Raw genomic sequence first — 70894 nt, 5'->3', positions numbered from 1 at the left:
TCCAGGACAGCTACGGCTTGTTATACTCTGTCTTGAAAAAATTCAATAAATAAACAGATAAATAAATAAATAAGACAGGAAAGCAAAAGAACTACAGGAAGAATTTCCATTGAATTTACCCCTATTGCCTATATCCCCACTCCATTACATATGTGTAAGAAAAACATCATAATGGAACTCAGTATTTTATATAATACACACACAAATATAAAATAAAATACAAAAAAACAATTATGGAGAAAAGGGTACCTTATTACTAGGAAAGAAAATAGCAGGCCAGCCGGGCATGGTGGCACATGCCTTTAATCCCAGCACTCTTGAGGCAGAGGCAGGTGGATCCCTGTGAGTTCAACGCCAGCCTGGTCTACAAAGCGAGTCCAGGACAGCCAAGGCTACATAGAGAAACCCTGTCTCAAAAAAACTAACTAAATAAATAAATAAAAATTAAAATAAAAAATTAAAATCAAAGAAAAGCAAGCAAGCAAGAAAGAAAGAAAGAAAGAAAGAAAGAAAGAAAGAAAGACAATAGCAGGCTGGAGAGATGGCTCAGTGGTTAAGAGCACTGTCTGTTCCTCCAGAGGTCCTGAGTTCAATTCCCAGCAACCACATGGTGGCTCACAACCATCTATAGAGAGATCTGGTGCCCTTTTCTGGCCTGCAGGTGTTAAATGCAGGCAGAGCACTGTATCACTGTATACACAATAAATCAATCTTAAAAAAAAAAAAAAAGGAGGAGAAGCAGCTGTCCATGACCTGCCGCGCCTCACTGGGACTGACAGTTCGGCTGTCCTGAGCGCCATGGCAGGTTCTTCCATCGTCGCCACCATGAAGAAGGTGGTTCAGCTGCTCCAGTTGGAGGCCAGGCTCAACCGCGTGAAGGTGTCCCAGGCAGCCACAGACTTGAAACAGTTGTGTATGCAGAACGCTCACCATGACCCTCTGCTGACTGGAGTGTCTTCAAGCACAAGTCCCTTCAGGCCCCAGAAAGTCTGTTCCTTCTGTAGGTATACATCTCGAGGTTTCTCAAACTGCTTCTCGTGAGCCAGTGAAGACTCACGGGAACTAAATTTGAAGTCTGTACAAAAGCGTCTCTACAACACGGGCCATGATACACAGTCTTTTCTGTTTGTCAGTCCTTAACATCTACCTCTCTGAATTTTCAGGGATTTGTTTCATAAGGTTTAACTATGGCTGTAGCACATAATCCATAATAAAACACCATATCAAAACAAAACAAAAACAACAATAAAAAACCAAGCCAGGAGCAGTGGCACACACCTGTAATCCCAGCACTCTGGAGGCAGAGGCAGGCGGATCTCCATGAGTTTGAGGCCAGCTTGGTCTACAAGGCAAATCCAATATAGCCAAGGCTACACCGAGAAACCCTGTCTTGGAAAAAAGAAAAAGGAAAAAGGAGAACAGCGAGGGCTTGGAAACCACTTAGGTGCGGGGGCAGAAAGGAGAGCCACAGGATCAGCATGAATTTTATTTTGGCGGGTTGGGGACCATGAAAGATTGATGCTGATCAGTGAACCAAAGAGGAGCAGCAGGCGGGCCGTTAGGGGAGAGATACATGATATGCCCTGCTTGGGACCTGTGGGTACAGGTGTGGAGAAGTCAGGACTACAGATGGAAACCTAGAACATCTCTGCCAGGCTGGAGAGATGCTCAGTGGTTAAGAGCACTTGCCGCTCTTCCAGAGCCAAGTTTGGTCCCCAGCACCTACATCACGCAACTTACAGGCATCTACAACTGCAGCTCCAGGGGGTGAGAGGCTTCTGGCCTCCAAAGGCACTAGCACTCAGGTGCGCAGACCCACATGCATGCACACATACCCACATGCAGACACATGCCCACATGCAGACCCACATGCACGCACACATACCCACATGCAGACCCACATGCACGCACACATACCCACATGCAGACACATACCCACATGCAGACCCACATGCACGCACACATACCCACATGCAGACACATACCCACATGCAGACCCACATGCACGCACACATACCCACATGCAGACCCACATGCATGCACACATACCCACATGCAGACACATACCCACATGTAGACCCACATGCACGCACACATACCCACATGCAGACCCACATGCATGCACACATACCCACATGCAGACACATGCCCACATGCAGACCCACATGCACGCACACATACCCACATGCAGACCCACATGCACGCACACATACCCACATGCAGACACATACCCACATGCAGACCCACATGCACGCACACATACCCACATGCAGACACATACCCACATGCAGACCCACATGCACGCACACATACCCACATGCAGACCCACATGCATGCACACATACCCACATGCAGACACATACCCACATGTAGACCCACATGCACGCACACATACCCACATGCAGACCCACATGCATGCACACATACCCACATGCAGACACATACCCACATGCAGACCCACATGCACGCACACATACCCACATGCAGACACATACCCACATGTAGACCCACATGCACGCACACATACCCACATGCAGACCCACATGCATGCACACATACCCACATGCAGACACATACCCACATGCAGACCCACATGCACGCACACATACCCACATGCAAACCCACATGCATGCACACATACCCACATGCAGACCCACATGCATGCAACACATACCCATATGTAGATATGCATACCCAAATGCAGACATGCATATCCACATGCATGCACACATAACACATACCCACATGCAGACATACACCTATACATGGTTTTTGTGGAGACAAGGTTTCTTTGTATAGCCTTGGCTATCCTAGAACTAGCTCTGTAGACCAGGCTGGCTTAGAACTCATTAAGATCTTCCTTGGCTCTGCCTCTTGAGTGCTGGGATAAAAGGTGACAACATTTTTGTTTGAAAGCCTCTGGTCTCAGGGAACTAGGAAGAACACTACCATTTAGGATGGAACACATGAAAGCAGCCAAACACCAGAGAAACAAAAACCAAAGTAAGATGGGAAACCAGGAGTAGGTCAAGGAGGTGAAGTTATGACTTTTTGGATCAAGTAACACGGGACGTAGAGTAACTAAGCAGTGACTCCAGCTTCCTGCCACTAAGCAGGTAAGAGCTCCCCAGGGAGCGGCCTTTACCTAAGCTAACGCACAGCCTCCCAGGCTTAGCCCACGGGCCTAGTCAGAGGTGGGCAAGGAGACTGCAAAGAAAGGGGATAGTTCAAGTCAGTAAGAGCATCGCCCCGGACCACCAAAACCCAGCAGCCAGAGACAGTTTGCAAGTCTCTCATGCATGCAGGAAATACACAAACAGAACAGAAAGACTCCAAGGCTGATCCTGTTGTACCTTAGCCCAGGAGAGCACACTGGGTGCCAAGCCAGACACATGACAAACGTATTTTTATTTATTCTTTCTATCAAACTTTGAGGAGGTGTCTATGCTGTATATATAACTTAGCAAAACTGTACCCCCCCCCCCAAAAAAAAGGTATAAGAAAAAATAGCTACTGACGAATGTGACCGGACTTCTGTCTAACTTGTATGAGGCCTGGGTTCTTTGCTCAGCTGTTTCCCCCGATCAAGGAACCAACTTCTGAGAGAACGATGGGGCAAAGCTTCCTACCTGGTTTACCAGTGCTGGGTCCAGAATTCCGATTCAAATTGAGCTAGCGGCAAAGCCGGGATCCTTTCCCCTGCTCACCGGGCAGTTCCTGGAAGCGCGCAAGGGTTCTCAGAGGAACGGAGGTCTCTGTCCGGTCACACTGCTCACCTCACCGACTTCAGCTTCGGCTAGGTCAGTCCTACCCCCTTGTAATCAGTGTACTGCATGCCCAGTGGCTCTGAGGATCCTTGCAGCACTTGCCTCCCTCCTGCTGGCCAAAGTCCTAACGGGGTCCTAACCTGTGACTCACGGGTACACTTCAGAGTGGCCACAGAAGCCCTTACAATTTTTTTTTCCAGAGTCCTTTTCTGATTTCATCATCTTGCTCTTCTCTGAGAGAACCAGCACACAGGCCTGAAGGAACAGATGGGAGGGCACAACTTCACCATACACTTGGCATGACACCGGGCTTACGGCACTTTAGGTGTTCAGCAAAGGCTGCTAAGTGGCCCAAAGGATGGGTGGGAAAAAACAACACAGCTTTCCCAAAGGGTAAATCAGTCACCCAAGGAGTTCAGTTTCACCTTGTCGGGCTGTGAACACAGGCAACACTATTCCAGATGCAAGTTTAAGCTTAAAACCCATTTGCTTTAGAAACCAGGCCTGGTGGCCCATACCAGAATTCCTAGTGCCTAAGAAACAGAGGCAGGGGCATGGATCATCAAGGATTTGAGGACAGCCTGTTCTATAGGGTGAGTTCTATAGGGTGACCTGGAGGTCAGTCAGGGACCATAGTGAGATATCTCACACAAACGCACAACAAATCCATGCACTTATAGTTTCAAAGGAAGTTGAGAGAAATTTGTTGGGCACGATAATAGCATTGTGGTTCAGTTTAAAACGCCCTTTTAAAGGTCCACGCTAAGAGTTGGGTGTGGTGGTGCATGCCTTTAATGCCAGCACTTGGGAGGCAGAGGCAGGTGGATCGCTGTGAGTTCGAGGACAGACTGGTCTACAAAGTGAGTCTAGGACAGCCAAGTCTAACACAGAGAGACCCTATCTAGAAAAACAAAACAAACAAACAAAGTCCACGCTAAGAGCTCAGGGTTGAAACGGTAAGAACTCCGAGATTTAACGTCTTCCAGCCACAACGGGGGAGGAGATAAGCAGCTTTGTCAAAATACAGTGACTGCTTATTTGGAAGATTAAAAATATGGAACTCACAGTTTCCAAAAGACATTAAAATAATTAAAGCCCAAAAGATGGCAAAGTTGTTAAAAAGAGCCCGATGTACATGCGTGATGACGAGTACTAACCGCATGCAGAACACACACTGGAAATCGAGAACCGCATAAACCCACATCTACGTCACGCACGCGCTCACACACACACACTGATAATAATTAATAGAATTAACAGCTCCTCTGCCTTGACGGCTGCACAACTGAGCCATACAGCGTTACCTTTTCAGAAATAAGAATCCACGAAGCCGGGCGCACGCCTTTAATCGGGAGGCGGAGGCAGGTGGATCGCTGTGAGTTAGAGGCCAGCTTGGTCTACAAAGGGAGTCCACGACAGCCAGGGCTACACAGAGAAACCCTGTCTCGAAAACCCATTTAAAAAAAAAAAAAAAGAATCCGCGGGCCCTTACTTTTAACTTAAATAGAAACGAATGAACTGCTAACAAACTTTTCAGATGCGCGGGAAGAAGCTGCGAGGCCCACCAGAGGCGTTGCTACGGTCGTCCTCCCGGGACACGGACTTTTCCAGCGGGCGGAAGGCGCTCGCCGGGACACCGCCTCGCGCAGGACCGAGGGTGCAGAGGCTCCACGGTCTCCGGGAGGACGGCCCCGAGGCCGGGATGCTCAGTGGCCCGCACAGCCCTCCCCAGCCGCCGGCCCTGCGCGCTGTACCGAGCCCGCCAGTCCTCACCTCAGCGCGGCCCTCGCTGTAGCCCCTCCGGGGCCAGCAGCCCTGGAGCCCCGCAGACAGGCGCGCAGGCAGCTTCCACACACGGCGACCGGTCCCGAAAGCCGCCAGCCCCCCGAGCGCAGCCATCGCGCCCGCCGCGCGCACGCGCACACCGCACGTCTCAGGGACTCCGCGCCCCCTCCCCTCGCCCTGGACGAGTAGCCAATCAACGGCCGCCGTCGCGGGGCCTCTCGGGGGTGGTAGTCCTGACCCCACGACGTCCGGCTCCGGTTCCGAGTGCGGAACCCAGAGCGTGCGGCTGGCTGTTCGTGTCTCCGGCGCTCAGTGGAGAGGCTGTGGGTTCCTCGCTTCGCCGATTGAAGACTTGGAGTCAGTCGGTCAGCGCGCACGGTGACCCGGCAGGGAGGACAGACGCCTGACCAAGCTGTGCACCTGCTGACTTCCGGGCCTCGGCCGAAGTCAGAAACCTTGGTGACTTCTTTGGAGCTGGGGCGACCGTATGGAAGAGGCAACTTAACCTTGAATTCGAGACTAGGGAAGAAGACCTATGTTTTGAGGGCCAGAATTTTGATGGCGCGCCGGCTCTTACTCTTTAACATCTTCTTTTCTTTCTTTTTCCCAAGATGTATTTATTATTATGTATACCATGCTCTGGCTGCATGTACAACTGCAAGCCAGAAGAGGACACCAGATCTCATTATAGATGGTGTGAGCCACCCTGTGGTTGCTGGGAATTGAATTTAGGACCTCCGCAAGAGCAGTCAGTGCTCTTAACCGCTCACACGGAACATTTTGTTTGGTTTGGTTTTTTGAGACAGGGTTTCTCAGTGTAGTCTTGGCTGTCCTGGACTCACTCTGTAGACCAGGCTGGCCTCGAACTTACAGAGATCTGCCTGCCTTTGCATCCCAAGTGCTGGGATTAAAGGCGTGTGCCACCACCACCCAGCTACCACACATAACATTTTAAAGAAGCAAACAAAGACAGTTTCTAAGTGCTTGTTAGTATATGGCTTTAATTTTAATGACTAGTTAAATTTGTAGGTAAGGAAAAAATATATAAATGTCCGAAAACTATGAACATGTTTTACCTATATTGGTACCAGTTAGATATTTAAGATACACTATGCATGTCATGAAGTATAACATCACTGTACTCAGAATTGAGCCTCTCATCCAGTGTGCACCACTGAATTCTCTTCCCGTGATCCTCCAGAAAAAAAAGGAACTATTCATTACCTCAGCTTTTCTTCAGGGTAAACGTCAGTGACAGGGTTAACATGTGAGATTATTGGCTCTCCTGGTGATCTGAGTCTCATCCCTGGGACTCACATGGTAGAAAGGGAACTTACTCCTGCAAATTGCCCACACATGTGCTATAGCATGTATACCCACAGACACATACCAGGCATGTATAGGTACACACAGAGAATAAATAAATGTAATTTTCTTCTCTTTCCTTTTTTTTTGTGTGTGTGGTTTTGTTTGTTTGTTTTTAGATTTTACTTATGTATTATATATACACACCAGAAGAGGGCATCCGATCACATTGTAGATAGTTGTCAGCCACCATGTGGTTGCTGGGAATTGAACTCAGGACCTATGGAAGAACAGACAGTGCTCTTAACTTCTGAGCCATCTCTCCTGCCCTCTTTTTTTTTTTTTTTTTTTTTAAAGTTAGCTGGGTGGTGTGGTTCACACTTTTAATCCCAGAACTTGGGAGGCAGAGACAGGTGGATCTTTGAGTTCGAGGCCAGCATGATCTACAGAGCTAGTTCAGGACAGACAGGACTACATAGTCTTAAAAAAACAAACATAAGAAGCAGCAACAACAAAAATACTTATTTATTTGGGTTTTTAAAGACAGTTTCTCTGTTTAGCCTGGCTATCCTGGAACTCACTCTGTAAATATAGATACTACATTAGAAACTTTAGGTCAAGATTAATTACTACAAGTAAAATCATGACTTTAAAAAACAATTCACTTTCAGGAGACTGGAGAGTTGGCTCAGAGGTTAACAGAACGGTCTGGGGGTTGGGGATTTAGCAAGCACAAGGCTCTGGGTTTGGTCCTCAGCTCTGAAGAAAAACAAAAACAAAACAAAACAAAACAAAAAAACCCAACCAATCAAAAAAAAAAAAAAAAAAAAAAAAAAAAAAAGCAAAAAGCACTATCTGTTCTTCCAAAGGTCCTGAGTTCAATTCCTAGGAATCTCATGGTGGCTTATAACCATCTAGGATGAGATTTGGTGCCCTCTTCTGGCCTGCAGGTGTACGTGCAGGCAGAATACTGTACAAACAAATCTTTTTACTATTGTTGTTTTTGTATTTATTTTCGAGACAGGGTTTCTCTGTGTAGCCTTGGTGGTCCTGGACTCGCTTTGTATACTAGGCTGGCCTCGAACTCACAGCGATCTGCCTGCCTCTGCCTCCATGCCTGGCTATGCACAAACAAATCTTAAAAGACAACAACAACAACAAACCCAGCACTTGCTCTAGCTGGGCAGTGGTGGCACATGGCTTTTAATCCCAGCACTCAGGAGGCAAAAGCAGGAGGATCTCTGAGTTCCAGGCCAACCAGGGCTACACAGAGAAACCCTGTTGTGAAAACTAAAAAATAAAAATGAAAAAATAAAAAAACAAAAAAAGCTGTTGTTCTTGCTGAGGACCTGGGTTCAATTCCCAGCACCCATATGGTGGCTCACAGCTGTCTGATGGCCTCTGCTGGCTTCCTCAGGCCCCATGTACTCTCATAGTGTACAAACATACATAAAGGGAAAGCACTCATACACATAAAGTAAAATAAAACACGTCTTTAAAAAAAGAGATTTAAGAGCCAGGTGGTGGTGGCACATGCCTTTAATCCCAGAACTTGGGAGGGAGAAATCTCTGTGAATCTTGAGGCTAGCCTGGCCTACAAAACGAATTTCAAGACAGCCAGGGCTATTACACAAAGAAACCATGTCTTGGGGGGAGAGGGGTCGGGGGAGAGACATTTTTAATCCCAGCACCTGGGAGACAGAGGCAGGTGCATCGCTGTGAGTTCCGCTACATGGTGAGTCCCAGGCCAGACATGGCTACCAGGGTTTTATATATGTACACATATATGTACACATATATAGTAGGACCCTGTGAGGAAGAGAAAAGAGTGAAAGAATATGCTGTTTGCAGTTTCCAGAAGAGGGAGAAGGATGGGAAACCTTCAAAAGATAATGGTATATTACAAAAATGGATTTAAAACACTAGACAACTGTGCAGAACTACCCTAAATTTAGAGATGGGACAGAGCCTGCCCAGCAATACTGAAAACGTCCCTGCATGTGGAATCTGAAGGAGCTAAGGAATGGCCGCCCCTCTTAGTGTAGAAGTTAGAACTCATCATCTGCAGAACACTGTGGAAAAGCTAAATTATAAAGAGTAATCACTGGGGGGCTGGAGCGATGGCTCAGAGGTTAAGAGCACTGACTGCTCTTCCAGAGGTCCTGAGTTCAATTCCCAGTAACCACGTGGTCGCTCACAACCAAATATAATGTAGATCAGGTGTACATGCAGGCAGAATACTGTGTATATAATATAAACAAATAACTCTAAAAAAAAAGAGTAATCGCTGGAACTTGTGCCCTAATACACTATATTATGAGCCCATGTTCCCTGCTTAAATGAGTCTTCAAGGTATCTTATAGCATAGTCAGCCAGGATTGGAAAAAAATACTAACACATGTGTTCTGCCAGTGGGAAGCTGATAGCAATAATATCAAATGAATCCCATTGGAGTCCAGTTCCCTTTCGAGTGTCAAATGAAAAGAGTAAAATTTGATTATACCCATTGCATTCTGACTTCTCATAACTCTGATCTCTTGTTCCTACCCGTGTTGCAAATATTTGGCATAAGGGCATTCTGCTGGGAAGGAATTAAAAATGACACTACACCTTTAATCCCAGGACTCGGGAGGCAGAGGCAGGCGGGTTGCTGTGAGTTCGAGGCCAGCCTGGTCTACAAAGTGAGTCCAGGACAGCCAAGGCTACACAGAGAGACCCTGTCTCGAAAAAGAAGAAGGAGGAGGAGGAGGAGGAGGAGGAGGAGGAGGAGGAGGAGGAGAAGGCGGCAGTTTTTCAGAGAGAGGAGCAGGACAGTAATAGAGATGGATTGCACAGAGAGAACTCAGGTGAAGATTGAATGAGTCAGAAGAGGAGAAGCAGCCAGAAGGTTTGAGTCCAAGCAGAGCAATTCCAACCAAGAGAGAAGCCAGATTAAATAAGTCAGCTGGGAGAAGAGTTTAAGCCAGAACATCTGAGTTGAGTCAGCCAGCCCAGGGCTCAGAAAGAACAAGTAAGGGTGAGCTTATTAGGCAGTAAATCTCAGAGGCTGGAAACATTCTAGGCCTAGGTTAGCAGATGGAGGCAGTAAGCCTCCCAGACAACAACTGAAACAGGAAAATGAAAGTTACTTTTACATATAAGTGTTTTGCCAGCATGTAAGTACCTGTACCACCTGCACGCCTGGTGCCTGAGGAGGGCAGAAGAGGCCAACAGAACCCCTGGAACTGGGGTTAGGAGACAATTGTGAGCCACCATGTGGGTGCTGGGAACCAACCCCAGGTCCTCAGCAAGAGCAGCCAGCTCTTAACCACTGAGCATCCTCAGAGCCTCCACAGTCTCAGTATTAACCTTATAGCTGATTTGCAGCTGATGAAGATTTTCTCCCATTCTATGGTCTGTCTCTTCACTTATTACCCATTTCTGTTTCTTTATAGATACCGTTAATTTCATGAGGTCCCATTTGTCAATAATTGACCGTCTATCCTGACTGAGGATTTATTCAAATACTGTTTCCTATGCCCATATTGGAAAATGATAATTCCTATTTTCCCTTGCATTTTCTTTTCTTTTCTTTTTTCCCCCTTTAGTTTTTTGAGACAGGGTTTCTATGTGTATCTGGACTGTCCTGGACTCACTTTGTAGACCAGGCTGGCCTCAAACTCACAGTGATCCACCTGCCTCTGCCTGCCGGAGTGCTGGGATTACAGGCGTGCACCACCATGCCTGGCTTCCCTTGATTGCTTTAAAGTTCCATCATGGTGGACTTTCAGTTCTTTGGGTTTACTCCAAGATGTATCAATTTTTTTTTAAATAATTTAAAAGTTGTACACTGATTTATTTACTGGGAACAGAAGGGCATAGGCATGTGGTAGTGTGTGTATATATACACGGCAGAGGACAGCTTGCCTGAGTTGGTCCTGCCCAGCCACTATTCTTGGTTCTGAGGACCAAATTCAGATCTTCAGGCTTAGTGACTGACAAGAGCATCTTTCCGACATTGAGACCATTTTAAGTGGAACTGATGATTCCCTGGTTTCTTCCTCGACATGTTTGCTAAGGACAATGCAGGAAAATGACCTGTATACGTTAATTTTATGTCTTGCTACTTTGCTGGTAGTTTTATCAGCAGTTCTCAAAAGAGTCGTGTGAAGTCTTGAAGGTCTCAGGTATAGAATCCCATCATCTGAAACTAAGGATGCTTTTACATATTATTCCTTTACAGACAGCAGTCTTGCGATCCTGCTCTCCACCACACAGGGGCAGCAGCAGCCCGCCTCGTACCAGCCACAGGTGACCTGCTCAGGCTGCCTCCGCCTGGGTCCCTCCTGCAGTGCTCAGATCTCACTAGTCGCCATTTGCTGCCCACAATCTGCCGTCTCGGGCCATTTCCGAAGAGGGCCACAGCTGTTTGCAAGCCGGGGTCGGTGGGAGGGGGCTGGGCCGCCCGAGGTTTCAGGGGCTGCACTCTGCAGGGGACCCTGGACAAAGGGAAGGCTCTTAAGCTGAGGGGCTGGCCTTCAAGGGCCTTTTCTCCCTAGTGAGGGAGGGAACAGGAAATCGAGGATGCTTCCGGGCTTGGACATGGTCAAAGGAGAGCCAGAGGTCAGAGTAGGGGTCAGCTGTCCCTGAAGAAAAATAGCTGCTCCTATTAGGAGTGAGGCATTTTGCTTTCAAGAGCAAGGGGAGGTGTATGTGGCCTTGCCCTGCCCCCCCCCCCCCCCGGGGCAGGTTAAGGCTCAAGGCAGTGTGAGGTAGAGTGATCCTGCCTGCTCCCCCCCCCCCATCCGCCCCCACTCCAGTTTATGGAGAAACTAGATTTGGAGAACCCCAAAACACTTCAGCCAAGAAGAAAAAACAACTTCAGCAAGCCTTCTGTCACCCACTGTGCAGCTGCGGGAGCCATCAAAAACACAAAGAGATCAGTTAGACAGGAGGTGCTTTCTGGCTCCTGACAGCTCTAGCTCCCAGGCTCTCTTTCTTGCCGCCTCAGACCCGATTTAACTCTCCAGGAAGTCAACAGAACAAGGACAGGCCACTCCCTAAAGAGGTCCCCAGACAATGACGTGGCATAGGTCATTTGGAAGGCTTGCTGAGGCCCATGTTAAAGCTGGAGAGGAGGGAGGAAGTCACTGACAAGACAAGATGGAAAGCCTGGCGGTGTTGGGCTAGCCTGGTCTCTGTGGGCCTCTGTTGACCAGCCTGGTTCTCGAGGCAAACGCAATCTCACTGCTCTTTCACCCCATTCCAGACATCTCCGAACCTTCCAGCTGCCAACCATTTTATTTACCCCATTCACACACACACAGGAAGGACAGAGGAGGGCAGGGTATTTTTAGGATAGCTGCTATTTTAAGCATCTAATACCTGTGAACATAATATTTAAGGGCTGGGGTGTGGCTCAGTGCTGCAGCACTCGTGTAGGAGGTGGGAAGTCCTGCATTCAGACTCCTACACTGAAACCAATACTGCTGGGAAGGGGAATTTGTGCTGGCTAGCTTTTTGTTTTGTTTCCTTTTGGTTTTTTTTTTTTTTTTTTTGTTTGTTTTTTAATGTCAATTTGACACAAGCTAAAATAATCTGTGAAGAGGAAACCTCTTCCTCAATTAAGAAAATGGCCCCTTGCCAGGCGGTGGTGGCACATGCTTTTAATCCCAGCACTCGGGAGGCAGAGGCAGGTGGATCATTGTGAGTTCGAGGCCAGCCTGGTCTAAAAAGTGAGTCTAGGACAGCCAAGGCTACACAGAGAAACCCTGTCTCAAATTTAAAAAAAAAGAAAAAAGAAAATGGCCCCTTATACATCTGGCTGTAGGAGTTTTCTTTCCTTTTCTTTCTTTTTTTCCTCCCCTTTCATTTTTGGTTTTTCTTTTTTTCTTTTGGTTTTTGCGAGACAGGGTTTCTCTGTGTAGCCTTGGCTGTCCTGGACTCTCTCTGTAGACCAGGCTAGCCTCGAACTCACAGCAATCCACCCGCCTCTGCCTCCCCAGTGCTGGGATTAAAGGCGTGCGCCACCACGCCTGGTGGAAAGTCTTTTTAAGACAAAGTATCATTTACCCTACACTGGCCTTGAATTCAATATACAGGCACACAGGACCTTGAATTTAAGATCCTACAAGCACGTGACACTTTGCCTGGTTTACACATAGTTCTACATTTTGTTTAGGCCAGGGAAAATGGGGGTATAAGGATTCTCTATTTGGGGAGCTGAAGTGATGGCTCAGTGGTTAACAGCCCCTCCTGCTCTTCCGGAGAACCTGAGTTCAATTTCCAGCGTCTACATGGGTATGGCTTTCTGCCGTCCAAAGCTCCAGGAGATCCGACGCCCTCTTCTGGCTCCTGTGAGTACTGCACTGATGTGCACAAACTGGCGCATCAAAAAGAAAATAAAACTTTGAAGTGTTTTGTTTGTTTGTTTGTTTTTTGAGACAGTCTCACTGTGTAGCTCTGGATGTCCTGGAACTCACTATGTAGGCCAGGCTGGCCTTAAACTATAGCTGTCCTCCTACCTCTGCCTCCAGAGTGCTGGGATTAAAGACATGCACCACCATATCTGACTAAATAAAACTTTACCCCCTCAAAAAATCCTATTTTTGAGCCAAGCACTCAGGAGGCAGAGGCAGGTGAATTGCTGTGAGTTCGAGGCCAGCCTGGTCTACAAAGCCAGTCTAGGACAGCCAAGGCTACATAGAGAGACCCTGTCTCAAACAAACAACAAGAGCAAAAAGAGGCCCAGGGCCTTTTCTTTTTCTTTTTTTTTCCGTTTTGTTTGTTTGTTTGTTTGTTTTTCAAGGCAGAGTTTCTCTCTGTAGCCTTGACTATCCTGGACTTGCTTTATAGACCAGGCGGCCTCGAACTCCTCTGCCTCCCAAGTGCTGGGATTAAAGGTGTGCACCACCCAAATGTAAAATACCAACCATTCTTTGCCTGGCTGAGTCCTGAGTCTCTAGGTTCTTTCTGGTAAGGAGCAGAGACTCCGAATCTCCCTGTTGGGTGCTCTCACTCCTGCAGGCTGCCTGAATGCATGACGTCACAGCTGATGGAAGGACACAAGTGTCCCCTTAGGTCATCTCCTCTCCTGCCACGGCTTCTGCATGAGCTTGTGAGTGTAGAGGACAAACTCCTGTGAGCAGGAGCTTTATGTTAAACAGGGGCTACATATAATGGCGCACGCCTGTAATCCCAGCACTTGAGAGGCAGAGGCAGGTGGGTCTCTGTGAGTTCGAGGCCAGCCTGGTCTACAGAGTGAGTTCTAGGACAGCCAGTGCAATGAGATCTCGTCTCAATATAAAAATCTTTTTACAAATTAATCAGGGATGGATGTGTACGTGCTAAAGAGATCTGACAGGTGTGGTGGCTCACAACCATAATCCTGGGACTTAGGAGGTAGAGGTGGGAAGATGTCACGTTCGAGGCCAACTTGCAAGGCGTAGTGAGATTTGCGTGGAGCAGAGGAGTGAGTGAAGTCCTGGGTTAACACGGGCATGGGCATGTCAAGGAATCTAATGCACCATGGGAAATTGGCAAAGCCGTAAGCCTCAGAGGGATGGCAAGGCCTTCCCCAGGAGTACCAGTGTGTACAAAAACTAGCAACAGCAGCTTCCTCCGCCCAGAGGTGTCCAAGCCTGAGATCTGAGGCTCACCGCTACCTCCTACCAAGACTAGCTGTGCGTAATTAAAGAGTAAAAGCTGAGGTTCCAGGGTGGCAGTGGTGGTAGGAGATGCCGCTCCATCAGACTACACACACCCTACCTGATCCCAGGTTCACGGGGCGTATGTTTGCACGCATAGAGTCAGGCCGCAAGTCAGAACTGAGCTGCAGAAGCAAGGTGTGTGGTGGCAAAGGGCAGGACCAGAGACAGATGAACAAGAGAGTGGACGGACGGACAGCAGATGCAGGCGAATCAATGGACAGACAGACAGACAGGTGGATGGCAATTCAAGTAGTCCTCATTAGCAGTGGAAAAGAGGCTTAGCAGACTCCCCAGGGAGAGTCAGGTGGTCTTTGCCTATTAGTTCCTTGACTGACACACAAGTGGTCAGGTGACATGTCAGCGGGACTATTTCCATCACATTTAGGGGTCCTTTGTTGGGGACCTGTTGAGGGAATTACATATTTTCTTTAGTCTAATCTGTTGGATAAATTCAAATTACCTCTACTACTATAATTATAATTGTTATTAGTGTGTGTGTGCATGTGGGTGCATAAATTCTTTCACCTCGACGGACATGGTGGCGCACGCCTTTAATCCCAGCACTTGGGAGGCAGAGGTAGGCGGATCTCTGTGAGTTCGAGGCCAGCCTGGTCTACAAAGAGAGTCCAGACCAACCAAGGCTACACAGAGAAACCCTGTCCCGAAAAAACAACATCAACAACAAATCTTTCACCTTTATGTGGGTTCTGGAGATTGAACTTGGGTCACCAAGTCTGTGTGGCCAGTGCCTTTACCCACGGAGCCATCTTGCCAGCCCTCCTGATGTGATTTTAGCATGTCCCTGTGCTTCCGTTGTCCTCTTGTAGATGGTCTCTGTTTTCAGCTTGTTGGCTCTCATTCCAACTACTGAAGCAAAGCAGCAAAGGGTGTTATTAAAAATTCCAAGTAGGGTCTGGACAGACAGATCAGTGGTTAAGAGCACTGGCTGCTTTTCCAGGGGATCTGGGTTCAGCTCCCTGCACTCTCACAGTGGCTCGTGACCATCTTTAACTCCAGGACCAGGGGATCTGAGTGCCTGGTCTCCATAGGCATAAGATGATAATATGGGTTTCCTCTAAAAATTCATTTTACAGACACAGTTTCTCTTACTGCTCATGTGTCCCCAAACCAATGAAGGCTTTTGTCCCATGGTCCATAGTTCATGGATATGTTTGACTACAAAAAGGAGTTATTAGGGGTTTTGTTTTGTTTTCGAGACAGGGTTTCTCTGTGTAGCCCTGGCTGTCCTGGACTAACTTTGTAGACCAGGCTGGCTTCGAACTCAAGGCGATCTGCCTGCCTCTGCCTCCCTAGTGCTGGGATTAAAGGTGTGTGCCACCACCCGCCCAGCTTTACTAGGGTTTGGTGGGGGGCGGGGGCGGGATAGGCTTATTTAGAGAGGGCTGTACATCAGCTCAGTGCATGTGGAGCCTCAGGTTGTTAAGTGCATCACTGGGGAAGGGATGTGTGTACAGCTCCAGCTCCTACTGAAAAGGGAAGTTATCCCTCCCCTCGCCTGCATCAACTGCCCGCCCTGCCCCGCCCTTACCCCACCCCCCCCCCCAGACTTTTCTCCCTAATTCACTAGGGGAGTTAAAAGCAGGAGGTTTATCCTGAGTCTTCCTCCTGCTGGGGGATGCTTGCTGGAGACGAGAGGGGCAGAAATCATCTTTCCTCTGCTTCCCCTGAAGCGTGAGGCTTCATGCGTCCTGCTGGTGCAGAGTCCAACAGGTGTCTCCTAAAATCGTGTCAGCCGGGAAGTGGTGGCGCACGGCTTTAATCCCAGCACTCAGGAGGCAGAGGCAGGCGGATCGCTGTGAGTTCTAGGCCAGCCTGGTCTACAGAGAGAGTTCCAGGATAGCCAAGGCTACACAGAGAAACCCTGTCTCGAAAAACCAAAACCAAACAAACAAACAAAAAAATCAAGGAAAGAGTGTATGGACTGTGAGCGCTATCTGGTGGTTTCTGGCCCCAGGATGGATAGGAGGAAGCCTGGGTTAGGTAACTTTGGTAAGCTCTGAAGTTGGGCTCCTCTCCTCCTCAGCATAGATTAAACCATAGCCATGATTCTAAAGGCATGCAGGTTACTCTCGGCCACGCTCTGAGAGGGATGGCCTCCTGCCGTTCAGAGTGGAAGCTAGGGCTCTGTTTGTACATTTCAGAGGATCCACCTAATACTAAAAAAGACACACTGAGGTGGCAATAAATGGCTCTTTCGAGGGGCAGCGGCAGCTCGAGACACTTCGGCTCCAGCCTGCAGCGTTCCAGCCCCACTGCTCTGACTGCCGGTCATCATTTCGGAATGTTGTGTTTGATGCTGACACAGCTCTTCTCAGGGAACTTAAGTTCGCGGTTCCTCCTGCTGGCTACGTACTGCATTCTGTGCGTGTGGAGGCCAAATACTGCTTCATGTCCTTGGTGCCTGGAAGGTTCAAATGAGGCTGAGTGGGCAGGGAGGCAGTCTTTAGGAGAGCATCATTAAGGAAAAAAAAATTGTTGGTCATATCAAATTAATTTGTTGCCATGGTCTAGTTTTGATTTATTTTTCTTTGTCTCCTGTGTCTAACATAGCATATGGGAAATGTGACAGGACTGTTATATCTAGGAATATTAAGACAATTTAAGACAGCATGGCCTGCCAGGCATGGTGACGCCCACTCTTTTTTTTTTTTTTTTTTTTTTTTTTGGTTTTTCGAGACAGGGTTTCTTTGTGTATTCTTAGCTGTCCTGAGCTCGTTTTATAGACCAGACTGGCCTCGAACTCACAGCGATCCACCTGCCTCTGCCTCCCGAGTGCTGGGATTAAAGGCGTGCGCCACCACGCTCGGCTGTGACGCCCACTCTTAATCCCATCACTCAGGGAGGCAGAGGCAGGTGGACTGCTGTGAGTTCCAGGCCAGCTTGGTCTATAAAGTAAGTCTAGGAGAGCAACACTACACAGAGAAACTCTGTCTTGAAAACAAACAAACAAACAAACCGACAAAAAGACAGTATGGCCTAAAGAAGTAAGGAAGCTGTGAGAGAAATGGCATTTTAATCAGCCCCCTCTAGAAGAATCATAACTTTAAAAAGACTTGTTCATTTTATGTGTATAAGTGTGTGCCAGGTGCCCTTGGAGGCCAGAGGGCATCAGATCCCCTGGCACTGGAATTTTGTATGGTTGTGAGCCACATGTAGGTGCTAAGACTTGAACCCCTGTCATCTGCAGGAGCAAAAGAGCTCCTCACCACGGAGCCATCTCTCCAGCCTAAGAGTCACAGTTTTTGTAAATTTATGTTTTATTATTTGGTTTTTCGAGACGGGGTCTTTCTCTGTAGCCCTGGCTATCCTGGACTAGCATTGTAGACCAGGCTGGCCTCGAACTCACAGAGATCCACCTGCCTCTCCTTCCTGAGTGCTTGGATTAAAGGTGTGTGCCATCACAGCCAGGCGAAAAGTCATAGGGTTTTTTTTTTTTAATTATTATGAGGTTTATTAAATGAGCATGGGAGGGGGGAGAAAAGGGAAAGAGGTACCCCAGAGAGAGAGAGAGAGAGACAGAGAGAGAGAGACTGAGACAGAGGAAGAGAGGGGAAGAGTGAGAGACAGGAAGAGGAAGAGGGGTAGAGAGAGGGACAGATACAGAGGAAGAGAGAAAGTAGAGGTAAGAGGGGGAGGGGAGAGGTAGGGCTGCCCTTTTGTAAACTGGGCAGGGTCACACCCCCATGGCAGGTAAGCAAGGACATCACAGGTAGGCAGACTGAAGGAGAACCCTAACCTTCCTCCCTTTTCCAATAATTAAAAATGAAGAAAGTTGGATTGTTTTTTATAAGGTAAACTAAAGTGTATAAATGCAGGTAAGGGAGAAAAGAGAGAGAGAAAAAAAGTAATAGCAACAAAATTTCCAGATTATATGGTGAAAAGGAAGGAAAAGCTCTGTCCATAAGTTTAGGGTATGTCTGCTGCAGGGTATGTCAGCCTGTAACCCCAGCACTCAGGAGGCAGAGGCAAGTAGATCTCTGTGAATTAGAGGCAACCTGGTCTACAAAGTGAGTCTAGGACAGCCAAGGTTACTCAGAGAAACACTATCTCAAAAAGAATAACAAAAAGATAAAGAAAAAAAATATATAGTTAGTGCAAGGACACAGTAACATCTTCATTTGTAGCTTTACTGAAACCATTATTTTTTATATTATGTACTCGTTTATTTATTTTGGTTTTTTGAGGTAAAGTCTCTATCTACAGCTCTGGCTGTCCAGGAACTTACTCTGTAGACCAGGATAGTCTCGAACTCACAGAAATTCACCTGCCTTTGCCTCCTGAGTGCTGGCATTAAAGGCGTGTGTCACCACAGCCTGGGTCAAACCATTATTTTTATTTAAAAGGGAATTCCAAATACATTACCTAGACATAAAATGACTTATGAAACCCAGGAAGAGAGAATTCAAATGTTGCTGGAGGATTTCGGTGTACAGTGACCTGGGATACCCAGTTGTCGGTGCAGCTGAAGACAAGCATTGCCTAGGCCTTCTGCAGCCCAGGAGGAGGTGGTCTCAGAAGTCTCATATGAGTCTGAGGCAGAAATTGCAAACCAGAGACTTGGTCTCCTGATGTTGTACAGGGGTTGGCTAGAAATACTCCGAGAGTCCTTTCACTCTAGGCTGAGGGAAGAGTCATGTTTTCTTTTCTTTCTTTCTTTTTTTTTTTAATGATGACATCACTCACTTTTAGCTTTTATTCCTTTAGTTTTGGGGATTCCTCTCTTGTGGGGAGCTCAGTGTGAAACAGTCCTAACCAATTCTGCATTTTTAGTATCATACATACATATACCGTTCTTCATTGGTGATGGCTAATGTAGTTTGTTTTTTTTTTTTACTTAATTTTGCATCAGATGCTTAGTAGTTACGCTATCTGAAGATATCCCAAACAAGTAGATCTCAGGCCCAGGAGAACCAAGGCAGCAGATCGCAGTCTGTAGGCTGCAACCCTTTTGGGGATAGAATACTTTCACAGACCTAAGACCATCAGAAAACACAGATATTTACATTATGATTCATAACAGTACCAAAATGACGTAGAAACAAATATAAGCTTATGGTTGGGAGTCACCACAACATGAGGGAACTGTATTAAAGTGTCACAGCATTCAGAAGACTGAGGACCACTGGTCTAGAAGGAAGGTGTCTGGCTAGGAAGCTGAAGGCTGTTGAAGTCATTTTTATAAAATAGTGTTTGTTTCACTTAGCTTATTTTTTCTTTCTTTCTTTCTCTTTTTTTGTTTTGTTTTTTTTTTTTTTTTTGTTTTTGTTTTTCAAGACATGGTTTCTCTGTGTAGCCTTGGCTTAGTAGATTCGCTTAGTAGACCAGGCTGGCCTCGAACTCACAGCAATCCGCCTGCCTCTGCCTCCCAAGTGCTGGGATTAAAGGCGTGCGCCACCACCCCAGTGAACGCTTGAACTCTTTATCCACTTGACTTAGCTTCCAGAATGCTGGAATTATAGGGATGTACCACCCTCCCACCAGCCCCCAGCTAAGTTGATGACTGTACTTGCAGTGTGACACTAACAACACAAAACATCCCTCACTTCAGTAAATGGCTAGGCGAGAGTTTTTCCAAGGTAAGAATCCAAGAAAAGCAAGGAGTTGGGTTTGGTTAGGTGGAAGGTAAGGGTAGCAAGTTGCAGGCTACCTGGGGCTACATAAGGAAACCCTGTGTCAAAAATACCACCACCACCACCACCACCACCACCACCACCCTGCCCCTTCAAAAAAAAAACAAGAAAGTGTTGGCATCCAAGAAAATATCTGGGAGTGATCACGCGAGATCTTTGACTCTATACTGTACATCTCTCGCAAGACCTCCTGTCAAGAAGGGCCAGCCGATCCCTTGCCTGTTGGAAATCCTCCAGGGCCTTAATTATAAGAACTCTGTAGGATGCAATCTGCCTCTCAGATGCTGGCGTTGGGGGCAGGGCTGGAGCCCAGGAGATAAGACCTTCCTAGCAACAGTTGCTAGAGGCCTTTGCTATGGACTAGTAAGAAGACAATAGGAGGCCCAGCAGCCAGGACAGTCCATCAACAGCATCCCCAGGCCCTGGAGTAGCCCAGGACCATGTATGGGGGAGGTGTTGGGCTCAGGGGGGGGAAAAATCCAGTGCAGACAGTTGTAGTTGTTGATGTGTTGAGGGCCTCACTCAGGCCAATAGAGGGCGTAAAAGCCTGGACTCTATTGCAAGAGGCCTTTGTTTGTGGGGCAGGGAAGAGTAAATGGCTGACTCCCAGCCTCTTTGGCTTCAACTGAAGCTAGAATTCGCAGCAACCATCTACGTGCAGGAAAGGCTATTAGGAACTGCTGGGTGGACAGAGTGGAGAGAAGAGACAGGAGCTAGGCACACACCTGGGTGTCAGAGCCTGGAGCTCTGAGTGGAGAAAATGTCTCAGCAGGCAATGGCACAGGGGACCTGGCCGCCTTTCCCGCCACCTCTCCACCATGCTCAGGATGAAAGCCACTGCTCTCCACCTCCGGAGACCCACATGCTCTGATGTCACTTCTGTCCTCTCTCTTCTTCCCCTCAGGTTCTGCAAGAGCCGAAGGATCTTGTTCCAACTCAGGACACCAAGAAGGGGTTGGTTGTCTCTGATGCTTGTAACCAGTACACTAGGGAAACTGAGGCAGGCAGCTCTAGAGTCTAAGGCCAGTCTTAGCTACCCAGTGAGAAAAATAAAGGGAGAGCAAAGGCGTGGCGGTGCAGGCCTTTAATCTGAGCACTCAGGAGGCAGAGGCAGGTGGATTTCTGTGAGTTGGAGACCAGCCTAGTCTGCAAGTCCTAGGACAGCCAGGGGCTACATGGAGACCCTGTCTCAAAAATCCAAGGAAAAGGAGAGAGAGAGCGGAGCTGTTGTGAGTTGCCCAAATGAACTTTCCCCTTGCCAACTGCCACCTCCATTTGAAGTGAGCCCACTTTATCCATGAAATGTTGATTCCCTTTCAGAAGTGTGACATAAAAGAGGGGTAACCAGCCCTCTCAGGTGTCTTTAAAATGTTTGTGGCTCCCCTGGAGGGAAGCAAATGAGATTTGAAAGCACCACATCTAACATGGACACCCATGGCACTGTGGCTTTGACCAAGGTCTCTTACTTCTGTAAGAAAATTTTCTTTCTTTCTTTCATTTTTTTTCTCTCTCTCTCTCTTTCTTTTCTTTCGATTCAGGGCTTCCCTGTGTAGCCTTGGCTGTCCTGGACTCCCTTTGTAGACCAGGCTGGACTCAAACTCACAGAGATCCACCTGCCCCTGCCTCCTGAGTGGGGGGAATAAAGGCGTGCGCCACCATGCCCAGCTGAAATTTATTTTTTCTATTAAAGATAATTAGCTCAAAAAGGTCCCTTCCCTTTCTTCCTTACGATGATTAGCCAGTTGCTTCAAATTGTCTAGTGGAGCTCCCACCAATGGAAACAGATGCAGTGACCACCTCTAACAGGGATAAAAACAGCTGCCATTTTGATGAAAGTGTTTGCTAGCCCTGTTTGGGTTCTGGTGCACCCTTTTAGAAAGCTGCCTTGCAGAATTATTTTTGCTTTGTTTGTATTTTGCTTTGTTGGGTATCAAGATTATTCATTTCGAACAACTTCTCCCCCCAAGACAGGGTTTCTCTGTGTAGCCCTGGCTGTCCTCGACTCACAGCAATCCTCCTGCCTCTGTCTCCTGAGTGATGAGAGTGCAGGCATGTACCACCAGGCCCAGCCCTGAACTTCTTATTTTTTAAGATTTATTTATTTATTATTATGTATACAGTACTCTGCCCACATGTGTGCCCACAGGCCAGAAGAGGGCACCAGACTTCATTATAGATGGTTGTGAGCCACCATGTGGGTGCTGGGAATTGAACTCAGGACCTTTGGAAGAGCAGCCAGTGCTCTTAACCTCTGAGCCATCTCTCCAGCCCCTCTCTTGAATTTCAGATCCATCCAGACTAGTGCTTCTTTAGATCCCAAGACAGAAAGTTTTTGCCAACACAGGGAGATCTCAAAACAATGCCGTGGTAAATCCTGTGCACAAGAGCAAGGTAGGGAATCACAAAGACTTCTTGATTAGTTGGGACATCTGAAAGCTGAATAAAAGAGTGAAGAGACATGCTACTGACATGAAGCAATGCAGAGTCCTAATCAATAGCTCCATAATGTTCTTGGTGACTTCTGTTTGCTAAAAAACACCCATCATGGATGCCGCCCCCTGTGGGAATTGGCTGGAGATAGACAGAGCACAGTTGTAATCTCAGTGCTGGGGAGGCCGGTCTCACCGCCCAGGGAGTCTAGTCTTATGAGTGAGCTTCAGCCATGAGAGATCCTGTCTCAAAGGAATTGGATGCTGTTCTCTGGCCTCCCTGTGCATTTAAAAAAAAATGTAGCTGGACATTCATGCCTTTCATCTCAGCACCCAGGAGACAGAGGCAGGCAGATCTCTGGGAGTTTGAGACCAGTCTGATCTACACAGGGAGTTCCAGGACAGCCAGGGCAACACAGAGACTTTCTTTTTTTATTTTATGTATATGAGTGCTCTATTTGCATGTACACCTGCAGGCCAGAAGAGGGCATCAGATCGCACTATAGATGGTTGTGAGCCACCATGTAGTTGCTGGGAATTGAACTCGGGACCTCTGGAAAAGCAGGCAGTGCTCTGAGCCACTTCTCCAGCCTGAGACATTCTTTCTTAAAACACCTATATATATTAAATAAGAAGTGCTCTGACTTTCTGTTTACTAATGCATTTTGCCTGGGCTACTTTGGAGCTAGTTTTAGGGACTTTAGCACATGATCAATGATGCCATCATACATGCATAACTCAACCTTGACCCCAAGAAAATCCCCTCTGAGAGTCAGTGGGCTTGCATCTTTCTTCCAGCCCCTCAGTGCTGGGATTACTTCCACCAAACCTGGTCCATGCCCTGCTCGGGATCCAACCCAGGGCTTCATGTGCCCCAGATGGGCACTCTTCTCACTGAGCTACATCCCCAAGCCTACTCTCACAGGTGGTAAAAAATTATTTGTAACATTTATTATGAAAGAACTGTAGTCTTTTCCAGCTAATGTACACATAAAACCCCCTGAAGAAATTTAATTTTAATTTGCAAGAGACCTACATACAAATAGTGTTAGACCATGAGAGACGTCATAAGGCAGAAGTTGAATAGTTGCCAATGCATTAGCTCAGCTATTTTTGTTTGCTTTTTAAGTAAAACCAGCCTGCAAGCTTCCCTGATTCCCCTGTTCCTGCCTCTCATATCACTATAGGTATGCTGGGATCGTAGATGGCCAGTGCCACCTCTGGGTTTATGCAGACTTGGATTGGAACTGAGTTCCGCATGCTTGCATGGTGAATGTGACACACGGTGTCAGCTCCTCCGCCCAAAGAGAAAGTAGGTAAGCTATTGTTGAGTAAAAATTTCCTCCATGAAGCATTCCATCCTGGCGGCAGGGATGTTCACTAAAACTCAGAAAGCAAATGAAAGAGAAAGTTCAGGAAGTATACAACTCAGGAGTGAAAATTATAACATTCGCAAGGTCTTCCCACAAGGTTATATAAGCAGTGACAGGCGCTGAGGAGGAGAGAGTCCAAGCAGCAGAATTATCTGCCCAGAGCTCATGAATTGTTGGCCACACTATGCATTCCATGGGGCAAACTCAGATCACCTGGCCTGCACAGCAAGCTCTGTAACCACTGATCCACATCATTAGCCCACTGAAGTTTTATCTTACTTGTTTGTTTGTTTGTTTGTTTGTTTGTTTTTAAGCAAGGTCTGATTCTGGCCCAGGCTGGCCTGAAACTCACTGTAGTGCAAACTGGCCTTCAACTGACCATCTCAGCCTTCTGAGGGCTGGCATTACCCAGAGTCAGGGATGGTTTTAAATTGTTTCATAAATTCTGTCTGAACTGTTACTTCATTGCTGTTTTTAGGTGTGTATACGCAAGCTCATGTGCATGCCTGCACATGCGCCATGACATGCATGTGCAAGTGACAACCTAGGGTGTTGGTCTTTGCCTTCCATCTTGGCTAAAACAGGGTCTCTTGTTCACTGCTGCAGATTATCAGTCTGGCTGGCCAAGGGCCTCCAAAGAGTCGGTTTCCACATCCATCTCATCGGCTTCTGGGAATCTAAACCCAGGTCTTCATGTTTGTGTGACAAGCACTTTATGCACTGAGACCCCTCCCAGCCCGTCCCTGCACTTGCTCTTCATTACAAGTAAGTACTATACAGAAGACCACGATGTGCTTTAGAAACAGAAAATATACCAAAATTGTTAGAAAAAAAAATTAAGCTTAAAACAGCAAGGAGTATGTTATTTTAGGATGGTTGTAGACATAAAGTGAGAGATGGCTGTGAGGGTTTGAATGAGAGTGTCCTCCATTGTGGGACCCTGCTGTTAAGGCCCATGTCTGGCATTACCAGATAGACCCTAAGCTCCATTCAAAAATAACACACTCCCTTTTCTCTGCCTCTTCTCTGCCTGATCTGGGGAGCCCAAATCCCCATGTCCTTTACCTGAGGAATATAACGTAGTCCTTGAGGGGAAAGACAGGTTCAACTAACTCCCTTTTTCCCAGTAGAACCTGTCCATCAAGCACCTGGGGTTTCCTGAAAATACTCCACCCTATGCTAATGAGACCTTAGCTTTCAGCAAATGACCTTTAACCATACCTGGAGTTCCCCCGCCCCCATTGGATAATTCAGTTTCCACCCCCACCCCCTTATGATAGGACTGTGCTATTGCATGCAAATGAAATATCCCAGGCATGCCGGGCATGGTGGCACACGCCTTTAGTCCCAGCACTTGGGAGGCAGAGGCAGGTGGATCACTGTGAGTTGGAGGCCAGCCTGGTCTACAAAGAGAGTCCCAGACAGCCAAGGCTACACAGAGGAAACCCTGTCTTGGAAAAAAAAATCCCTCATAGACATTCTCAGAGACTAGCCTTCATCTAACTAAGTCCTCACAGGTGTGCCCAGCAGCCATCTCTTGGGAGATTCTAGAGTTCTGGCAGACGACAGTTAACATTAGCTGACGGTCTTAAGGCTAAACTGTAGGCACTGAGCCTTCTAAGTGCTGCCCTTAGCATGTTTGTTCTAGAAGAAAGACAAGGAGCTAGAGCAAAGGCTATTTCACACATGGTTCATGTAAAGGCAACTACTCCTGTCCGTTTAATCTTTTTGTCACAAGTCCCAGTTGCAAAGCATCAACGGCTTTAATGCTGGTTGGTTTTGTTTTGGAGACAGGGTTTCTCTTGTACCTCTGGCTGTCCTGGACTCACTCTGTAGACCAGGCTGGCCCCAACCAGAGACCCACCTGCCTCTGCCTCCCGAGTGCTGGGATTAAAAGTGTGGGCCACCACACCCTGCGTGCATCAATGATCTTAAAAGTTCATGGAGCAAGCCAGGTATAGTGGCACATGCCTTTAGTCCCAGCACTTGAGAGGCAGAGGCAGGTAGATCTCTGTGAGCTCAAGGCTATCCTGGCTACATAGTAGGTTTTACGATAGCCTGACCCACTGGGGTGTGTGTGTGTGTGTGTGTGTGTGTGTGTGTGTGTGTGTGTGTGTGTGTGTGTGTGTGATCACAGAGCACTCTGAGCTCAGAGGAAAAAGATAAAGGATCTGGAAACAATTTTTCCTACTACCTTCAGATGGGCGACCCACTTACTACATGTCCGCCTTGAAGTGTATTCAGGCACACGGGGGCTCCTTTGGTCTTCAGATCTTGAAGGAAAAGTACTAATATTTTTCTATACCAGTTTGGCATGCCTACACGCTGGAAGAAGGAGAGATCTGGCCTCCAAAGGAAGTATTAACTTTTTTTAAAAGTTTAAAAAATTTTTTTATTAATTTATTCATATTACATCTCAATGGTTATCCCATCCTTTGTATCCTCCCATTCCTTCCTCCCTCCCATTTTCCCCTTACTCCCCTCCCCTATGACTGTGACTGAGGGGGATTTCCTCCCCCTGTATATACTCATAGGGTATCAAGTCTCTTCTTGGTAGCCTGCTATCCTTCCTCTGAGTGCCACCATATTTGACCACGTCCCCTGGATGGGGAGGAAATATTAACTCTTATACTACCCAAGGTAGATCCATTCTGCCAGACACCCCAGGCCACTAAGGACAGGCCTCCTTTCCTGTGGGATGTGGGGTGACCTTAAACTATTCCAGAGTAAAAAGCTGACACAGCTCTACCAGCTGTAGTAGCCAACAAAAGTAACCCCAGCTTCCAGAACCAGACCTCCCTGTAGATAAAGGAGTAGAGGCTCCTCTGCCAGCCTCCCCTGGGAAATCCTGTTCTCCTAATCCAAGTGTTTCCCTGGCTACTCATTCTTGTAATGGGCTCCAAACCAAATGCACTCCAGCGTCATCTCTGGCTCCAGCTAAACATCGGTTCCTTCCTTTGACCTGATACAGCCAGAGGAAGAAGACCTGCCACGATTTAACCTGACTCTGACTGGTATTGAGGCAGTCCACAATTTAACCCAGGTGTTTGATCTAACTAGTGCTGGGGTGACCTTCCTTCACATCGTGTGAAAGGGTTTCTCTGTAATTTCAGTTGTTAATTCTGTACAGGCAGAGAGCTAATGGCTGCCAGGATCTTGGTTCTGTGTTTTCTATGGCCTATCACCAGCTTTATATTTGTAAATTCTTGTCCTTCCACACCTGCTCAAATACTGGAAGGCCAGACAGCCCTCGATGCCTAGAGACAACCAAAGAGAAGGTCTTGGCTTCATTTTACTGCTGATTGGTTACAATAAAGAGTTGACGGTCAATTGCTGGGGCACGAAGTTGAGGTCGGAGCTTCCGGGAGAGAGAGGGATGAAGGGAGAAGAAAGCAAACTCAAGAGATTTGGAAGCAGACACCAAAGGGAACAGACGGGAGCAGAGAGGTAAAGAGCTAGCCACGTGGTAGGTTGTAGGCTACAATAGTTGGGTTAAGTTTAAACCGTAGCTGGGAGACTGCCCCAGAGAAGCTTTACGTTATATAAAAGTCTCTGTGTCCTTATTTATACAGCTGGCGGGTCCACAAAAAGCTCCCACTATAAAACCAGAATAATACAATGCTGATTTCTTCCCCTCCCCCCCATATAAGACTCTTCCCTGGGTCAAAGAGGCAGGCAGACTTACAGGAGCCTGGGATCTTCGGCGATGAACATTTTATGTTACATAGCTTCACACTTGAGCTGAGTGAAGTCCAAGTGGGAGGGTTTCCCACTGGTCTGAGGCCAGCAAGCACAGGAACATCTTAGCAACCCGGGGCTATCCTTGGCACACGCCAGCTCCTAGCAATGCGCTTAGCAACCTGTTGGCAACCCGGGCCCCCCCCCCCCCATCTATGTCAAGCTGAATGGCATACCTGCTTTGAACAATGGAAATACGTTACTCTTCTTAGCAACCCCTTGATAATGTCCCATTTCTATTCAGACACATCCTGGAACACGTCTAGGAACAATGGGTCATGGCAGATACAGCCTGAGCCATTTGGGACGTGTGCACAGTAAGACAAACTGCAGCCTCTGAATTAACTTTTAGGGAAAACTCCCTATTTACCATCTTCTGATTATGCATAGCTGGAGGTGCATATGATTAAAACAAAATGCATCACGGGAAGGGAATAATCTCAGCAGTAAAAAGATTGTATGACTTGAAAAGTGTCAATCAAAATAGAGAACCACACAAATTAGACTGCTGGTACCCAGGCTCTGCCTTCTCACAAGCCCTATAGAAAGAAGCCACAATCTGCAGTCACGGGAGGGGTGCTCTCTCGTGCTTGTGGCCCATTGTCAATGCTTGACAGCATACTTTGTCTTTTGTCTTTGTTTTTTTAATAATTTATCTTTTAACTTCATGTGCGTTGGTGTTTTGCCTGTATGTATGTCTATATGAGGGCGTTGGAACTGGAACTCTCTGGAACTCGAGTTATAGGCAGTTGTGAGCTGCCCTGTGGGTGCTGGGAATTGAACTCGGGTCCTCTGGAAGAGCAGTTGGTGCTCTTAACTACCGAGACATCTCCCCAGCCTGTTTTTTGGTTTGTTTATTTGTTTGTTTGTTTTTATGAGACAAGGTTTCTTTGGAACCCTAGCTGTCCTGGAACTGGATCTGTAGACCAGGCTTGCCTCAGCTCAGAGACCCACCTGCCTCCGCCTCTCGACCGCAAGGATTAAAGGCGTGCGCTGCTACCACTGTCTTGCTTGACAGCATAATTCTGAGCTGTACTATTTTCACTTCTGAATAAAATTTCCTTGCCATTTTTCAAATTTGTGTGGGCCTTGGTTTCAGTTCCTTGACTAAGAGGCCAAGAACCTGGAACCACCTGGCCCAGGCCACGGCCACCTGCCACAGGGTGACAGACGGTGCTCCCTATGCCACGGCCACCTGCAACAGAGTGACAGACAGTGCTCCCTATGCCACGGCCACCTACCACAGGGTGACAGATGGTGCTCCCTATGCCATGGCCACCTGCCACAGGGTGACAGACGGTGCTCCCTATGCCACGGCCACCTGCAACAGAGTGACAGACAGTGCTCCCTATGCCACGGCCACCTGCAACAGAGTGACAGACAGTGCTCCCTATGCCACGGCCACCTGCCACAGGGTGACAGACGGTGCTCCCTATGCCACGGCCACCTGCAACAGAGTGACAGACAGTGCTCCCTATGCCACAGCCATCTGCCACAGGGTGACAGATGGTGCTCCCTATGCCATGGCCACCTGCAACAGGGTGATCTGTGGTGCTCCCTATGCCACAGCCACCTGCAACAGGGTGACAGGCAGTGCTCCCTATGTATGGCTTATGCTTGCCGCTAGAGACTGCCAGAGGGCTCTTCCACTCCTGTGTGCTGGCAGCACTGAGGAGGACAAGGTTGAAACCTTAAATGACTCTGAATTAATAGTGGTAGAACAAAGCTTTGAGGAGAACCCTCCTCCTCTGTGGCATGACTGAGGGGGGCTCTGATTAAACATACCTGGCTCCTGACCCAGAGAAGGTACAGTTAATTTTGTTGTTGTTGTTTTTTCCAGACAGGGTTTCCTCTATGTGTTCTGGCACACCTCGTGGAGGGCAGGTGATGATATCATAGGTTGCTTGGCAACCTGGGGGCAGTATGCTAACATTCCTCCCTTTTCCTATAATTAAAAAAATGAGGACATGGGATTGTTTTTCATGTAAGGTAAGTTAGGTTCACTGGAAGCAGCTCTTCGCTGCCGTACAAGGGGGAAAGAGAGCGAGACAAATAGCAAGAGCAACAAAACGTCCACATTATATTGTGAAGAAGAAGGAAAAGCTCTGCCATGGAAAGTTCAGGGTAGAGAGTGGGGTATGTCAGCCATGTCCTGTAGCAGTTAGGGATCAAGGAGCGCTTGGAGCACCTGGAGATGTTTGTTGTTGATTTCAGAAGGCCTAAGAAGGTGTTTTAAGATTAATACACCTTTTTCCTCTTTGGCTGTCTGAAGGCAAAATGGGTCACCAGCAGCTCTACTGGAAATTCGACCAGGGTTCTCGTTCCTGCCGCGTTTGCTCTAACCGCCACAGTCTGATCCGGAAATACAGGCTCAACATGTGCCGTCAGTGTTTCCGTCAGTACGCGAAGGACGTAGGCTTCATTAAGTTGGACTGAGCGACCTTGGGTGGATTATTCAAGACTGTCTGCCCAGTGAAACCGATCATGCTAGCCTTTGCACATAAAGAATAAAAAAGTGAAGACCTTCAAAAAAAAAAGATTAATACATGCAAGATATACACGTTGAAGGTCTAAGAATGTGTTTTAAGAAGGGTGTGGTGGTGCATGTGTTTAATCCCAGCACTCAGGAGGCAGAAGCAGGTGGATCACTGTGAATTCAAGGTCAGCCTGGTCTACAAAGTGAGTCCAAGACAGCCAAGGCTACACAGAGAGATCCTGTCTCAAAAAAGAAAGAAAGAAAGAAAGAAAGAAAGAAAGAAAGAAATAAATACAAAACAAACAAGCAAAAAGAATGTGTTTTAAGTTGGTAAATACAAGTTATAAGGTCAACATGTCTAAAAGAATGTTTTATTTCTTCCTGTTGCTATAATATTGTTGTATTAACTGTTCAGTGTCCATACTGATCAATGGAGCTCTAATTCATTAGTCTAACTATATAAAATATTCCACTATACAGTCCCATCATAGTTCCAAGATTTCAAATTTCCTTTTGTCTTTTTTTTTTCTTAAAATGTTTCTCATTGTACTAAAATTATATCCCTCCAGTCTTCTAAGCAGAGGGAAGAAGCCTCTTTCATGATCTGTACTAATGCTAAAGTGAACTTTTCCCTTCTGCTCTACAGGAGATTTCGGTCTTCCCCATGTTACTGTTCCACAGAGGCCAGAAAGGCTTCTGCCTTCCCTAAGCTCACCTAAGAGTATTTGTGCTTTTAACACAAAGTCCTTTTCCCAAGCCTCTGCTGTGCTGTATGCCCACTGCTTTTTTCTATAATGTGTTCATGTCTAACAATGTGTGTTTCACTGGAGCTTTCAAACAGTGATGATGTTAACATGCCTAAAATTTATCTCCCTTTATGAACTTAAAAGGATTCTTGTAAGCTACAGAAAACCCATCTCTCAGGTCAAATGGAGTCCAGATAAGTACCGACTATCAATCAATAGCCTAAGTGTCTCACCTATCGCCTATCTCTGAGGGTGGGGTTCCTCCCCCTTTCCCTGGTTTCGGGACTCCCCTAACTACCCTATTGCTACAGTCTTACACCCAACACCTGCTGACCGCTGAGTCTCCTCTTCTGGTTGATGTAAATGCTTCTTGTTATTCTTACCAACCTACATCCAAACCCTCCCTCTAGAACCTTCTCCCTTGGGTGAGATCTCCCTCTGTCAGCGTGGTTCATCTCCCCCCCACCCCCATCCCCCCCACCCCTGCCCCCATAGTTCAAAACCCTAGTGCTAGGTAACCATGTCTGCTCTCAGGCCACGCCCTTGGTCTCTGACCAGCACTGACAAGCTGCTGGAACCGTTGTACCAGTCTCATCAAATTCAACCTTGCTCAGAGGACGCCCTGACAGGTCACTGACTTCTACTTTCCCCGTGAGGAGGAGTCCATTTGCTGCTTCTCCGGGCTCCTCTGTGATGCCTTCTGAGAATTTCAATCCCTACACCCACATTAAGGGCTTCTCAGCTTACATGCCTCTACAACCAAACCTAGACAGATCCAAAACTAAACTGTTGTAATTATTGCCAGCAATTAGGTAAAGTGGAAGGAAGCTCCCTATATCCAGACCTTTTCTTTGCTCTCCCATGTTCAAGCCTTTCCTAGGATAAAATGGAAGGAAGTTCCCATGTCCAAACCTTTTCTTTGCTCTCCCAAAATTTTCAAGCATTGTCAGCGTTACCTCTTTCCTTCTTTTCAAGCCTTTTCTCTTTGCTCTCCCAAGAGTTTCAAATGTACACCTAAAGGGAATTTTCTCCTTAACCTACTAACTTTGTCTTCTGCCCACATATGTGTTCCAGTATCCTGCCAGACTGCTTCTGGGACATCATCAAAGCAACTACCCACAAGTGCTCCTGTCCAACCTCAGAAATCGTGCCAGCTGGACATGCACTGTCCCTCCTAGCTGGACCTGCACTGTTCCTCCTAGCTGGACCTCCACTGTCCTCCTAGCTGGACCTGCACTGTCCTCCTAGCTGGACCTGCATTGTCCTCCTAGCTAGACCTGCACTGTCCTCCTAGCTGGACCTGCACTGTCCTCCTAACTGGACCTGCACTGTTCCTCCTAGCTGGACCTCCATTGCTCTTCCCAGCTGCAGATATTGTCACACTCTGGACGGCAAATGCAACAGCCTGTTCTTCTAAAACCTGGCCAACACTTCAGCCTTTACAACCCCTATCACTGCCCTACTGCCCATGGTGGCAGTGGCAAGGAAAACCTGTTCCAAAGCACCCATGGCTGCCGCCCAGCTCTGGTGTGGGGGGGCAAGTTTTGGAGTGAGAAAAAGGCATAGGAAAGAAAACGCTTTAATGTTTCCGGATCCATTGGGTAGCGCAATGAGACAACTTAGAAACTAGGACCCTGTTTTTGCGGGTGAGTAAAGAGAGAAATGCATTCCAGAGGTCTCTGGGGACTAGAAACGAGTTGTCACACACTGGTCAAACGTGTCGTCACACTGTTTGCCAGTGGCCAGGGCAGATGCCCAAGTGGCACGGTTCCTTCTGGTGTGCTTCAGGTCCAGGTTCTTCCAGCATTCCTCAGTCCCTACCTGCTGCGGGACACAGCTGCCCTACCCAGCCTTCTACCATGAACTCTCCAGGGCAAGGGCTTTTCCTTCCCTGTCACCGTAGGTAATCTGAACATCTTGTTGCTCTTGCTTTTTTTTCCTCTCTCTTTCCCCATTTACATGGCAGCAAAGAGCTGCTTCTAATGAACCTACATTTATATACTTTAACTTACCTTACATGAGCAGCAATCCAACTGAGGCCTTGAACTTTTCCAAACCTACTTTATTTGGGGTTCTTGAATGGTTATACCCCCTTTCCAACCCACCTACCCCAGAGAGGAGAGAAAAGAGGTTAATGGGAACAGGAGAAGTAGACTTCTTTTGACTCAGTTCCTGGGAGCGACTCCACTCTTCACAGTGAGGATTTCAGCCGACCTCTTAAGCAGCAAAGCAGCAATTCAGCAAAGGTGACTGCAACCGCAGCAGCCAGAACCCCGAACATTGAAATGTCCTCTAGAGCATTTCTAGGAGCGTCTCAAAGCGTGTGATGAACAGCCAAATGATAGGAAACTTTGCCAAGACCAAAAAGACCCAAACTCTTGTTTTTCTCGGGGGGAAATATATATATATATATATCCTCTCAGAGTTTGTACACAAGTCTGTTTCACATTCCCACACTTGGGATCAAAGCAAAAACATGTTTACATCCACTACATGCAACGTTCTTATTTTTTTAATTATAGGAAAAGGGAGGACTGTTGGCAAAGAAGTGGCCTGCCTCCAGGTTGCTTAGCAACCTCTGATGTCATCATCTGCCGCAGCCACCAGGTCCACAGGATAAAAAGGACAAATCTGCCACCTGTTGCGCTCTCTCTTTCTCTCTCTCTCTCTCACTCTCTCCTTCTCTCTCTCTCTCTCTGTCTCTGTCTCTGTCTCTGTCTCTGTCTCTGTCTCTCTCTCTCTCTCTCTCTCTCTCTCTCTCTGTGTGTGTGTGTGTGTGTGTGTGTGTGTGTGTGTGTGTGTATGTGTGTCTTTCTGTCCCTCTGGGGTACCCTGCTTCATCTCTCACCATGCTTCTACAATAAATCTTATTTGTGGGGTGCATATTTAACACTTGGTCTCATGGAGGAGAGGGGGAAGTTTTGGGGGGAGGTGGAAATGAGTTCTCTACTGGGTGTTATGGTTAGCTTTTTAAAAATGAAATTCCAAAAGCCTGTGATGATACCAAAAGTGTTATAGTCCTTGGCATAGCAGCAAAAGCAGGCAGATGCCTGAAACTGTCCAGAAGGCAGGTCTAGGCGGGGTGTGGTGGCACACGCCTTTATTCCCGGGAGGCAGAGGCAGGCAGATCGCTGTGGGTCTGAGGCCAGCCTGGTCTACAAAGTGAGTCCAGAACAGGCAAGGCTACACAGAGAAACCCTGTCTTAAAAAACAAAAACAAAAAATCCAAAACCAACCAAACAAACAAAAAGACAGAAGGTGGGTCTGGTAAGATGCAGGCCGGATAGGTGCTTCGCCAGCAGTCAGCTCTGAACTTGTGGCAATGGGTCAGGCTTCAGCAGCTGCCAATGCAGTTCCTTAACCATCACTGCCTGACTGCCTGAGGCATCCAGTAACAATTCTTCCCTAGAATAAATGATGGTCATGCTGGAGGAATGGAGTGAGAGAGCAAGCCAGCCACCCTTCATTCGTGAATCAGGGATTTATAAACCTTGGGCCGTGGGAAGAGGTTTGAGGGTGAATGTGTTTGATTTGATGGGCCCAGGGATACCTAATCTACAGGAAACAAAATAGCCCTATCATCAGAGGGAAAGGCAGTACTTACTTATCCTATGGGTTGGGGAGAATCTTCCCAATTAAAAGTTATTGGTTGAAAGCCAAGACATCTTATTAGCATAGGGTGTGTATCTCCAGGAATCCCCCTGTGCTTGCTGAACAAGTTTCTTACCAGGAAAGGGCTGGGCCTGTTATCCTCCCTGAAGGCTTTGTGCTATTCCTTAGGGGACCTGGGGTTCCCCAGATCAGGCAAAGAGGGGACTCCATGAGAAAGGGAGTCCTTTGTTTTTGTACTGAGCGCAGAGGCGATCCAGAAACACCAGACTTCAACCTTACAGCAGGGTCCCACAGGGGAGGAGGTAGAAAACATCAGCTTGCCAGATCAGAGGGGACCACCTCAGTGGCAGAGTCTAAGACCACGTCACAGCACAGCAGGGAAGGTTCTCAGGACCCCAGTCAGGGTAACAGCACTGTCTGGGGTGTAGGAGAAGGTTCTATGTTGGGTAATTTCAATTGTCACTTTGATACACCTAGAATGAAGTTAGCCTGTGGTTTTTTAGTTGTTAGCTACTGTGGGATAAGTGGGACCATCTACCCTGAATGGGCAACACCATTTCTTGGGCTGAGCCTCCATTTTTTTGTTTTGCTTTGTTTTGTTTTAAGATTTATTTATTATGTATACAGTATATACACTGGCAGGCCAGCAGAGGGCACCAGACCTCATTATAGATGGTTGTGAGCCACCTTGTGGTTGCTGGGAATTGAACTCAGGACATTTGGAAGAGCAGCTAGTGCTCTTAACTGCTGAGCCATCTCTCCAGCCCAGCCAGTTTTATTTTGTTTTGTAATCTCTTTAAAACATTTTAAAAGGGAGGGGCCCAGGTGGTGGTAGTGAATGCCTTTGATCTCAGTACTCGGGAGGCAGAGGCCGGCAGATCTCTGTAAGTTCAAGGTCAGCCTGGTCTACAGACTGAGTTCTGGGACAGGCAGGGATAGACACAGAGGAACCCTGACTTGAAAAACCAGAAGGGATGGGGTGGGGGACATGTTGGGCGTGGCAGCACATGCTTTTAATCACAGTGCCACAGGCAGATCGATATGAACTCTAGGTCTGCATAACAACTTTCAGACCAACCAAGGCTACACAGTGAGACCCTGCCTCAGAAGAGAAGAAAAGCAAAACAAAAAACAGGGCCAGTGAGACGGCTTGGCAGATAGACACTGCTGCGAAGGCTGACAAATTAAATCCCTGAAACCCACATGGTAGAAAGTAAGAAATGACTCCCCATACCGCCCTCTGATCGACAGGCAGACCCTCCCATCCCCCCAAAAATAAAAAGATATACGTTAAACAATAAGATTCCTTGTATGCTGCAAGCACTTTTTTAAGAATTGAATTAATTTATTTACTTGGAGTACTAGGGATGGCACCAAGTATTAGACTGAGCTACGCCCCCAGCCCAGCACGTGGCTATTTAGATGCACAGGATTATAATCATGTGACATTCATAGAGATGGTTGCTCTGCTTCAGGGCGCTGCATCATGTGTGTTGGAAATGAGTAAGCTTGGTGTCACACAAGGCAAAACAAAAGTGGTTCGGAGCCGGGTGTGGTGGTGCACGCCTTTAATCGCAGCACTCTGGAGGCAGAGGCAGGTGGATCGCTTTGAGTTCCAAGCCAGACTGGTCTACCAACTGAGTCCAAGACAGCCAAGACTACACAGAGAAACCCTGTCTCAGAAACAAAAACAAAAACAAAAACAAAAACAAAAAAAGGCTCAGCAGGGAGGTACAGGCCTGGAATCCCAGAACTTGGGAGAAAAAAAGCAAGATGATTGTTGTGAGTTCAAGGCTAGCCTGGTCTATCTAAGAAGTTCAGGCCAGTCAGAACTATAAACAGAGGCTGTCTCTGCTATACATTGTGATTTAGTGATATATACGATTGATCCTAGCATTCAGGAGATAGAGGCAGGGGAATTTCTGTGAGTTCAAGGCCAGCCTGATCTACACAGTGAGCTCCAAGAAAACCATAGTCACATACTGAGAAATTGTCTCAAACAAACAAGCAAGCCAACAAATAATCAAGAGACTTTCTAAAATAAATCAGTAAATAATTAAAGTTTAAAAAGTGTTGAGGGCTGGAGAGATGGCTCAAAGGTTAAGAGCACTGGCTGTTCTTCCAAAGGTCCTGAGTTCAATTCCCAGCAACCATATGGTGGCTCACAACCATCTATAGTGAGATCTGGTGCCTTCTTCTGGCCTGCTGGTTCACATGCAGGCAGAATAATAAATAAATGAATAAATAAATCTTTAAAAAATCATTAAAAATAAAAATAAAATAAAAAGTGTTGAAGGCAGGGCTGTGATGGTTGCTGGCTTTTTTTTTTTTTTTTTTTTTTTTTTTTTTGGTTTTTCAAGACAGGGTTTCTCTGTGTAGCCTTGGCTATCCTGGACTCGCTCTGTAGACCAGGCTGACCTCGAACTCACAGTGATCCACCTGCCTCTGCCTCTGGAGTGATGGGATTAAAGGTGTATGCCACCACTGCCCAGCGGTCCTGGCTTTTAATTGCAGCACTCTGCAGGCAGACAGGTGTGAATCTCTAAGGTCAAGGCCAGCCTAGTCTACAAAGTGAATGCCAAGACAGCCAGGATGCACAGAGAAACTATGTTTCAAAAGAAAGAAAGAAAGAAAGAAGGGTTGGACATGGTAGTGAAGATCTGAAATATCAATACTAGGCAGGAGGAACAAGTTCAAGGCCAGCCTGGGGAAATTACCAGAAACCTGTGGGTCTCTACTAGAGAGGTCGAAGTCTGGAGCTTCTGGTTAGGTATCCAACGGCAGCACTCCCTTTCTCAGCAGGGTTCCCCTCTCTACCTGAACCCAAAGTAGAGCTACATAGTCCTCAGGGGAGATTACAGGCCTCACCCTTTCCTGATAGAACCTGTTCAGCAAGCACCTGTGGATTCCTAGAAATACCCTACCCTATGCTAAGGAGATCTTAGCCTTCAGCAAATGACCTTTAATCGTACCTGGAAGTTCTTCCCCCACACATAGGATAATTAAGTATTGTGTTCTCTTTGTTGTGATAGGACCCTGTACTACTGTGTAAATGAAGGTATTGTACCACTGCATGTAAATCAAGTGTCCTGGCACCTCTAGTCCCATCAAATCATCAGACACATTCACCCTCAAACCCCTCCACACTGCCCAAGATTTATAAATCTCTGATTTACGAAAGTAAAGGCTTCCTCTCTCTTTCATGCTCAAGCTGTTCCTCTACTGTGGAGGTCTGAGACTCCATTTATTTATTCTGGAGAAGAATCATTGCTGGATGCCCAGGGCTTGACTGTAAGGCAGTCAAGGCATTGATGGCAGAGCTGCCCCATTGCTCTATCACAGTAAGATTAGTGCTGACCTCTGGTGAAACCGCTACCAAGCCCGAGTCTCACCCGACCTGCCTTCCGGGGCGTCCACCCGCATCCTCTGCTGTGCTTAGCATAGCAGCTTAACCAAAGACTGTAACACTGTGGTAGCATCACAGGCCTTTGGGATTTCCACTGATACTGGCAATCTCGTTCTAAAAGAGCTAGCTAACTGTAACACAAAGCGGAAAAGTCTAATTCACCTTGCCTCCTTTCCCTGGTGAGACTGGGAATCTCGCTTAGCACATGGGCCTTACCCTGAGCCACTCCTAAGAAAGGAACCAGACCTTTGATCTTGAGGTCCATCTGTTCTTGTCCGGAAGCAAGCAGCACCTGGACCTGTCTGCCAGACGTGAAAACCAGGCCACTATGGGACACTGAGCAACAGAAACATTGTCTCAAAAACAAACAAACAAATAAAGGAGCCTGGTGCACACCTTTTATCCCAGCACTCCGGAGGCAGAGGCAGGCAGAACTCCATGCCCAGGGTAGCCTGGCTTACATAGCAAGTTCCAGGACAGCCAGTGCTCAGTAGAAAGAATAAACAAAGAAACAAATAATAAATTGTCTAAGTTAGGGTTACTGTTGCTGTGATGAAACACCATGACCTAAAGCAATTTAGAGAGGAAAAGGTCTATTTTGCTCACCATTCCATATAAGAGTTCATCACCAGCCGGGCGTGGTGGCGCATGCCTTTAATCCCAGCACTAGGGAGGCAGAGGCAGGTAGGTTGCTGTGAGTTCAAGGCCAACTTGGTCTACAAAGGGAGTCCAGGACAGCCAAGGCTATACACAGAGAAACCGTGTCTCAAAAAACAAAAAACAAAACAACAAAAAACAAACAAACAAAAAAAACTCATCACCAAAGGACTGGGCTGTTAGCATTCTGCTCCAATCTACCTACTTGTGATGTCATTGCTTGCCTGCCGAGGGGCGTGGCCCTGCCCAGGACCCTATAAAAGGACAAACTGTCCACATGGCCTCCTCTCTTACCCTTCTTACTCTTCTTCTCTCTTCTTCTTACTCTTCCTGTCTCTGCCTCCCTCTGGGGTACCCCTCCCCCTTTCCTTCTCCCCCCCATGCTCATTTAATAAACTCCTCTACAACATAATATCTGTTGCCTGGCTTCTTATTATCTTATCATCTTATTTCTTTTTATTAATCATAACTGATTAATCAATCACTGATTAAGAAAATGCCCTACAGGCTTCCTACAGCCTGGTCTTTTGGAGGCATTTTCTCTGTCGAGGTTCCATCCTCTCAGATGACTTTATAGATTGTGTCAAGTTGACACAAAACTATCCAGCGCAAATATCTTCACCTGTAATCCTAACGCTCAGGGGCCTGAGGCAGGAGGATCACCATAAGCTTGAGGGCCAGCATGGTCTACATGTTTCCAGTCTAGCCCATGCTACATAGCTACACCCTGAAATGCTTGCCTTGTAGGAACAGGGTCTGGAGACTAATGTGCCCCCCCCCCCAGCGTCAGTGAGCTCAGTTTTTTTAGTGGCCACGCTGTTGCTACTGGCCTTCTCTGGGACTGTCACCTGCACCAGGTATCCATAGTACAGATAGGCGGCTCTATGCTTCATCTATACATATGCTGAAACTGATTAGGCTGCTACATAGCCCAGCCGTGAGAACAGAGCTGGCTGACTGGATGAATCAGGCCGCCCACCATCATAGGGGATGGTGGGAGAGAAGTGCGCCGATGGAGATGCAGTGGGCTGAAAAGGGAAGGCAGTAAACTAGGGTCTGCAGGTCTAAAGGTCGACCTATGAGCACATGGCTTCCACCTTCAGCAGTGGGATAATCCGCATCGACAACCGACTTGGTGGAGTCTGCGATCTAGCAGGATCTCAGAGACAAGCCTGCCGGTACTCTTGTGAGCATTTGTGTTTTTTCTTTCTTTTTTAATTTTTTTAGTTTAGTTTTGTTTTTGAGACAGGGTTTCTCTTGTGATCCTAGCTGTCCTGGACTCGCTTTGTAGACCAGGCTGGCCTCAAAATCACAGAGCTCCACCTGCTTCTGCCTCCCAGAGTGCTGGGATTACAGGCGTGCTCAACCATGCCTGGGTAAACTGATTTTCTAAGCTAGTCTGTTACTTCCCAGCCAAGCTCCCCAAGTTACTGGCCAGTATTCATCCTGTCTGGGCTGGATCTGCTCCACTAGGCCACATTCTTTCTCTCCATCTTTTTCCTTCCTTCTCTTGCTCTTCCACATACCTCTTTCCTGCTGTACAGCCTTTCATATTAACCAGTCAGAGATAATTGAGGAACAAAGTTTATAAAACAAGCTGGGCGTGGTAATGCACGCCTTTAAGTCCAGCACTCAGGAGGCAGAGGCAGGTGGATCACTGTGAGTTCGAGGCCAGCCTGGTCTACAAAGTGAGTCCAGGACAGTCAATGCTACACAGAGAAACCCTGTCTGGGGGAGGAGGTATTTATACAACAAAGAGTGGTGTATAAAGCTGGGCAGTGGTGGCGCACACCTTTAATCCCAGCACTCGGGAGGCAGAGGCAAGCAGACGGCTGTGAGTTCGAGGCCATCCTGGTCTACAAAGTGAGTCCAGGACAGTCAAGGCTACACAGAGAAACCCTGTCCCGAGAGAAAAAGAAAAAAAGAGTGCTGTATATGAGAATAACTAGATCTTGGGGGCCGCAGAATTTAGCACCTGAATACACAGAGCACCAGACCAATCCCCAACAGGACTATACCCTCAGACTGTAAACCAGAAGAAACCCTTTCTCCTTCAGGTTACTTCTGTCAGAATATTTTCTGACAGCAACAGGATAAGTAACTAAATAAAGTCGAGTCCTGATTTTCTTTTTCCTGACAGTACTCAGATGACCAATCAGCACGCTTTGGAAGGATTCTTCTCTGAGACTCTAGAGAAAAGAGCTCCAAGTAAAGATATGTATACATGCAGGCCTCTCCCAAATAAAGATTGCTCTTCACAACGCACCTCTTTTTCAGTATAAGGATTTGAACTTGTGGCCGTGGAATTCTGTATAAGCACTCAATTTCTGAGCCCAAACTCCTTCCCAGAAAGCGTGTGTGTCCTGGCACCTGGAGGCTTTTCCTAGCTTGACAGACAAAAGTTATATCAAAAGTAGACTTGTCAGCTGTGAGGCAAAATCCTGTCGAGGCCTCTTGGTGTACTCCCCAGTCTCAGGCCCCGAGTTGTTCTTCCTCTTAGTAAGAGGCACGTGAGGCCCCTAGACAGCATTTTGCAGACATAAGAGGAAAGGCGCTGCCCAGCACATCTGCGGCTGTGAGCGATCCCTTGTGGCCCTCCACTGGGCGGAAACCCAGGGAAACCAAGGCCAAGTTCCTTTCCCAGCCCAGCTGGGCTCCACTCAAACAGCGGCCCAGGGCTGCTGTTCGACAGGGCAGCCCCAGGAAAAAACTAGAGCTGTTTGCTTAGGGTCCCAACAGCTGGGTCAGACGTACCAGAAAAGCCCATGGGTCGTTTCACTTCCTGTCAGAGTGATTTCACTTCCTGCCAGCAGGTCACCCAGGCCTCTGCGCACAAGCAAGCCAGGAGGCCTCTGAGAGGCCAGGCAGCAATGAGGGGTTGCTGTAGCTTCTCTTGCCTTACAGGGCCTGCAGAAGTCCGTCTTTGTGCAGGGCGGTTGTGTCTATGTGTGCATTGTATGCTTGGGCACGTCGTTGTAGGCTGCTGTGTTCGTGAGTGCATCTGAGTGGGGAGTTGTGTATATGTTTGTGGAGAGAGCTAGATACCTTTGTGAGGTTTGCATGTGGGTTTATGTGTTTGGGGAGGGGAGTGTGTGTGCTTGATTGCAGTTCCAGACAAGCAATATGGAAAAGCACTCTAAAATGTCTTCCTGGCTCTGGGGACGTCCATAAAAACACAACTGTAGGGCTGGACCGACAGCTCAGTGGTTAAGAACACTGCTTGCTCTTGTAGAGGACCCAGGCTCAATTCCCAGCACCCGCACGGTGCCTCACAACCATCTCTAACTCCAGTTCCAGGGGAGTCAACCAAACCACCCATGCACAGAAAAGGAAAAAATTAAATATAACAACAACAATAAATAATTCAAGCCAGGTGTGCTGGTGCACACCTTTAATCCCAGCACTCAGGAGGCAGAGGCAGGCTGATCTCTGTGAGTTCTAAGCCAGCCTGGTTTACATAGCAAGTTCTAGAACACACAGAACTACATAGTGAGACCTTGTCTCAAACAAAACAAAATAAGGGGCTGGAGAGATGGCTCAGATGTTAAGAGCATTGCTTGTTCTTCCAAGGGTCCTGAGTTCAATTCCCAGCAACCACATGGTGGCTCACAACCATCTATACTGAGATCTGGTGTCCTCTTCTGGTGTGCAGGCATACATGCAGGCAGAACACTATATCCATAATAATAAATAAATAAATCTTCCTCTTCTTCTTATTTATTTATTTATTTATTTATTTTGGTTTTTCGAAACAGGGTTTCTCTGTGTAGCCTTGGCTGTCCTGAACACACTTTTTAGACCAGGCTGGCCTCGAACTCACAGTGATCCGCCTGCCTCTGCCTCCCGAGCGCTGAGATTAAAGGTGTGCGCCACCATGCCCGGCATAAATAAATCTTTTAAAAACAAACAAAGGAAACAAAACAAGGTCTCACTAGGTAACTGAGGAAGCCCTTCAACTTCCGGCTCCTCCTCCTTCCTTCAGCTACCTTCACCTCGAACCCAGGACTTCACGAATGCTCAATAAGACCTGTGCTGATTGTCACACCCCTCCTGACTATCATCCTTTTAATGCACGCCTCATGTCAGCATGAAGGCTGCTTTAGGACCTTCTGAACTGCTGTTTACTGCCGTGCCCTCTGGGCCTACCTGGGGCGTCTCTTGACTGTGGCCACACCCAGAGATACCTGCTGCAGAGGACAGGCATGAGTGGCAGTAAGGAGGGAAAGAGAATTCTGTGGGTTTGTCCTTCTCAGTGGAGCAACCCATGATGTCAGCGCTGGGAATGGTGCCTCCTATAGCCTGTGTTACCACACACACCAGCCTTGGATGCAAGTTCCTAAGCCTGGCCTGTTGGTTTTTATCCATCGTAGTGAAACGCTGAGGCAGCCTTGGTGATCATGCCCTGAGCCAGTTGCCTCCCATCTTTTTGGTACTAGTCACCACATGCTCTATTGGCACCAACACAAGCCTTTACATTCTTGAGAGTTTTCTGGGTTCTATTCGTCCCCCGATTCCTGGCATTTTTAGGCAGGATCTCACTTTGGTTTGGGTTTTGTTTTTTTCTCGAGACAGGCTTTCTCTGTGTAGCCTTGGCTGTCCTAGACTCGCTTATAAGACCAGGCTGGCCTTGAACTCATAGAGATCCCTTTGCCTCTGCCTCCTGAATGCTGGTATTAAAGGGGTGCACCACCACAACTGGCTCAGGGTCTCACTGATAGACAGAGAGAGTTCCAGGACAGACAGAGAGAGCTACATAGTGAGACCCTGTCTTGGAAAATAAAAGGGTAGAGAAAGACGTATTTCCTACAGCAGGTAGACATCTTCCTGAGCATGCTCCATTCATGATGATCACTCCAGAATGGAAGGACAGATGTGTGCCTGTGTGCGCGCACGTGTGTGTGTGTGTGTGTGTGTGTGTGTGTGTGTGTGTGTGTGTGTGTACTGGTAGGGCTGCACTCAAAATCACTGAACATATGTGTAAAAGTTAAAACGGTATGTGCAGAATGGAACCCTGGTCCTCTGGAAGAGCAGCGAGTGTACTTAAGCCCTGAGCCATGTCTCCAGCCCCAGATGGTACACAGAAATGAAAAAAAAAAGTTATCTTTAAAAAGTTTTAGTTGAAACAAAGTGATGGGGCTCTTTGAAGGCATCTTAATGCAGACGCTTGTAACCTAAGGTGCATGTTCCCTCAGACCTAGCAACAGTCCTGCTTTAATGTCACTGACTATTGGAGCTTGGGATGGGATGCAATTGATAAAGATACAGTGATCCTCCTGTGTCAGTCTCTTCTGGAATTTTGGGGTCACACAGGTGTGACCTTTTGTTGTTATTATTGTTGTTTGAGACATAGATTTCTCTGTGTAACACTGTGTAGTGTAGTCATGGAACTCACTTTGTAGACCAGGCTGGCCTTGAACTCACAGAGATCCACCTGCATCTGCCTCCTGAGTGCTGGGATTAAAGGCATGTACCACTCCCGCCAGGCTAGCTTTATTTATTTATTTATTTGCTTATTTTATTTTATTTTTTATTTTTGGCTTTTCAAGACAGGGTTTCTTTTGTAGTCCTGGCTGTCCTCAACTCACTTTGTAGACCAGGCTGGCCTCGAACTCACAGTGATCTGCTTGCCTCTGCCTCCTGAGTGCTGGGATTAAAGGCGTGCGCCATCATGCCAGGCCTTTTTTTTTTTTTTTAAGGAAAGGAATAGTAGTGAAAGGCAGAGAAAGATTTATTTGTTGTGGCCACATTAGGAAGGCAGGAGGAAAAGTCCCAGTGACTCCTCAAGATTATCTTGGGGCCACCAACATCAAGTGTAGGCTTACGGGGATGCGACCCTGTCAAGATGTCCTGCCAGTTATCAGCCCATCATTGTCTCTACTGCAGTCTGTTCTGCAAGGTGGGGCTGCTCTGACTGGCACTAGGCTTCAGCCTTTTCCTTCTCCCAGCAGGAGCCTCCTGGAGGGAACTCCAGGTCCTCAGGAACCATTGTTTCAGTATCCTGATAGCCAGGGGGCACCGGTCTATCTCTAGAATGACTGCATTCCTCAAGGATGCTTACAGACTCTGAGTTCAAGGCCAAGCTGAGCTACATGGAAGAGACCCCAGAGGGGTGCATGCAGCAGTAATCTCTCACTTGGGAAGTGGGGGCAGAAGCATCCATCAGTAGTGTAAGGGCAGATTCGCCTACTTGGTGCTTTGAGACTAGCCTAGGCTACGTGAGACTGTCTCATAAAAGCAAAACAAATTGCTAGGAGAGCCAGAGCATACCTGAAGAACCTGGAGGTGCTTTCTAGAACCTGAAGGGCAGGCTGAGGATGTAGCACTGGAAATGTTAAACACAGTGGATTGTTCCTTCTAGGGAAGGAATGCATAACCTGTTGTGCACCCAGAAAGCTGGGGTGGGAAATGTATCATAGGCCACTGAGCTCTCTGTGTGGCTAGAGACATTTCCAGCATTAGGTTCATCCCCAGACCCTTACCATGAGCTTGTTTTTCTGTCACTCTATAGAACCCATCTTTTTTTTTTTTTTTGGAGACAGGGTCTCTCTATGTAGCCTTAGCTGTCCTGGACTCGCTTTGTAGACCAAGCTGGCCTCGAACTCACAGCGATCTGCCTGCCTCTGCCTCCCGAGTGCTGGGACTAAAGGCATGTGTCACTACACCCAGCTCAGAACCCATCCTTATGGACTTTACAAAGAGTTTGATGCAGTCACTTCTGATCTCTATTTAGCTCACTTTGTTCATCAAGAAGTTTTATGTACACTTTGTTGTGAATACCAGAGTAAGTTTTCACCAAGTTGTACTGTGCATCTAGGGACCTGCCTTCTACCTGTTGTATCCATTGACCTAGGCACATGGATCTGTCCTTCCCAGAAGAGGAAACGCTTACCTGTGGACTGCACGGCTCAGGACTGATAGATAGTCCAGGTTGGCCTCGAACTCACAGAGATCTACCTGCCTTTGTCTCCCAAGTGCTGGGATTAAAGGCATGTGCCACCACTGCCTGGCTACAAGACATTGTCTTTTTAAAAAAACAAAACAAAACAGTGCATGCACCTGTGCAAAGAGGCCTAAGAATGTCCTCAGGAATCACTTCAACATGACACAGCCTTGTGCTGTCTGCAATGTAGCCAGCCACAGGACACATTCCACTGGGTACTGACAGATGTGAAAGTGGGGTCGATCAAGAGGAGAAAGCAGCCCTCTCACATCTGGACTTTACACTTCAGCTTCTAGAACCGTGAGAAACCTTTGTCGTTTCAACCCCTGCCCTGAGGTATTTTGTCATAATAGCCATCACAGACTAAGAGTTGGGGAAGGGGAGACTCCCCTAGAAAGGAAGTGTCTTCTGTCAAAGGGTAGGTGCCCAAGCTTTCTGGAAGTCTCCACTGTCATGTATCTGCATGCATGTGGGTCATAGGACAATTTAGGAGAATCATTTTTTTCTTTCCTCCTTGTGGATTCTGAGATTGGATTCAGGATGTCAGACTTGGTGGCTAGTTCCCTCACCCACTGAGCCAGCATCTCATCAGACCCGCTGCCAGCATTTAAAAATGAGACCTTTTTCAGCTGGAGATAGGCCTTAGCAGTTAAGAGCACTAGCTGCTTTCCAGAGGATCAGTTTGGTTCCCAGAAGCCAGTTGGCTCATGGCTGCCTGTAATTTCAGTTCCAAGGGACCTAACACCCACTTCTGGCCTCTGTGGGCACACAATAAGACTCATACGGATACATACACTTAGTATAAATAAAAAAGGGACAATTTCATATAACACTTAAAACTTTAAATTCAGCCCCACTCTGGTGGGGAATGCCTTTAATCTCAGCACTCAGGAGGCAGAGGCAAGTGGGTCTCTGTGAGTTTGAGGCCAGCCTGGTCTACAGAGCGAGTTCCAGGACAGCCAGGACTACACAGAGAAACCCTGTCTCAAAAAACAAAACAACAACAAATCCTTTAAGTTAATTTGAAGATTACGAATACTGAAACCATGTGTGGGGTCACATGCCTGTAATCCCAGCACTCAAAATCCCATCCTGGCTACATAGCAAGACATTGTCTTTTTTGTTTGCTTGTTTTGTTTTTGTTTTTGTTTTTAGAGACAGGGTTTTTGGTTTTTCAGAGACAGGGTTTCTCTGTGTAGCCTGGACTGTCCTGGAACTCACTCTGTAGTTCAGGCTTGCCTCAAACTCACAGAGATCTGTCCACCTTTGTCTCCCAAGTGCTGGGATTAGAGGCAAGTGCCACCACTGCCTGGCTACAAGACATTGTCTTTAAAACAAAACAAAACAAAAACCAGACGGTGGTGGCACATGCTTTTAATCCCAGCACTCAGGAGGCAGAGGCAGGCGATCTCTGTGAGTTCGAGGCCAGCCTGGTCTACAAGGTGAGTCCAGGACAGTCCAGGCTACACAGAGAAACCCTGTCTCTGAAAAAACAAAAAGAAAAAGGAAAAAAAAAAAAGAGAGAAAAAAAAAGGCAGAGCTATGTGTGGCAGCACATAACCATAATACTAGTACTTGGGAGTTGGATGTGAGGAGTCAGGAGTTCAAGTCCAGTTGGAGCTATGTGGGGCTCTCAAAGAAAACAACAACAGTAAAACAAAAAGCCTACACTGAAGTGGTGACATATAACTCTAATCCCAGCACTTGGGAGGCTGGCAGGACACCTATGCCTTCCAGGTTGCCCTTGGATACAGAGCAAGTTTAAGGCAGCCCAGGTACAAGCGATTGTCATCAGGGACTTGGCCCTCCTCTCTCCTCCTGGCCACAACCCCCCTCCTCTTTCTCCTAAATGGACAGGGACTATTAGGGTCATCCTTACTACCCTAACTGCAGCTGAACTTGATGGATTCCCTTACTCAATTCACCCTCATCATCTCAAGCCCTTTATAATCCTAAAGATAATCCTCCTTTTTACATCTCAACCCCAGCAGGGCCTTGCTGTCTTAAGTTTCGGAAGATACCAAGGCTGACCAGTCTGCGCCAGTCTAAGAAGGATGAGGCCTCACACATACACGGTGCCCAACTCTGTGTGGCCATGCCCTACCTCTTCTCCTGTCTCCCCTTGCTTGTACCCATCGGTAGCAAATTCTACATATGGAGACTTGAGGTCCAGGAAACCTATACTAAGCGGTTCAACCAAACCACTCGTGTGCTAGGGTCAGGAGACTGCCACCAGCAGGTTGCCAAAAAGAGACACTTATTCCTATAACACCTAAATCAATTTCTCAAACACCTGTGCCCTGCCCCAAACTAGAGATTACTGTTGGTTTGGCCGATGTGTGGAGGCCGCCCTTGTTGGACCTGTAGGAGCATGATGCATATTCAGAAAGGCATTTTACCTTTTGTGCAAAATGAGGAATCTGAGGAATCTTTTATGTTCTAATTACTTGTGACCCTCTCTATCCCCGGGGATTGTCAGCTGACATTGGTCCATGAAAGCAAAGGAAGCAGGGGTGACAGATGGGAAGCTCAGACAAAAAACGACAACTTCCAGGACCAGCTTGGAGAAGGCAGATCAACTTTATTCAGGATGGAGGTGGGTTATACAGAACTTTTAGGGAGAGGGAGGAATTTCCAGGGTGGGTATAGATCATTGGCTGGAGGGCTAAGGTACTGAGATGCCTCATTTACATGGAGAGGCAATCCAGGAACCCCAGGTACTTGCTGAACTGGTTCTTATGCAGAGAAAGGGAGTTGGGCCTGTTTTTTCCCTAAGGACTAGATGACATTCCCCAGGTAGAGGATGTGGAGATCTGGGCTCCCCAGTCAGAGAAGAGGAAGCCTTGCAGACAAAGGGAGTCTTGCATTTTGTGAGAGCTCAGAGCTTTCTTGTAATGGCAGACTGTGACCTTAGCAGCAGAGTTTGTTGACAATTAATGTCCCATCATGCCCTAGATGGGAGACGGGGTTCATTGGTAAACTCTACTATAGCATTCATCACAGCCACCATCAGGCACACATCCCGCCCTCTCAGCCACTAAGCTGACACAGTAGAGGAAGTAGTCCAAAGCTCCTTGAAGGTCTTCACGTCCCTAATATGTCCCCTTTTAGATGATAATAATCCCATCCTCCCTGCCATATCATCTGTTTCACAACTTAACTTTTTTTGGGGGGAGGGGGCTCGAGGCAGGGTTTCTCTGTGTAGCCTTGGCTGTCCTGGACTCACTTTGTAGACCAGGAGGCTGGCCTCGAACTCACAGAGATCCACCTGCCTCTGCCTCCCAAGCGCTGGGATTACAGGTGTGCGCCACCACCGCCCGGCACACTTTAACCTTTGTGTTATCAGCTATTGAATAGTGCTCTGCAAGCTTTTGACAATGTTGGCTGTGTCCTTCCTGGTTCAAGTTCACAACCAGCATTTGTGGCCTCTTCCATTGTCTTCTTAGAGTCCCTCTCCTCAACACTCATTAATTTTTCTAAGCCAAATATCACAAACCATCCCTTATCTCACATCTCACTCTTTGGTATCACAAACTGCTTTAACTCCTCAGGGACATCCTCTTTGGGCACACTGGATTCTGCAGATTACAGTAAGACTTTAACCTTTGGGACTGTGGTACCCCAGCCATGTGACTCCATCTTGTTGCTAGACTTCATCTTAGGCCTGTCCTTAAGCCTGTCCTTAAGGTCACTCCAGCTACTGTAAAAACCACAAACTGTTCCAGGAAAAGAACCAGCAAAGGCCTGAGCCAGTCAGGGGACAGCAGGAAACCACCTAATGTCAGCTGGCTGTGGTGGCTTTAATCCCAGCACTTGGAAGGCAGAGGCAGCGGATCACTGTGAGTTCGAGGCCAGCCTGGTCTACAAAGTGAGTCCAGGACAGCCAAGGCTACACAGAGAAACTCTGTCTCAAAAAACAAAAAACAAACAACAACAAACAAAAAAAAAAAAAAGAAAGAAAGAAAGAAAGAAAAGAAAAGAGAAAAAAGCACCTAACGTCCCCAGATGTTAAGCATTTCATGGTCAGGCTTGACCAATCCCCTAACCCAACCTTGCTAAATATCAACCAATCCTGTAACTGCCAAACTGGAAACTCTAATTCTTTGTCATAACCATGATAAAAAAAAAAAACAAAAAAAAAAAAAACCAACAACAACCCTGCCTAACAGTACTTTGGGGTTCTCCTACTGATCTGCTGCTTCTGTGATGTTTGAGAGCCCTTGGGTTCAAGTTTAAATAAAGACCCCTTGTTTTTGCATATGGCTTCAGACTCCTGGTGGTCTTTGGGGATCTATTGATCTGAGCATAACATTTGGGGGCTTGTCCAGGATCCCAGAGGCCCCTGGAGACTCCCCGAACCATGGGGCCAACCAAGGGCTAGCTGGTGAGTGTTTTGTCTGGGTGCTCTGTCTGTGTCTCTGTGTTCTGTATGTGTCTCTGTTTTGGTTTCTAGAATGGACTCAAATCTGTAAATCTGTATCTGCCTGCAGGAGGTCTTAGCAGACATGCTGAAAAGGCCCCAGGCTCTAGGACTCAGAAGACATACTAAGTCCACTCAGTAGGGATTGGATCCCACTGGTGAATTTAGAGACAAAGCGGGTCGCTCCTGAGGTGTGGCAAAATGCCAGCGTCTCGCTGCCTGAGTGCGCCAGGAAGTCTGAGTTTTGTCAGTGTGTGCTTCGTTTCTTTTTGTTTTCTTGTTTTTGTTTTTATTTGTGTTACTGTTGTGACTACGGATCTTTTGCAGAACTTCCACAGCAGGTCTAGTTTTCTGATTTAGGCAGAGCCCTGTTACCATTCCTGATTTGGTTTCTGGCAGAACATGACAGAGCCCACTGGCTAGCGAGACAGTCTGCATTTCTGAATTTTTATTCTTTTCTTGTGCCATGCTGGCACATTTTTGTTTGTACGGTCCTTTTGTGTTCCTGTTTGCTTGTAACAGTCTCAGTTCTAGAAATGGGCCAGGCCTTAGGTACTATGTTGGCCAATGCTCCCCTCTCACTGCTGAAGGCATGGCAGCTGGAGCCAGGTGCCTCCCTCTTCCTGCTTGAACAATCAGCTGCTGCTGAGCCCTGAGGGGAAGGGCCTGCCCCAAGCACAGAAGGCCCTCCAGGGACTCCCTCTATAAAGAGGGAAGGGGGTTGTTCCTTTCTGGTACAGGACACACGGGTGCCCACCCAGCAGCGGCACACCCTGCTCCCCACCTGATCCTGCTCTCTATGGCTTGAATGCACAGTGGTTGGAGAGGGACAGAAGCAGAACTGCCCTGAACAAGCGCCAGGAGGACACAGGAGCTGCAGGGCTGTGGGCAGCTGCTGGGAGGTCTTGGTGGAAGCTTTATACAGCTTGCAGTCCTGGCAAAAGCCTGGTCTGCCGATCACGGTACACTAGTCACCTGATCCAGGCCAATGGCTTTGGTTAAAAACAAGCCCAGCTCCTGCCTGAAGTTAACAGGTGACAAGGTACTTTTCCCTTGAAATTAAGGCTAAAAGAAAGTAAAAAAGGTTTGTCTGTCTATCTTAAAAGTACTAATGTATGTGGCCACTATATGTTTGATTTTGACTTGCTTTATTTAAATGTATGAATTTATTGTGTTCTGTACACCTTGGTTATAAATTACTAGTTATTGAAGATGATTAAACATCATTGACATCGGGGCTGGAGAGATGGCTCAGGGGTTAAGAGCACTAGCTGCTCTTCCAAAGGTCTTGAGTTCAATTCCCAGCAACCACATGGTGATCCACAGCCATATATAATGAGATCTGGTGCCCTCTTCTGGCATGAAGGCAGAATACTATATACTTAATAAGTAAATAAATCTTTTTAAAAAATCTTTGGCATCTGTAACAAAAGGGAAACTGCCTCATAATTTAAGGTGAGAACCATTGCAAACAGCAAGTGGAATGAGCCAACTTAAGAAACAGGTGTCCAACCATATTTTTAAATTAAGATAAGATTTTATGTAATTCTTGTCCTGTATTTAAAACTAGACTTATAAAAGATAGGATTTAAAACAATGATTCTTTAATAAGGTATTAAAGTTGCACCTTTACACTGTGAACTCTTATCTAAGGATTTGTAATTTGCTTATTGGGTATAATGTTTAAATTTTATGTTCAAACTTTTGTTTAGAACATATAGGTGTGTATATTTGTTTGTAGCACAGATGTTTTTAAATACCAACTGTGTCGAGCACATGGTCTGCAGCCTGCCATGTGATTCCACCAGCGTGAGATAGCTATGTGGTATAAGGCAACAATTTTAGAGCCTCTTGGTCCTAATGAGCTCTCTGCTTACTATAAAGGTTGATTCAGATTAACAGACTGCTATATTGCAGACTTGGGAAATTGGTAATTCTAAAGATACTTTTAAGTTGAGATATCTTATTTTTAGAGATATTCAATTGTTTACACTGCTGAAATTTGGGTTTTGTCTTCTAAATTGTATGGTTATTATGCTCTATCTTCACTCTCCAAAAGGTTAAAAATCACTACCTTAGGAATATATTTGGCCTTATTTGAATATGGCTATAATTTTAAATTGTCTGCCACAGCCTCTAACAACATGCCACCATGTTGATTCTGGGATAAAAAGGGTGGAACTACAGCTTCACCTCCCATCTTGGCTAAGGGCAGGCACATGGCTGGCAGCCATCTTGGTTGTGGGAGACTCATGCCTCTGCAGCCATCTCTATTGAGGGCTACCAACTGCGTTCAGTTGCCCTGCTTAGCACGGAGGCCAACTTCTGTCCTTTAAGCTAGCTTTTGCTGTTCAGTCTTAATGATGATATCTGGCAGGACCAGCAAGATTGCCAGTCCCTCTATGGACTGTGTCTATGATTAAAAGTCTTGCTTTGATACTAGTTCAGAAATAGATTTGAAGTTATATTAGTAACTGATGCAGTTGATGGTCAGCTATATCAGGGAACCAGTTTATTTCTCTCTCTCTCTCTCTCTCTCTCTCTCTCTCTCTCTCTCTCTCTCTCTCTCTCTCTTCTTCCGAGACAGGGTTTCTCTGTGTAGCCTTGGCTATCTGGACTCACTTTGTAGACCAGGCTGGCTTCCTTGAACTCACAGTGATCCACCTGCCTCTGCCTCCCGAGTGCTGGGATTAGATGCGTGCACCACCATGCCCGGTACCTTTGTCCCTTGGTGAATAACTGCATAGAAAAAAAAAAGTGTAATTTTATGTAAGGCCTGAGGATATGGAAGTTAAGTTATGAGATTAAGTATTTGATGGTCTAAGAAAGCATTTAAGGGTTGATAAATGCAAGTTATAAAGGAAGTATCTGAGGGTCTAAGAAAGTGTTTAATTGTTAGTAATGCAAGTTATGAAAGTTGGAGGATCTTAGGATGGCGCACGCCTTTAATCCCAGCACTCAGGAGGCAGAGGCAGATGGATCTCTGTGAGTTCGAGGCCAGCCTGGTCTACAAAGCAAGTCTAGGACAGCCAAGGCTACACAGAGAAACCCTGTCTCGGGGGAGGGGGGAGGGGGGAAGGAAAAAAGAAAAATAAAGAAAAGAAAAAAGAAAATTGGAGGATCTTAAGAGAAGGTTTAAAGTACATAAATGCAAGTTGTAGAGCTATAAAAATGATTTAAAATATACGAAAAATGAGATCAATAGAGTTCTAAAAAGCTCGTGGAGCACTGACTGCTTACTGATCAGTCCCAAGCTCAAGATTTTAATTTCCCTTTGGTTGTATTCTGAATATAGACTTAAGGGTGCTTCTCATCATGCTAAAAATGAGTCTGTCCAATCTGTATATCAAGTCTTATGGACTGAGAAAAGAATGCTCATGCTTTTACTAGGTTTCAAAGGCACAAGTCTACTCCAGCTTTCTTGTAGACACAATTTTAACTTCTGTCCCTAATCTGCATTTGTCCCAGCAGATTTTCACCTGGCTAACAGACTCCATCCAGAGTGGCTTGTAAGCTGCTGAGATCTGGGCCTGTAGAAAGCTAGTGTAGACCAGTCCTGCAGATATGACTGGTCCCTGTCTCTTCAACTTGATTACCTAAACAGATGTTTCTGATAACTGACACATTACCTAGCCTTTGACTAGCTTTTCAGCCTTTCCAGGCCCTGATAACAGTGCCCCTAATTTTCAGCAGGAAGAAGTTACAGAGGAGAATGGCTTCACCCATTGTCCCAATTTATAGGCTGAAATGTTAAGTCAAGGGCAATTCTCTGGCATAAGGCACAAATGGCTATAAGAAATGGGCCCTTACAGGCGGATCGCTGTGAGTTCGAAGCCAGCCTGGTCTACAAAGGGAGTCCAGGACAGCCAAGGCTACACAGAGAAACCCTGTCTCAAAAAACAAAAAAAAAACCAAAAAACAAACAAACAAACAAACAAAAAAACCAAAAAAAAAAAAAAAAGAAAGAAAGAAAGAAATGGGCCCTTAGTTCTGTTTCTCCCAGTCATGCTTTGTGCCCCTTATATGATAGACTTTATTTCATGTTTGTCCAAGACTGCATTAATGCTGTCAAACCTATGGTTTTGCGGGTACAAAGCAAGCCCTTGTATACTGGACAGAAGTCATACAATCAAAGACATGATTTAGGTATGTAAGACAGGGGGAAATGTGGAACCCCAGCCATTGTGACTCCATCTTGTTGCTAGACTTCATCTTAGGCCTGTCCTTAAGGTCACACCAGCTTTTGTAAAAAAACACAAACTGTTCCAGGAAAAGACCCACCGTAGGCCTGAGCCAATCAGGGGACAGCAGGAAACCACCTAACGTCCCCAGATGTTAAGCATTTCGTGGTCAGGCTTGACCAATCCCCTGGTGCCAACCCAACCTTGCTAAATATCAACCAATCCTGTAACTGTCAGACTGGGAACTCCTGTTCTTTGTCATAACCATGATAAAAAACCCTGCCTAACAGTACTTCGGGACTCTCCTACTGATCTGCTGCTTCTGTGATGTTCGAGAGCCCTCGGGCTCAAGTTTAAATAAAGACCCCTTGCTTTTGCATATGGCTTTGGACTCCTGGTGGTCTTTGGAGATGTAGCCATCTGAGCATAACAGTACCACCACTCAGCTCCTGGGCGCAAACATTCACAATGCCACGATTCTCTGCAGCATGCAACTTTATCACTGCCCACCTGCTAGGTGGTCTGGGACTTGTGTCCTGGTGTTTCTTTTTCCGAAACAGTGAAGAACCCTGGCAATTCCTGTCACCAGGAATTTATAGCAGCCTGGCATGATAAACAAGCGATTCGGGTCATACCCTTTCTAACAGTCCTGGGCATAACTAATGGTGTTACCACCAGAGTGGTGGGACTGACAGCTTCCCTCACTACTTACCATTCATTTTTCCCTCAGTTCATGCAGGGTCTCCAGTGGGTGGCTCAGACGATCCTTACCCTCCAGGGATAAATATACCAGTGGCTGCTGTAGCGCTACAAAATCAACAAGGCTTAGATTTACTAACAGCAGAGAAAGATGGTCTTTTTCTCTTCTTCAGGGAGAAATGTTGTTTCTCTGTTAACCAATCAGGTGCAGTAAGAGACAAGATCCAACAACTCCATATGGATCTCCAAAAATGCAATCTGACTGTCTCTGCCTCCTGAGTGCTGGGATTAAAGGTGTGCACAACCACTGCCCAGCTAAGCCTGCTTTCTTATAGAACTCAGAGCCACCAGCCCAGGGGTGCCATCACTCTCACCATGAACTAGTGAATGCTAATTAAGAAAATGCCAAGGCTGCAGAGATGGCTCAGAGGTTAAGAGCACTGACTGCTCTTCCAGAGGTCCTGCGTTCAGTTCCCAGCAACCACATGGTGGCTCACAACCATCTATCTATAATGTGAGCTAATGCCCTTTTCTGGCCTACACGTACGCATGCAGGCAGAGCCCTGTATACATAATAATAAATAAATCTTTTTTTTAAAAAAAGTTTTCTGACCAGACTTTTAATCAGTTGCTATTACAGGATTATCAAGCCCTAGCTATGAGGCCAGAGGCCTGCAACACTATTATCCTTGGATGGTGAAGACCAAGCTCGCCCCAAAAGGACTTTGGTGTTCCCATTCCCCAACAAGTAGTTTAATGATAACGTTGCCCCCTTTGCAACCCATGACTGTTTATCAATAGTAAACAAAAAAGGGGGGCAATGTTCACTATCCTCAAGGACTTGGGTGTTGAGATGGCTCAGCAGTTAAGAACATTAACTGCTTTTCCAGAGGACTGGCGTTCAATTCCAAGCACACTCAAGAGGGCAGCTAATAGCCATCCTTAACACTAGTTCCCAGGAATAAAGCGCCCTCTCCTGGCTCCTACAGGCACTGCATGCACATGGGACACAGACACACATTCAGACAAAACAGACATAAATATAAAGTAAAATAAGTATTTTAAAATAAAATAAAAAACTATTTATGGGATAGTGGCAACAGTATTGTGAAGAAGAAAGATAAAATTCTATTTACAGATTTGAATAAGGAAAAAGGCCTCCTGTTTGTAGTTCATTCAGAGGTTGGCATGGTGGTGGAATAGGCTTGGGTCTGAATCCCTGGCCTCTACCAAACCTACCTGACAATTTTCCATCTCTAAGAATGAAGACTTTAGGGGCAGGCTATGGTGATGCCTGCCTATGACCCCAGCATTCAGTAGGGCGGTCAGACTGCCACAAATTTGGGCCCAGCCTGGTCTACATACCAAGCCTGAGGGCAGCATGTGGTACATGAAACCTTGCCTCAAACAAAACTGGTAAGGCCTGGAGATAGCTCAGGAATAGAGCATTTACCAAGTATGTATGAGATTGTATGTTCCGCTGGGTGTGGTGGCACACACCTTTAATCCCAGCACTCAGGAGGCAGAGGCAGGTAGATCTCTGTGAGTTCGAGGCCAGCCTGGTCTACACAGCAAGTCCAGGACAGCCAAGGCTATGCAGAGAAACCCTGTCTCAGAAAAACAAAAAGCAAACAAAAAAGATTGGTTGTTCCACACCCAGCACTGCAAAATAAATTGTTATTTGATTGACATAAAGCCATCTGAAGTCAAAGAGCCCTGGCCAGAGAATATGCTGGGTAGAGGGAAGATAGGGGGACCATTGCCCAGTAGTCATTTTGCTTTTCGGAGGCCTTGGCAGCAAAAAGCCAATTTGGATACCATCTTCTGGTGAGAGTTTTTGTTGTTGTTGTTATTTTGGTTTGTTTTTCGAGATGGGAGTTTCTCTGTGTAGTCCTAGCTGTCCTGGAACATATTCTGTAGACCAGGCTGGCCTCGAACTCAGAGATCTGCCTGCCTCTGCCTGAGATGAAAGGCATGTGCCACCATCCTGGGTTCTGGTGCAAGATTTACAGGGGGTGAAGCCAGAGCCGCTGGGTTGAAGAGCAGACAATAAAACAGGCTAGCTGTGTGAACTACTGCCCTGAGAGAATTTTATTGGATTGCTTTGTGTCTGGGAAAGGAAATGGTCTATAGACAAAGAAACCAGCGTTCTAAAAGCCAGTGTGTATCCATAAAGCGGGAGAGGCTGAGGTTAGAAGCCCAATCCTGTTTTTTTTTTTTTTTTTTTTACACAGGATGATGCTGACCTGGGAACTTGAATCCAAAACACCTGTGTTTTATGTGTTAGCAGCTGGGAGATGCAAATAGCCCCTGTGTCCCTGAGCTTCCCCAGTCAGCCTGTTCCAGGTCTGAGTCCCTGACTGTGCACGTCCACAGGCTGACCAAGCCTGCCTCCAGCCCGAGACCTCCTAGACACAGGTGAGAGAGGTCAGAGCAGCTGTGCTCAGCAGCCAGCTGGGACTTGACATGTGGGGGAAAGAGACAGAGACAGACACGGACACGGAGACAGACAGAAAGGGTGGGAGAGAGGGGGCAGGAAGAGGGAGGGAGGGAGGGAGGGAGAGAGAGAGAGAGAGAGAGAGAGAGAGAGAGAGAGAGAGAGAGAGAGAGAGAGAGAGAGAGAGAGAGAGATTTTAAACTGGTGTCTTAAAAGAGCCCAGCGGGCATCTGCAAAAGGCATCTGCATCTCCTACCCCGTCCTAACCTCTAGGCCCAGTGCCAGGGGAGCAGACCCTTTGTCAACGGAGCTATCCTGGCTTTGTGCGCCATGAGGAAGGCAGAAAAAGAGACCTTTGGCAGTCCTCATGGGGAGGGGAGGGACTCAGCCACCAAAGTCCCCGAAAATGTTCTCATTTGAACAAACAAACCAGAACAAAGCGAGAAGCTGGAGGAAGAGCCAAGGAGGCAGTGCAAGCAAGCTACACTGCCCTCCCTCCCAAACGGTCGGGGACGAAGGGTGTCGTGTTTATTAACCTGGTCAAAGGAGTCAGGGCGAATTAAGCTGTAGAGGAGCTTTGCTGCTGAACAATTTAGCATGCAAATGAGACAGGGGCACTGGGGTGTGAAGGAGACCACTTAGTAACTCCGTTAGTCTTGGGCTCTATATATAAGAGAGGAGAAATCCCAACCTTTGAAGGGAGGTGCTGGGCACACCGGGCAGAGACTGGGGACGCTGACCTGTATGCACCCAGATGTTTTCCACTGGTACAGGCCGGCCTGTAACCCTTAGTCACTTTAACATGCTACCAAGGCTAGGCGTTAGCGGGCTTGTTCGCCCCACCCCCAGGACCATGCCAATTAACGAATGAGCCTGTGCCAGTGTCAGCCCAGGGGGTGACTACCCAGTACAGGAGGGCACTGGCACGGTGTCTGCACGGCAGAAGCGAGTATATCAGCGGCAAGGAGCCCCACAGACGGGAGGAAGGACGGCACCCACAGGAATCTCTCTCCTGTGGGTCTGCTTTGCTTTCAAGGGCTGTAACTAAGGCCCAAGACCACTAGGGCCCCTGGTTGCACCGCTTTTTCTCTTCCCAGCTGCTCTGAAACAGAGCTGTTCCTCTCAGGCTCCCAGGAACAGAGATACAAAACAGCTGAGCAGATAAACAAGCCACCACCTGCTCTCTCTTCCCCAGTGACACCGCCCTTGTCCCCAAGTCCCACCCCTTCTTCCTCGCACTCTCTCCCTCCGTTCCCCCCTGAAGCCACACTCCCTGGTGGCCATGGTGGCAAGCAGCAGCTGCCGCAGTCTGCCCTCTCTCCGGCTGGCTGGCGCTGCTCCTCAGCCCCCCACCCCCGCAAGCCCCTGAGCCCCACCAATGGCAAATGAGGAACACGTGTCTGGAGCCCTGCGCTCTCTCCTCCGGAGGCCATTTCAAACAAAACGTTTGTGCTTCTGAAAGTCAGGCATGGATCTCTGGAGTCCCAGAGGAAAACAGGTTTATGGCATCCGCCAGCCCTGGAGCCTGGGTCTGGCCACTTGGCCCAGAGCCCTTAGCTCCACACAGGAAGAGAGAAAGGAAGGGGTTAATCTGTACAGAGAAGCCCTGAGGGGCCCAGTTCCCTTCCAGACTGCAGGGGAGGTAGGCTCTGGGATGGAGGGCAGGGGCTCTGGAAACTTCAAGAGGCCAGAAGGCCAAGGTCCATTTGAAACCCCGAAGAAGGTCAGTTACCTCAGTGTAATATTTGATAGTGCAGAGCAGGAGCATATATGCATGGTGTGCTGTTATTATTCTATATCATATGGGGTTTTTGTTTGTTTTGGTTTTTCAAGACAGGGTCTCTCTGTATTGCCTTGGCTGTCCTGGACTCACTTTGTAGACCAGGCTGGCCTTGAACTCACATCGATCCACCTGCTTCTGCCTCCCGAGTGCTGGGATTAAAGGCGTGCGCCACCACGCCTGGCATCATATGTCATATATAAGTATATATCTTACACACGGTGTGCTTTTGTGACAACATACTTTGGGTCTGGTAGTCAGAAGCCCTAAGTTAGGGTGCTTAATAGGTCCCTAGCACCAATGACAGGAATTAACAGAAGGTCCCATTAGTTGGGGACCCAGGAGAGGAGCTCCAGAGCGCCTCTTCCCAGGACGTGAGTGTGTGCACTGAGCTGGTTGGTGAGGTTCCCTGAGCGCTTGAGGGCAATTCAAAGCTTGAACCCTGCACTGCTGGCCTCCTCCTGAACTGTGAGTAAGTTGCTAGAACTTGGTGCACCAGTTTCTGCCTTTCCGCTTCCACCCCAGACACACCACCTCCCCACCTCTCCCTACCGCCCAGTCCTCTAACCCTGCTCCCCCTGTGTCTCTGGTTCCTCAGAATTCTGTCTTCACAGCTTATGCAGAAGAGGCGTGTGGCTTGGCTTTGAACAGAACACGCATGCCTTTCGTTTGTCAACGCCCGCCCTCCCATGCCCTAGTGTTGGAGGTCAAAGCTGGGGCCTTGGACAGTGTATACAGAGCAAAAGCCCTACCACTGAGTTCCTCCCCCAACCTTCATCAGGCCTTTGGTATTTGAATGCACAACCCAGTGTTGTTTGGTGTGGAGAGCAGCAAAAAGACCAGCTGAGATAGAACAGGGCTGGGTGGGCCAACAGGTGAGGCTTTGGGTCTTTGAAGGAGTGACGTCAACTTTATCAGCCTTAGTTTTCTCAATAGCAAATTACAAAAAGGGGCCCTGATGAAAGAGCTCAGTGGGTGAAGGTGCTAGCAACACGTGCACATACACACATGCACACACATGCACACACATGCACACACACACACACACACATGTACGCACATATACACACATATACACACAGAGACACACATGAAGTTAATCGACTAGTTAACTGATTAATAGAAATATATTCCAGCACTCAGGAGGCTGAGGCAGGCAAATCTCTGAGTTTGAGGCCAGCCTGGTTGATAAAGTAAGCTCCACGACAGCCAAAGCTACACAGAGAAACCCTGTCTCGAAAACAAACAAACAAACAAACAAACAAACACAACACTAACAAAGATTCTTAAACTGGGCATGTGTTTAGCATGATGAGGCCTTGGGTTCCATTTCTACATATAAACACATAAATAAATAAACATGCTTTTAATCCTAGCACTCGAGAGGCAGAGGCAGGTGGAGGCCAGCCTGGTCTACAAAGCGAGTCCAGGACAGTCAAGGCTACACAGAGAAACCCTGTCTCAGAAAACAAAAACAAAACAATGACAAAAAAAAAAATGGATGGAGACTGGAAGAGGTAGAAATCAGAGTCTTAGGTTTATATAGCTGTGAGAAAACATCATGGCCAAAGGCAACTTGGAAGGAAAGGCTTTATCTCAGCTTGTAGAGTGTAGAGAAATCAAGGCAGAAATAGAGAGACAGGAACTGATGTAGAAACCATAAAAGAGTGTTGCTTTCTGGCTTGCTCCTCATGGCTTGCTCAGGAGGCTTCCATATATCACCCAGGACCACCATACCCAGGGGTGGCACTACCCGTAATGGGCTAAATCCTCCCATATTAAAGGGGGAAAAAAGCCAATAGACTTGACTATAGGCCAGTCTTTTTTTTTTTTTTTTTTAGAACAGGCTGGCCTTGAACTCACAGAGATCTACCTGCCTCTACCTCCCAAGTGATGGTATTAAAGGCCTATGTTACTATGCCAGGCTGACTATAGGCAAGTCTTATGGAGGTGTTTTCTCAACTGAGAGTCTTTCTTCCCCAAACACCTCTAGTTTGAGTCAAGTGGCCAAAACAAACAAACAAACAAACCCCAAAACCCCCAAACCATCAAGACACCAGGCCTGTCCTTGAGCACACGGGCAGAACAGCTGAGACTAACAGCTGTCAGCATCTTCCTGCCATAGAGGGCGTGGTCTCGGTAGAAGCGCTTCAGTTCCAGACTTTTCTGTCTCTCTCTGTTGAGGAGGATTTAATTGGACTGGAAATTTAAAGCTGTTGTAGTGGCATACACCTTTAATCCCAGCACTTGGGAGGCAGAGGCAGGCTGATCTTCGAGGCCAGCCTGGACTACAGCGCGAGTTCCAGGACAGCCAAAGCTGTTACACAGAGCTGTCTCTGTTACACAGAGAAACCCTGTCTGGGGTGAGGGGTGTGGGGCGGGGGAGAAGAAGGAAATTATCCTGTTGCTGGTAATTTAAAAGTATGGCCTAATACAGCCAGTGTGGTGGCTCACACCTGTAATCCCAGCACTCAGGCGGCAGAGGCAGGCAGATCTCTGTGAGTTCGAGGGCAGCCTGGTCTACAAGGTGAGTCCAATACAGCCAAGGCTACACAGAGAAACCCTGTTAAAAAACAAAAACAAACAAACAAGAAAAGTAAAAAAAAATTATAGCCTAATAAATGTTTACTTTATGGCTGGAGAGATGGCTCAGAGGTTAAGAGCACTGACTGTTCTGCTGTTCTTCCAAAGGTCCTGAGTTCAATTCCCAGTAACCACATGGTGGCTCACAACCATCTATAATGTGATCTGATGCCCTCTTCTGTCATGCAAGCACACATGCAGGCACAGCACTGTATACATAATAAATAAATCTTTTTTAAAATGTTTCCTTTGTTATTAGGCTAATAATCGTGTGGCAGCATTATTTAACCCACTTTCACAATCAATACAGACACAGACACCTGATACGTTTTAAAGAATAGCCTTATCACCTGAGGCATGGCAGATATTAACTCCTAAACTACCTCCCACTATAGCCCAGCCCCCATCCCACGCCATCTGCTCTAATGATTTCTATCTGGGCTACCTCCCATCCGTAATCCCAAACCACTTGCTAAGGTTGTTCATCTGGGCCATGTCTTTCCATGTGGAACCTGATCCTCCTCTGGGCCCACGTGGCTCCTCCCTATCCCGTGGCCATTTTCCACCTCCTTCCTCCTCTGGTATCTTTCCTTTCTCTTCTTCCCAAGATCCTCTCTGTCCCTCAAGCCTGTGAACTTTCACTCTGCCCCCTCCTTTTGTCCTGCCCAGGTACTTGCTTTTTTTGTTTGTTTGTTTGTTTTGTTTTGTTTTTTGTTTTTGTTTTTTGAGACAGGGTTTCTCTGTGTAGCCTTGGCTGTCCTGGACTCACTTTGTGGACCAGGCTGGCCTCGAATTCACAGCAATCCACCAGTCTCTGCCTCCCGAGTGCTGGCATTAAAGGCCTGAGCCACCGCCACCACCAACTCGGTACCTGCTTTTTAATCAGCCAATCAGGAGTAATTTCTTAGCAAGGTTAAATAGCAATACTGGGGTACGTGACAGTTTGCTCTTAAATGGTAAGAATCTCAGGGTGGGGGGTGGGGGGGTGGGGGGTGGCAAGCAATTAACAAATACAAATCACATACTCCAACACTGGCCCAAGTAGCTAGTCTCAGATCTATTCTTGTCTTTGCTTAGTTAGAAAGAAGACTATGACGACTTAACCTCATGGCAATTGTCTCTCCTGCTGTCAAACTCGGTGTGTGTGTGTGTGTGTGTGTGTGTGTGTGTGTGTGTGTGTGTGTGTGTGTAGATGACTTCTGAGGTTCTGAGGTCCAGGTGAAAGTTCAAATCCTCCTACCTTCACTTCTCCTCCCTGTTTCCCTCCTCTCTCTCTCCCCTCAAGCCTGAGTCTCTCTCCTCCCCTCTTCTCCCTTTCTCCCCCTGGAAGGCCAGGAACCCTAGAGAAGAGTTCTACCAGTAAGCTTCACCCCCCTTGCCACATTTATGGGCAAGTTAAGATACCTGGGACACAGTAAAGGCTAGGTGGTTGTGGTGGCCTGCCTGTAATCCCAGTGCTAGGGAGGCAGACAGAGCATCCACAGGGCCAGCTAGCTAGGGAAGATAACCAGGCTGGTAATTTTCATGCTCGGCAAGAGACCCAGCCTAGCTGGGCCCTGGTGGCACATGCCTTTAATCCCAGTACCCTGGGAGGCGGAGGCAGGTGGATCTCTCTGAATTCAAGGCCAGCCTGGTCTACAGAGCAAGTTTTAGCATAGCTAGGGCTATACCAAGAACCCCTGTTTTGAGAAAACAAGACAAAATAAAACAAAAGAGAATGAAGGGAAATGGTGTGTGTGTGCTACATTTAGTTTGGTGCCCGGTATATTATTAAGTGCAAGATAACCACGTTGTCAGAAAACTTTGGCTGGACCCTCCAAACTGGCCTAAGCCAAGGAGCACGGCAGAGGTGAAGGCAGGTGGAGTGCTAGACCAGCCCACCAGCTCCTAGAGAACGGGAGAGGAAGACTGTCAGAGCCAGCAAATATTTTTTTAAGTATTGGAGATTGCGCCTAAGGCCTCACACATCCTATACAAGTGTTCTTTCTACTGCTGGGCTATATGACAACTTTATTTTTACTTCTTATTTGGAGATGCACAGGGTCCCACTAAATTGCCAGGCAGGCTTTACCTTGGCTTCCTAAGTAGCTAAGGCAGAGCTGGCCGGGGGACTCCTTTGTAGCTGAGGATGACTGTGGTGGCTTAAGTAGGAATTGGCCCCAGAGGCTCACGTGCTTGAATTCTTGGCCCATAGTGAGTGGCACAGCCAGGAGGTGTGGCCTTGTTGGAGTGGGTGTGGCCTATTGGAGGAAGTGTGCATCTGTGGGAGTGGGCTTTGGGGTCTCCTATATTCAAGTTCTGCCCAGTGTGGCACACAGTCTCCTTCTGCTGCCTCTAGATCAAGATATAGACCTCTCAGGTAGACGTTGGTGGCGCACACCTTTAATCCCAGCACTCGGGCATAGGCAGGCAGATGTCTGTGAGTTCAAGACCAACCTGGTCTACAGAGAGAGTTCCAGGACAGCCAGGGCTATTGCACGGAGAAACCCTGTCTCGGCAAACAAAAACAAAAACAAACAAATGAAAAAGATGCAGAAGTCTCAGCTCCTTCTCCAGCACCACGTCTGAACGTGTGCTGCCAGGCTTGTGCCATGCTGATAAAAGACTAAACACTAAGCCAGCCCCAGTTAAATATTTTCCTTTTTAAGAGTTGTGGGCGCGGTGTCTCTTTACAGTAATAAACTAAGACAATGACCTTGAATTTCTGATCCTCCTGCCTCCATTTCCCAAGACCTAGCGTGAACAATAAAAACCTATTAAGAGAAAACCCTTTCTGGTCCAGAGAACATGGTCTCTTTCCCGGAAGAAGAGTGAACATCCCAGTAGGAATGAATTCATCACAGGGCCAAGGGAGCACACCTAAAATGCTGAAGAGATGGAGAAAATAATTAGTTCTTTTAGTTTTCTTATTTTGGTGGAGATTTCTGTTGTTGTTTTGGGCTTTTTGTTTGTTTGTTGTTGTTGTTGTTGTTGTTGTTGTTTTTTTAGTCAGGACTTCTCTATTTTAGCTCTGGCTGTCCCAGAATTCACTCTGTAGACCACGCTGACCTCTAACTCAGAGATTCTTCTGCCTCTGCCTCCTTAGTGCTGGGATTAAAGGCGTGCTCCACCCCTGCCTGGCTAATAATTAGTCCTTAAATAAGATGCTGTCCCTTTCTTCCTAGAGTCCCTACCCCTCGTGCTGTGGTTCACCAGGCCATTGCCACACAGCAACATACATCGGCCTGCTTTTTTGTGTTATTCCGAAGATCATTGCTCCTCTCTCTCTCTCTCTCTCTCTCTCTCTCTCTCTCTCTCTCTCTCTCTTCCTCCTCTTTCCTAAAGCATGTTTTGCTCAACACTTTTGGTTCCCCAATATTTGGGTTTGTTACTCTTTTTCTAAACCTCTTCCGAGTCATGCGCCTGCTTGTCTGCCACGTGTCTAACCTCCATGCCAGCTTAAATGGCACAGGCCTTTTTTTTCTCTCTCTCCTTTTTTTCCCCCCTCTCTCCTTCATTCTTCTCTGGGCAGCTGCTGAGATTTATAGGTCGCCTGCCCTGGGGTTTTCTTTTCAACTCTAATAAAACTGTCCTTGAGCTTCAGTTAGAGTCTATTCTTTGTCCTCGTGCTTCTGTTTGTGTCCCTTCCTAAATTCTCTTATTAATGCGGCTGAAAACCCCAAGAGGGGACCCTCGTTTGTATATATATATCCCTTGTATAACTGGGGACTGAACCCGGGACTTAGTGCATGCTAGACAGGCACACTACCAAAAGAATTGCATCTTCTCCCCCCCCCCCAAAATTGCACCCCCAGCTCCTTGTGCACACCCCTGAAGCAGGGCTCGTGGTGTGCACTTGGCTCAGGAGGTGGGACAATGGATGCCAGCCCAGCACTCTGCTTGTACAGAACCAAACCCGCTTGAGCAGCCCTGAGTGTGACGGAGAGCATGCGGAGAAGGAAGATTACACAGGAAACGCTTCCTTCTCTTCCAACACATCGGTTCCCATTTTGAGGGAGCCAACCGAGCAACCCACAGCCACCTTTGTCGTTGTTGCTTTTTGTTTTATTTTATTTATTTATTTGGTTTTTGTTTTTTCAAGGAAGGGTTTCTCTGTGTAGCCTTGGCTGTCCTAGACTTGGCTTTGTAGACCAGACTGGCCTCGAACTCAAAGAGATCTGCCTGCCACTGCCTCCCAGATTCCTGGGATTGCAGGCGTAGGCCACCAGTCCCAGCTTCCAGACCATTTTTTTTTTAAGGCTCCAGTATTTTGGTGTTTCCCCAGTCCTGGCTTTCTGCCCCAGTCAGCTTCTTTTACAACTTGAAACTGAACCTTTAACGTGGTTTCAGGGCTTATAGTACTTGTGTGATTAACTATAAACTGTTTTGGATTGTGTTTTTATTACAAATGTTGAGCAAATAAACTATAAAAGTTAAATGTGTACAGTTAGAATAGGGAAACTGGGCATGGTGGTATGCACCTGTAATCCCAGCACTCAGGGAGGCAGAGGCAAGCGGATCTCTGTGAGTTCGAGGCCAGCCTGGTCTACAAAGGGAGTCCAGGACAGCAAAGGATACACAGAGAAACTCTGTCTCATAAAACCAAAAAATTATTTGTTATTCTATGTACAGTGCTCTGCCTGCATGTACACCTGCAGGCCAGAAAAGGGCATCAGATCACATTATAGATAGTTGTGAGCCACCATGTGGTTGCTAGGAATTGAACTCAGGACCTCTGGAAAAGCAGTCAGTGCTCTTAACCTCTGAGCCATCTCTCCAGCCCTACATCATGAACTCTTAACCCTCTGGGATCTTAAGCCTGAATAAACTCTTCCTATTAGAAGTTGCCTTGGAAACTGGGCAGTGGTGGGGCACGCCTTTAATCCCAGCATTTAGGAAGCAGATTCAGGCAGACCTCTGTGAGTTCAAGGCCAGCCTGGTCTACAAAGGGAGTCCAAGACAGCAAGGGATACATAGAGAAACTCTGTCTCATAAAACAAAACAAAACCAAAAAAAAGCAAAAAAGCAAAGAAAAAGAGTTAGTTCTTTCCTTTCCCAGGTCCTTAGGCTTGACAGGCTGGTGACCATATCCACTGAGTCACCTTGATAGGCCCTCTTGGGTTTTTTGTTTGTTTTCAATTTTTATTTTAATTTTATGTGCATTGATGTTTTGCCTACATGTATGTCTGAAGGTGCCAGATCTCCTGGAATTGGAGCTACAGATAGTTGTGGGTGCTGGGAGTTGAATCTGGGTCTTCTAGAAGAGCAGCCAGTGCCAACCCCTGAGTCATCTCTCTATAGCCCCTAGGCTTGCCTCAGACTTGCAGCAACCCTCTGCCTCAGGCTCCTGAGTGCTGGGATTACAGGTAAGAGCCAACGGGTTCTATTAAAGGGTTCTTGATTGAAATTAAATCTGTGTAGCTCAAGCTGGCCTTACACTGAAGGTCCTCCTGCCTTCGGACTCCCAAATGCTGAATTTGCATTTGAGTCACTTACAGGATCATTTTGGAACGTGTTCAGGAGTTGTTTTGGCTTAAAGCCTTGTCTCCACAGCCAGATGGCAAACTGTACCTCAAGGACAGAGTATTTGCTATCTTTGGCTCTTTGGCAGAGCTGGTCACCGAGCAGCCCTCCCCAACTGCTGTGACTTTAGCCTTGCTCAATGCCTTTTAGCTGAACAATGATAAATAGTCCCTATCTGTCTAAATTTGATTCTTGTATAGGATTCTTTTCCTTTCTGACCGATTATTTGACACTAGATAACTGTGCTCTGCCGCCACCCCCCCCCCACCCCCCCTTTGTTGTTGTTTGAGACAGAGTTTTTCTGTGTAGTCCTGGCTTTCCTGGAACTTACTCTGTAGACCAGGATGGACCAGGCAGAGATCTTCCTACCTCTGTCTCCCAAGTGCTGGGATTAAAGCATATGTCCCCACCGCTCAACTGATCATGTACATTTTAAACGTCGCATTTTACTGACGTAACCTGCTATGGCTCTGCTGTGTCCTCTTGTATGGAGGTCAGAGGACAGCCTTGAGGAGTCTGGTCTCTCCTTCTACCCTGTAGGTCCCAGGGACTGAGGTCTAGTCCTCAGCTAAAGGTCAGTACCTTTGTCCACTGAGCCACCTCTGTGCTCTGAGCACTTTTTTTTTTTAAACAATACTATTTGACCCATTTACTCAGAGGGCTGGGAGAGAAGACTGAGGCTTCTCCAGGGAAAGCCAGAGGCTCCTTATGAGCAGAGATGGGCTGGCTGAAGGCCTCAGTTTTTGTTTCAGTTAAAAAAAAATTTTTTTTTTAATTAAATTTATTGGAGACATGAGTGAAAGTCAGAGTACAAATTCTGGGCGTTAATGTCCCCCTTCCATCCTGTGGGGCCCAGGAATCAAACTCAACTTGTCAGGCTTATCTTCGTTCAGGATGTAGCCCACGTGGCCTCAAACGTGCAGCAATCCTCCTGATTACAGATATGCAGCTGGGCGTGGTGGCACCTGCCTTTAATCCCAGCACTCGGGAGGCAGAGGCAGGCGGATCGATGTGAGTTCATGGCCAGCCTGGTCTACACAGAGAGACCCTGGGTTGGCTACAGTAAGAGCAGTGAGTGCTCCTAACCACTGAGCCGTCTATCTCTCCTGTCCTTCGTCCTCCTCCATTTTCTTCCTCCTTCCTCCCCTCCTTCTCAGTGCCTTCCTTGACACAGGTGTCCCATTTCAGTTGCCCTAGTCCCTGCCTGGGAAACTCCGAGCTCCCTTTCTGCTTTTAGCAGGATTACACACACTCAGGGAGTCTTGGCTCCATGGCTGCCCAGCTGCTGCAACACTGAAGAAGATGCCAGGGCCCTGAGCTCAGCAGCCCAACTGGAAGGTACCCACTGTCAGAGTTAATAGTTTGTTTTGTTTTTTCCTAGTCTGGGCACTAGGGCCTCTCCCCCAAGGACTCTGAGAGCAAAGGGTGCCTGGTTGTCCTTTCCAAGCCTGGCCACCCAAGTGAACCCTCTCTGGTCAGGCATCTGCCCACCAAGACTTTACAGATAACTAACTACAGGCTGAGGGAGAATTCACTGTTATTATTAAATGAGAAAGAGGGATAATTGCAAAGAGAGGAAGAGCCTCATCAATTCCCTGCCTGTGGTTCCAGCTGCGGGGAATTCAGTAGGGTACCAGGCCTGGTAACGCAGCAGGAAGCAGGAGGATGTCTGTGAGTTTGGGGCCAGCCTGGTCTACACAATGAGTTCCAGGCTAGCCAGAGTTACACTGTGAAACCCTTTCCTAGAAAGAGAAAGAATTCAGTGGTGAGAGATGAAGCCCGAGACATATATAAAACAAAAGAGAATTCAACGGAAGAATAGGGCTTAGAGGACACAGCCCCAAATAGATCTTATTTAGAAAATAAGGTGGCGGTGGAACACGTTATAAATCCCAGCAGGTGGATCTCTGTGAGTTTAAGGCCCACCAGATCTAGAGAGTGAGTTTCAGGACAGCAGACAGGGATGCACAGAGAAACCCTGAAAAAGAAAAGGAAGGAAAGAAAGAAAGAAAAAGAAAGGGAAATTCTGAAAGTCCAACAAGTGGTTACAGGAGCATTAAAAGCCGAGCCCTTCCTCGGGCTGCAGTAGGTACCTGCCACGCCCCAGGGCAGGGTGACCAGAATCAAATGCTGCTTGGTTAAGGCTAGGGTCAGGGCGTGTACAGTGAGGACCTGAATTTGAAAGGCCTGAGAAACGTGTATCCTGACTCTGCCCCTCATGGGAGGCAGTGGGCTCCTAAGAACGCTATACATCCGGATGCCCTCCCTTTGCATGAGGGAACATAATGACTGGGATCTCTTCCACTTCAGTCAGAGACTGGGTGGGTACTGGACCCAACCCCTGTTCCACTCTGAACCCTGGCCTGCTAAGACATGAGTGTGAAGCAAAGCAATTTCTTTTTTTACTTTGTTGTTGCTGTTTGGTTTGGTTTAATATTTATTATAGTTGTGGTTACTTATTTTATGCACATGAGTGGTTTTGCCTGTATGTATGTCTGTGCACCATGTGAAAGCCTGGTACCTAAGAGGTCAGAGAGGCCGTTGGATCGTCAGGGACTGGAGTCGCAGATGGCTGTGAACCGCCATGTGGATTCTGAGAATCAAACCTGGGTCCTATAGGAGAGAAGCCAGTCCTACAGTAGTGGTTAGCATCCAACTGGTCTGGGTTTTTTGATTGTTTGAGATAGGGTCTTATATGGTCCAGGGTGGCCTTCAACTTGCTGACATTGAACACAAAGTCCTGGGGTTACACCACACCTGGCACAAAGTAATTTCTTAAAAACGAAGAGCAAGAGCCGGGCATTGTGGCACATGCCTCTAATCCCAGCACCCAGGAGGCAGAGGCAGGTGGATCTCTGTGAGTTCGAGACCAGCCTGGTCTGCAAAGTGAGTCCAGGACAGCCAAGGCTACACAGAGAAACCCTGTCTCAGAAAAACTTAAAAAAACGAAAAAGGGCAAATAGCAGGACAGATGCAGATATAACAGCAGAGTCTAGGGTAGAGCCAGTGTGTGACATACACTATAGAGTATAGTGGGGTGTGTGTGTGTGTGTGTGTGTGTGTGTGTGTGTGTGTGTGTGTGTGTGTTGTCATAGATAACCCCAGGCTCCTGGAGCTCTTGAGAAGACAGCCCTGGGGCCCAGAGCTTCCACAGTTGGGCCTCCATCTCTCTCGGGGTGGGGTTGTCTACACAAGCGCCCTCTCTCCTAACTCCTAGCCTCTGGGGTGCCTGATATTTTCCAGGACACAACTTTTAGCACCTTTAAAGGAGGGCAGAGGGGAGGAGGGACAGAGCTCAGGTTTCCTCACCCTCAGCTGGACTAGGTCTTAGGAAATGGCCTCTGAGTACAGTCCCATCATTCAAATGAAAAACATCACCCCGGGGAAGCACCCGTGGTCACCAAGGACAGCCCAGCAGAGAGCTAGCTAAGCTAAGGTCATTAGCCCCAGGTGACTGGTGCTGCTCCAGAGCTTGGCTTGGTTCCTCCCCAGCCCCAGAGCCCGAGTCAAAACCTAACTCTCACCCTCCAAGCGGGTCCCCTCAGGACAGAATAATCCCTCTGCTTCACTCTGGGGCTCACTCCGCTGAGGAAATAGCATGCAACTTCCCAGGCTTAGGAGAAATAGCTTCCCTAAGACTGTCACCAGCTGCAGACACCTCCGTCATAAACTGTCCCTCGCTCTAAGCCGCCTAGGGCTTTCATCCCCTTTTCTTAGCT

The 70894-nt window shown here is 47.3% G+C and overlaps 3 protein-coding genes and 1 long non-coding RNA gene across 5 annotated transcripts in view; 2 read left to right on the top strand and 2 right to left on the bottom strand.

Annotated features, from left to right (window-relative positions):
• HDHD5 (haloacid dehalogenase like hydrolase domain containing 5) overlaps positions 1 to 5713 on the bottom strand; it is a 22796-nt gene extending 17083 nt beyond the window's left edge. The window contains exon 1 of one of the 2 annotated variants that reach the window (XM_084766115.1): positions 5541 to 5713. In XM_084766115.1, coding sequence (XP_084622241.1) covers positions 5541 to 5666 — 126 coding nt within the window. In that variant the 5' untranslated portion in view covers positions 5667 to 5713. The remainder of the gene's footprint in view (positions 1 to 5540) is intronic. The other variant, XM_084766114.1, reaches the window with a different exon arrangement.
• Positions 710 to 1232, top strand: LOC311587947 (guanine nucleotide-binding protein G(I)/G(S)/G(O) subunit gamma-5-like). The gene has a single exon (XM_084765286.1). The coding sequence runs from the start codon at positions 799 to 801 to the stop codon at positions 1039 to 1041; it is 243 nt and encodes an 80-aa protein (XP_084621412.1). The 5' UTR covers positions 710 to 798; the 3' UTR covers positions 1042 to 1232.
• Positions 5714 to 29704: 23991 nt separating the features above from the next.
• Positions 29705 to 30267, top strand: LOC311588272 (small ribosomal subunit protein uS14-like). The gene is made up of 2 exons (XM_084765806.1): positions 29705 to 29725; positions 30009 to 30267. Exon 2 carries the CDS (start codon positions 30014 to 30016, stop codon positions 30170 to 30172), a length of 159 nt encoding a protein of 52 aa, XP_084621932.1. The 5' UTR covers positions 29705 to 29725; positions 30009 to 30013; the 3' UTR covers positions 30173 to 30267.
• Positions 30268 to 33096: 2829 nt separating this feature from the next.
• On the bottom strand, positions 33097 to 58926 carry LOC311588079. The gene is made up of 3 exons (XR_014776074.1): positions 58687 to 58926; positions 54887 to 54981; positions 33097 to 33172 (listed from the first exon to the last, which is right to left on the bottom strand). It is a non-coding gene; the product is annotated as an uncharacterized lncRNA (long non-coding RNA).
• Between the last annotated feature and the right edge of the window lie 11968 nt (positions 58927 to 70894).

The sequence above is a fragment of the Acomys minous genome (assembly GCF_964271855.1).
Source record: "Acomys minous genome assembly, chromosome: 17".
Classification (NCBI taxonomy): domain Eukaryota; kingdom Metazoa; phylum Chordata; class Mammalia; order Rodentia; family Muridae; genus Acomys; species Acomys minous.
This window is presented reverse-complemented; position numbering and strand designations above follow the sequence as displayed.

Coding starts and splice junctions, on each gene's coding strand:
- LOC311587947 (XM_084765286.1), top strand. CDS start 799: ATGGCAGGTTCTTCCATCGTCGCCACCATGAAGAAGGTGGTTCAGCTG.
- LOC311588272 (XM_084765806.1), top strand. CDS start 30,014: ATGGGTCACCAGCAGCTCTACTGGAAATTCGACCAGGGTTCTCGTTCC.